General features: G+C 41.0%; 1 protein-coding gene and 1 long non-coding RNA gene across 3 annotated transcripts; one reads left to right on the top strand and one right to left on the bottom strand.

The window, feature by feature from the left end:
* Window positions 1–17,479: 17,479 nt before the first annotated feature.
* Window positions 17,480–24,313, bottom strand: LOC141925282 (uncharacterized). The gene is made up of 2 exons (XR_012623802.1): window positions 24,021–24,313; window positions 17,480–22,797 (listed from the first exon to the last, which is right to left on the bottom strand). It is a non-coding gene; the product is annotated as an uncharacterized LOC141925282 (long non-coding RNA).
* On the top strand, window positions 23,683–60,840 carry SP3 (Sp3 transcription factor). 2 transcript variants are annotated; one of them, XM_074829140.1, is made up of 8 exons: window positions 23,683–24,008; window positions 24,333–24,457; window positions 24,636–24,752; window positions 35,063–35,153; window positions 35,259–36,425; window positions 49,603–49,795; window positions 56,654–56,850; window positions 59,080–60,840. In XM_074829140.1, the coding sequence occupies exons 1-8, from the start codon at window positions 24,002–24,004 to the stop codon at window positions 59,394–59,396; spliced, it is 2,214 nt and encodes a 737-aa protein (XP_074685241.1). In that variant the 5' UTR covers window positions 23,683–24,001; the 3' UTR covers window positions 59,397–60,840. The 2 variants fall into 2 exon arrangements, with proteins under 2 accessions (XP_074685241.1, XP_074685240.1); XM_074829139.1 differs by having other exon boundaries at window positions 23,684–24,008; window positions 35,063–36,425.
* The last annotated feature ends 11,249 nt before the right edge of the window (window positions 60,841–72,089 follow it).

Raw genomic sequence — 72,089 nt, 5'->3', positions numbered from 1 at the left:
ACACTTTCCAAACGTGAGTGCTTTACTAGGGAAAGGGATAGGGAGCTTCTGGGGAGCCTGAGCTGGGCCTAGTTTTACCTGAGATGGAGAAATGTACGATCACATAGCAAAGTTGAGCAAGTTTGAAATGGTCCTCCCGCAAGGAACACAGCAGTGACACACATAGTCTGCCTTATCCCGAACTTGGGCACTTGGTTTACTGTTTGTTGGGTCCCGGTGAATACTTTTATTCTCTAACGAGATGGGAGGGTAGTTAATGTTTCCAGATTTAAAGCTTGCTGTTGCAGAGATTTGGCTCCAGAGCTCACAGGGGAAGGTGCCTCTAGGGGGCCGGAGGGCTGGATTAAAGTATTTAACAGCTCGCTCAGGTTGACTTTACATCTGGGGTCAGTTAAAAGCTGTGCAGTCCCGTGGCAAGGTGCCAGGTTTGTGTTTCATTTTAAATTGAAGCTTTTTAAAGAGGCTTATGAATGTTGGGGAAGGGTTTTCTTTTTTTGTCTTTGTTTTAAACCCAAGATTTGGCCCCAGCGTTACAGGCGTTGCCAAGTGAGGAGGGAAATCTTGCCTGGCTCTGCTGCACGGGTCCAAGCCCAGTTTCCCACCCCTGCCCACGCTGTGGCTTCAGGCTCCCTCTGCTGACCCTCGACTCGGGAGGGCCTGGGGGGGGGCTCCTCAAGGGTGGGAGGTTCCTCCCAGGCTTTGTTAAACCTGATTTCAGCCCAGCTGAGGATACATGGGTGTGCCAAGGGTCCCAGGGCACAGCTTGCCCACACCTGCATGCTGGGCACAGGCATCCACACCCAGGTGAGAGTCTCCTGCAATTACCCTCCTGTCTATTTATTCCCCTGGCTGATGTCCCCAAGGGCTGGTGACTCTGAGATGTGGAGCACTGCCGTGTTTGGGGTACCCACTTCATCCCAACCATCTTTATCCTGTGCCTGAAAGCAAGCGCTGGATACTGAGAGGCTGGAAGTCACGCCTTGCTCTGTGAATGTGGAGCTGCTGTGAGACAGGCTGTTGGACTCACATCCCCTTTCTCTGCTCGTGCCCCGACAGGAGCCGGTGGTGACTGCCTTTCTGTTCTCTGCACCTCCTCTGCTTGCCAGCTTTGTGAACCGCTCAGCTACTGGAATACACAAATTCCTGCATGTGCCCTCTGCTTTGCAAGGCACAAATTAGGAAATAAGTAAAACACCGCCTGTCTGTTCCAGAGATCACAACAGCATCCACAGAGCACGGACTTTTGTACGTGTTCACAAATATTAATAAAAAACCTCTCTTTCATATTTGCTCAGAAAGCAAGCTGGAGCTCATTATAGCTGCATGCTTTATTGGAGCTTTAAAAGTGGTGAGTATAAGATACCTGGTAAAACTTTAACAGCATATAATTAGAACTGAGTTGCCTATTTTCTGAAAAATATATTGAATTATTTGTCAGTTTTGGCCCTGGGATCAGGCTGTAATACAGAATGCTGAGAGTTTTGAGAAAATTCAGGAGTGAAAATACAAACCAGCTTGACACAGACTAATAGGGAAAAAAAAAAGGCTATCTTAAATGCTGGTGGCAGGCCAACATCAGTATTTAGAAATTAAATCCTAAATCTGATTTGTGGACTAGCAGCAGCTTGTGATGGGTGCTGCAGGAGCAGCTGCAGGGTCCCTGTGGGGTCCCGGCTCTCTGCAAGCTTTGCAGGTTCCCTCTTTGGGCCAACTCTGCGGCCACCACCCCCAGAGCTCGAGGAGGGTGCTCTGCCCTCTTCAGCCCAAACCTCCTGATGGATCGGACAAGTAGGGAGAAAAATAAGAAAACCGATGACACTGCTGTGGAAGGATTAGGATGTCTGTTAATGCTCAGCTTGGCTGTGCAGCTTCAGCCCCGCTTTTGAAAGAGCTGAGGCCCTGCTCCGCTGGCTGTACCTCCCTCCACAGCTTGCAGGCACGCAGGTCCCACAGACTCCTGTGCATTTGAGGAGGATGAGGATCTTAGGTCTTGCAAAACCGACCAGGAAAACAATTTAGAGTGCCCTTGAAATGTATCACGAACCCATCTATGGCTGGTTGATGAATGCGAGTACTGAGAAGAAAGCTAACTCATTCCATGGGAGACGTAGGCTATAGCAGATAAGATGTGAGGAGGTCACGCCTGTGTCTCGGGAGGAGGGACAGTGCCACTGAGGGCCCAGCACACCTGTGTGCTGCTAGGCCTTCACTGCGAAGTCCCCTGAATCCCCATCATGCGTTTCTTTCACTTCCACCACTAATTGGCACTTTTTACCCGTTTTTGCATGTGGATTGTGTTAGTAGAGGATAGGGTTATTATAAAATTAATTAGGAGCTCCCTCCAATTATTCCTGCTGTGCCTGACGGGCTCTCCCCGCTCCCCCTGATGGGCTGATTGGCTACTATAAACTCTCTGGCTTTAAACGACTGAGCGGTGCCACGGGCTCATTACCGGCGCTGCCTCGCCGCGCTCCCCCGCCCCATCACCTCCCCGTCGGTGCCGGCAGTGCTGCTGCTGGTTTGTCTCCCAGGGGCCGGCAAAGCGCCTGGGACCCAGTGAGCCCTGGAGCCTGACTGAGTTCAGATGCCGCTCCAAGAAGCGAAGGTCGCTGCCCCAGCTTGGTCCTGAGGAGCCTGGGGACGGCGCCAGCCGGTGAGTGACCCTTCTCCTTGCACATGCAAGCACGGGTCTTCAGGGTGGTCCCACATCCTGGCTGGGCAGGGGCGGTTGAGCAGCATGGCTTTAGCTGGGGGATATGGCAGGAGGGGATGACAGGGGACAAGCAGAGCAGAGAGGTTTATCCCAGCACCAGATTCCCGCCAGCGAGGGTGAAGCTGCAGTACCTGGTGTCAGGAACAGCCAGCTGAGGCTCTCGGACAGGGGCAGGGATTTATACACTGGATCTTGCAACGTACAACACCACAAAAGCAGCTAAAACCAACCAGTGTGAGGAGATTTGCTTAATTGAGAAATAAGCACATAGTTGTGGGTCAGTGACTACACAGCTGATTGGCTGAAGCTATTTTATTTCAGAATAATTTACAGTTGTTAAATGGATTTGGAAAAGCCTTAATAGTGGTTATTAAACTATTGACTTAGCCTGACGTGTTTAGTGTAGTAATCCGCGTTTGTGTTTGTCGCCATGATGAGGCTGCCGGAGCTGGGAAAGGTGCTGGAGTGTGGTCAACCCCTAGCAGGGAGCTGCGCAGCCAGGGGGCCACGGCCACAGGCCTGTGCGGGTAGGGCTCCTCCCGCCAGACTGGGAGGACATCAGCAAAGCGCTTCAGATTTTATCGGGGTCAGAAGTGATGCTTTGCTTCCCCATAGTTACAAATTCATTATGTGCATCTCCATCATCATCATCTACTGAACCTAATTTAACGTCAAAAATCCCTCCCGTGCAAAGAGTGGCTTTTTTGCACCTGTGCAGAAGCAGACTCATTTTTTAACTCGTCTTTGCAATGAATAACTTCAAGTGCAGTACTTGTCAAGTGGCCTTTTGGCTAGCAGTTCAAAATGTTACACATCCATTTATTACCACAGTGCAGGATATGTTAGCTAAGGACTACAGAGCATGTATTTTATGATGCATAGAAGAAATCCCTGCAAATGAACTAAATATCTCCAGCTCCTCAGTCTCCTGTCCACAGGTGATTTGCAGAGCAATTCTTATTTTCTTTTTATTGTTTTCTTTTGCATGATGGTTAAAAAGGCAGTGGACAGATACTTAAAAGACAAATCCCCTTTTTTTTGCTTGGTTTAACCCCTAAAATGTGCACAGTACTAAATGTTGGTCTTGCTGGAAACGCCATTCTGTGGGCTGGCAGCTGTGTGTTTAGTACAGAGGCTTTGCTAGGAGGAGTGGAGCTCTTGGATGTTTTACAAAAACCTTGTTTCTCCAAAATGTCAGTTGATGACTGAACTCCAGTAGACGTTAACTAAGAAGAAGGAATGCTAAGCAGTCAGATTAAAAACAAAAAATAAATAAAAAATGCATTTTCCCCTCTAGACTTTCACTCCCTTGTCTCAGGCAATATTATTGTTTCATTAGTTGCCCAGTTAGCTAGAACCCCTTCTGGGAGAGACAGGACTTACATTTTGAAAGGAAAACAAATAAATAAACAAACCATTGTGCAGAACCTCTCATCTATCCCTGCTAGTTTTCAAAGAAAAAAAAATTCAAGACTCCTTTAAAATATGATAAAAGGGCAGGAGAGGTCAGAAGCTTGTGGGCTGCCTTTGGAGGTCACCTTTGAGGGCTGCTGCGCTGCAGCCAATGGCTGCAATGTTTTTATTCCCTGTCCTCTCTTAAGATTGCTGCTTTGGAAATGCACCTTCAGTGTGAACAACTTGCTGGACTCAACGGGGATTTTTAGGTTGCAGGGGAGAAGAAAAAAACCCACCTATTCCATAACAATTACAGGAACGGTGTGAAGCCTGTTGTAAAGAGCACTGGTGTGGCGTGCCCGTGTATGGCCATGTTTCCAGCTTCAGCAAACCCTGATCGGCAATGGGAAACTCCCCGTCGTGGGACTCCTACACCAGCCTGGGCTGCCTGGCACACTCGTTGGCATACCAGCAATCATGTTACTGCTTTTCCAGTCATTTCACAGGCCCAAGGTCAGAACAAAAAGCTCCTTTTCTGGCAGTGTTCCCAAGTTTTCATGTGTGCTTAGCAATGCAAAACCAAGTAACAGCAGCGGCAAAGCTCACCACATCCTGATCTGGCTATTGCACCTAAGCAGTCACATCTTGATGTGCCCTGGTGATGCAGGAGGGCACCTGCAATGCGCAGCCAGGTAAGAGTTGGGCAGTTTCTGCAGTAGCTTCTGGAACATCAACATTTCTTAGGTTGCAAAAAAGTGGGGAAAAGGTGAGGCAGCAGCAAAAGTGTGTGTTGCCTCAGCCCAAGTCCCCTCTTAGTCATTTCCTGGTAGCTTGGATGAGAACTGAAACTGTGGGCTTTGGGAACAGTCCCAATAAAACTGTGGTTTGGTTGGGTGTTTTTTTAATGTATCTGGACATTTTTTCTTCCTTTTACCTTTTTACCAATGGTCGTTAATATTTCTACTTTAAAAAGACCATGTTCTCATCTCAGTTATGCCACAATTGGGTTTTAGTCTTAGAGTTGAGACATATTTTATATTGTTGAGACGTATTTTATATATATAATGTATATACAAATGCACTCTATAGATATATCTACACTACTGCAAATGGGAGTTGCTGCTTTTCATGCATACTTAGCTATTCGATAGTAAAGAACAACACGACAGTTTTCTATCATGAAATGAAAAGCACACAGAAATTTAGGGGCTCCACTCAGTCCATTTCAGAACTGTGTAATGTCATTGTATTTACCTCCAAGTACTCTGTGAAGTATCCCTTGTGAGGGCACTAATCTAGATAGTTTATGTAAGACTGTGGAAATTCAATTCCAGAAATGAACCTTCGCATCTCTAGGAACAGCTGGAGAGGCTCAGGTCTTCTCATCCTGCTCAGAATGGACATGAGGAATTTAGATTAGATGCAGATGGAGTGGGGATTTCGTTAATGACAAAGAGAAGCAAACATGTTGAGGCATAACTGTCTGAATACAAGCCCATAATATCTGTGTACGTATTTCTGACTTTAAACTATGAACACCATAAATATGCTATCATGCAAGAGGCAAAGCACATGCAAACGTAACAATATCCCATTACCTCTCCAGTAAAAAAGAATTTTCATAACTCATTCATACCCCATTGAATAAACGCTAAGATTCACTGCTGGCTGTTAATTATCCTCTACAAAGACCTGGTTATTGTGTTCAATCTTAGTAAAGGCGCAGTTGTTATTGTAGTGTACATAGAGAGAATGGTACCTGAGGGAGCGGGGAGGAAATATGCTTGTGCAGAATTTTAACAAGGAGAGCTCTGTTGCACAGAAGGGATTCATAGGGTGGGATTTTGATATGTGCTTCAGGAAATTAAGCTTTTTCAAGACAAAAACCTTGCTGCGACTCTCTGAATACATGATATCGCTCAGTATTTGAAAGACGCCAGCTACTTAAAAATTGCTTGCTGTTATTAAAAGGAATTTCTAAGACTACTTTGACTGAAGGGGTAGAAGGAAGGAACTGGTCTGTTTTTCCCCTGAAGTCCATGACACCATAATCATATCAAGGTAGGTGTATGCAAGAGCTCACGAGGCCCGTTCATCATCCTGGGGTTTTTGAGGAGAATATGGAGGCCACCAGCCAAAGGCAGCAACCCACTTTCCCCCCACCAGCACGGTGGAGGAACTGGGACCTTACCTGGGAGCTTTCCCTGCAGGAGAGCGCCAGTGGAACTGCCCTTTGGCTGGGTGCAATGCTGAGGCCACCGGGAGTCACTGGACCTTAGAAAAAGAAGAGCTGGGAACAAAGGTGATTTATCCCAGGGAGCTGTGTATTTTCTATGCTGAACTGTTGGGAAAGGCTGCAGCTGCTTGGCTTTTCAGTGGGTCCAGGAAAGATCTGCTGAAGGTGTCATTTTAATGGATGAGTTCTTTCTCACATGCCCTCCACTATCTGAATGTCAGGCAGGAGGAGGCAAAGCCTTGTGACATTTGGGTTGCTAAAGTCATTGCTTTTGGTATGAAGAGGGTTGGTGGTTCTAGGCTTATGTGGGAGGACTCGCCTTGCTCAGAGGCAGCACAGCGGCTGCAAGGAAGTCAACCTCTCTCCCTATTTCTTTTTCTCATTTCTGCTCAGTGCCCCTCTTCTCCTTGGTTGCACAGGGACGAGTACAGAGCTCACACAGCTGTGCTGCCTGTTCCAAATGTGCATGTTGAAAGGAGAGAACAAAGCATGTAGCTTCAGGTGGAAATATTCAGAACAACAAGAAAACAAAATAAACAAACTGAAGAGAAGTAAAGCTTCTATAAATATCAAGCATTGCTAGGAATGAAGGGAACAGAAAGAAGATATTGTAGGTCAGGAAAATGAAGCAAGAACTTTGGGGTGAGATATAAGAAACCATGAGACATGACAGGATGATCCACTGTTGGTCGAGCTTACTGAGATGCTGGCTATGGCACAGCCCTGTTGAGGTGCCCTTCCCTCAAGGCCAGTTGGGTATGACTCTGGTAGTCCTGCCATTGCCTGTTCCACTGGGCCTTAACAGAATGGGACACTTTCTTTTGCAGTCCCTAGTGGCTAACCCAGTATAGGAGTTAAGAAAGCAACACCAGAAAACACAGTTCACTTAAGAGATACTTGGATCCTTGCCTTGCGTTGAAAAGGAAAGACCTGTGTAGGCTTCCCCCAGAATCCTAAATTTAGTCTGACTGTAACAGTGAAATAGATTTATTATACCTTCTGCTCATCTGTTAGCACTGCGTTCAGCATTAAATCCTCTCTGACCTTTGAGCACGTACTGGTTGTCTTTGCACCACTGTAGTTGAGAAGACTAGTATCAGTTCATGCTCTGAGACTTCCAGCTTACAGCAGCTAGGAACAGTCATCAGCTAGAAACAGTTAATAGGAGTCTAGATAGTGTGATATGTTGTTTCACTTGCTTCTTTTAAGTTTCTTGAGATCAAGTTGGGAGATACCTGCTGCCGGATGGCCAGCAGGAACTGCAAAGCGTCTCTCCTATGGCAAGGCCTGATATTTAAACCTGATGTTTTCTGCTCAAATGGTGTATGTGAACAAGCAGGATCTCAATGTGTTTCCCCTATTCACAGCTTGAGAAATGTTGTAAGACCATTTTGTCTGTATGTCATCTTGTTACCAGAATTATATTTTTGCATTTTAGCACACCTCTGGGTTAGAAGGGAAAACTGTAAATATTTTAGGGGTTTTAATAGTGTACTACAAACTGTGTAGTATTCTAATAGTTGCTTGCAAAGTTCTTGTTTATTTGGGAGCAACTTGTAAGTATCACATCTGTATAACTTTTAATTTTTAATATTAAAATATCTTGAGAGGATTTTAAAGATTTTCTGTTTTCCTCTGTTGTTTTTTGTGATGAGTCAGAAAATAGTTTTGATGCCCCTTCTGCCTCTGATTTTCTTGACCCCCAGCTGTTGTCCTGCAGCTGTAACAGACACACACTGCACCTCCTGGGTTGCACTGGCAGCACGAGGGGAAAATAGCCATCAGTGAAATTCCATGGGAGACATGCTGTGCTCCATGTGTAAAGCTGGTGGATCCGAGATGTAAACTAGGAATATGTTTTTTTTTTTTTTCAGTTTCTGCAGGGGGGTAAGACTTGTCTTAACTAGACTTGCCTTCTAGGAATGCAGTGTCAGTGTCGAAGAATGCTGGGTCTTCCCACTTCCTCAATGTCCAGATTGTATTTATCAGCCTTATAATAAAAGGATACCAAAATGAATATGCGAAGTGTTGCAAGGCAGAAATGATCAGCTGGCCAGCATCTAAGGGATGTATTTGTATTCGTGTCTCAGAAGTGCAAGCTCAGGCAGAGCAACAGGGTGGGCAGGCTGTCAGGGCTCTGACCCGAGGAGCCATGTGACAGTTTGCTTTCCTTCCTCCCCTCCATTTTTTTCCTTCATTCAGCCAAGCAGCATAACCACCTAGTGCTGCAGCATTTAAGTGCTATTTTGCAACAGATGCACACAACCCAGAGCATGGGCTTTTCTGGTATATACGCTGCATCTTGTTATTAAGACTCTCTATTTCTAAGTGTGCTACTCCCAGTGAATGGCTGCCATTTTCCTAGGGCTCAGTTCATACCACAGTTAAACATTACACAGCAGATTACACACAAGCGAAACATTACATGCAAGGGAAAGAAACACCAAGGCAAATGTTGTCTGCAAGTCAGAGAGCTGTTGAAATGAGATGGGACCTCTGAATGTTCAAGCAAATGTGCGTCAAAATACAGAATACCTTATCGCAGCTGTATTTGCAATCTTGCTTTTCACACCTTGTGTTGCAACAGCAGAGGATATTTGCTCAAGTGTTGCTGTTTCCTGGTGAATCTTGTGCCTTAATATGATTCAGGGCAGCACTGGTGGGAAGAAGCAAAGGACGCCAGCTGGGACCACCACCTCTGAAGGGTTTGGGCCCCTATGGTGAAGGCTGAATCAGTCCAAAACACCTGGCTCCTCTCCTGGAGGAGACTCTCTATGACTGGAAGAAGACCTAGAAGAAGTAGAAGCTGTATCCCCACCTGAAGAGTGGGGAAGGACATCAAGGACACACCTGAAAAGAGAGAAGGCTAAGCAGGGCCAGTATACAAGGTAGGTGACTGCAGCTCTGGGCACCTGATACACAGCTGGTTTGTGCTGCGTAACAGCTCACTTGGGACTTTGGCATGGAAGCAAATGCTTGTGGAAAATAAACGTGTGTCAAGTGCACAGGTGATGGATGGAGTGAGTAATCTCACAAGATATGTGAGAAAAACACGGAGATGAGATCAGACACAGGGGAAGTAGACCAGAGATTGGGTAGAAGTGGAAAAGAAACAAAGGGAAGGGAGAGTTATCCCTCCTTTTTTTGACAGTTTTGGGGACTAAAACAACTATCCAGTGTAAGCACTGAATCAGAAATGTTTTTTCTTTGTGTGAAATAAACCAGAATGTTTTTTAGGTCAAGAACCGCCACTAAAATGTGAGCCTGCTTCCTGGAATGGAAAAAGGAAACTTTCATACCAAGAAGGGAGTTAAAAAGTAGCAGGAGGAAGGACTTTATCCTTCTCCTACTTATCCATAACCTTTTCCTGGGAACTACCTTTCCTGATGGAAGGACATGTCATGTAAATCATGCAAAGTGCTTTTCCATATCATGATTTCGCTTCAAGCATAAAAACAAATGTGCCACTCTGGGCTCTTTCTCAGCTTCTTGCGTCAGTGCGTATGTCTAAGGCATGCACCACTGCCTTACCCACTGCCCGGCAATGCTAGCATTGCAAGAGCAGCCAGAGAGTGACAGGGCAGAAAGGCAAGGGGCCGAGGGGGCACTGGGTGCCTGGGTCTGGAACCTTGCTGAGAGGGGAGCTGGTAATGGTATTTTCTATGCAACTAAGGCAAAATATTGGGACAGACCATTTCTGGACAGCCAGATATGACGACAGCGAGAGCAGCAACTGCGAGACCCACAGTGCGTCTGGACAAGGGAATGTTATGTCTTTGTTTTGGTTACTTTTAATATCTTCCTGTTATTAACAATGATCCTGCTGAATGCCCCTTCCTATGTGCAAACAGGCTGCTTGACCTGCTGGCATGCCAGCGTAGTCCGTGACATCGCCGGCGATGTGCAAGGAGCCCAGCCTGTGGCCGTGTGTGTGTGTGTGTGAATACCTCCATGCCCCTGAGGAGTCTGGTTGTATCTCGTATGCCTACCCGGGCGAACAAAGTGAAAGTTTGTATGGCCACCAGGTCAGGCTATGGGGGCATTTTGATTTAATCACGTCACATATATGGCAAGGGGTATCATTCTATTTTTCAGCTTTTCTTTTTCCTACAGTTTTAGATACCTCATGTGGGGAAAGTAGTATCTTTTAAAGAATGCATTCTATATTTGGTAATGATTCGAGGCACGAATGTGTCTGAAGGAGAAAGGCTTTTCAAGCGGCACGCTGCTGGCTCAAAGGTTCCTCAACAAATTCTGCCGGGCTCTGCCTCTGAGCCATGCTGCCCTCTCACCAGCCTGAGCCTTGAGGGATCAATTCGGGAACTGCTTGAGACTCTGCACGATATTCTTCAATGGCTCCTTTCTTCTCTGGAAGAAAGATACAGGGAAATGTCAGAGAGAATTAACAACTTAAATGGGCGGGTGGCAAGACTTGAAAACCGTACAGAGATTATTGAGAGAGGATCACTGTCCCACAAGGAAACAGTTACTAATACTGCACAGGTGGACTTGGAAAAATTGTTTTGTTTGGGTTTTTTTTTTAAGTTCAGCACAACCTTAAAAAAAAAATTAAAATTGAAAAACCCAATTTAACTCTTCTCCAGCCGGTATCTTGACAATAGCACTAATTGATAAAATGTTGGGAATGGCTTCTATTAACATCCAGGCTGAAAAGTTTGAGTTGGCTGTAACGTCCAGGGGCTGTAATGAGACGCTTCCTATGCAGAAGCATGTGTGAAATGGTCCAAAGTGGAGAGCCCGGGCCAGGCAGCGGCAGGATCTGTGTGGGTGCTGCAGGATTCCCCACTTGGACGTTGAAGCACCCAAGAGGACACAGAGTTGCTGCTGAATTCTAAGTCACTCCCACCATTAACGCCTTGAGTCATTTTCCTCCTGTGTAACTACAGATGATGCATGGTACAGGCAGAACTGGGGCTGGTGCTGCTTGGGAGCTGCATCCATAGCTGGCCTGCTGCTTCCCAGGAACATTAACTGATGCTGTGTGGCAGCAATTTGCAAATTGTCAAGGAACGTGTATATGAAAAAATCTACAACAGGAAATGAAAAACATTTTCCAAATAACAAAATGGAGCAGTAGTCAAATAATTAGGCTCTTATTCAAAACCGAGGACAAGGAAGAACATTGCTCCATTTTTCTTCTTTGAGGTGGAAAGATGGTGAAAGGGAAGATGGATTTGGGTTCAAAAAATGGGTTTATTTCCTGGTTCTGCCATGAGACTTCATGTGTGACCTCTGGCAAAGCTTTCAATACTCCTGCACATCTCACTCATGTCTGTAAAATGGGGATAATCTCTTCCATGATCAACAGAGATTTTATGAGAATATCCCCAATGGACTGAGTCCTCGGAGGTAGAGCAGTATCAGAAGGAATTCTCTAATTTCCCTCTATTATGGGCACCACTGAATTAGATAAGTGACAAGCCAGGATTTCAAACAGTTTGGGAGTTGAACAGTGTTGGTATCCAACAAAGAGCAAATGTTTTCTATTGGGAGATAAGGATATTTTTTTTCCTCACAGTGTAAACATGAAAATATTTGTCTTTGTAGATTAGCTGCAGCAATGAAAATGCTTTGCACAGTCACTAGTTGGGAGTTCTCAGACTGTTAATACATCCTAAACTGTCTGGTACAGCCTGGAAGGGGGAGTTGAATTAAACATGAGATACTGAGCAGGTTGAGGCCTTTTTGCTCGGGATACAGCAGGTTATGTTCTCTGTGAAGTCTCTTCTCTGCTTATAACCATCATACTGATGACCTGTGTATCAAGTGGACAAACAGTAGATGAACCGATGAGGGAGAAAGCCTTAGCTCACTGTCATGCTGGCTGCCACTCGTTTTTGATGTGCAAGTGGCTGTCCCTCTGCCCATGTGGGAAATCATTAACGTACTTTAATTCCTGTTGATTATTATTTGACAAAAGTAATAGCTAACTCACGCTTTTTACAGAAGCCAAATTGGGGCTCTTTACGCTGACTTTGACCAATAAGTTTCTTCTCCCCATAGAAAGCCCAGAGGCAGATTACAAAGTTTCACGGATCATCTGGAAACCCCTAAAATTTTTGTACTTTTTTCCTGTGGCCTTTAGAAACCTGTCTCACAGCCTGCCTCCTTCATTGCCTGAAAATCACGGGAATAAGGAAATGCTTTCTGACTACAGCACTTCCAACTAGGAGCATTATCATGAATTACAGAACTGCGAGGGTCTGGGTCCCAGAAACTCAGAAATCACACTTGTGTTTAACTTCTAGTCCATGCAGAGTCCTACTGCCCTGGGGCTTTAACTCCTGAGGGAACGGTAAGTAAGAATAAGGCCTAGAATTAACTTGCAGATATAATTGACTGGTTTTATTGCAGATGTTTATGTTGAACTGTCCTACTACAGGAATTATCATTCATCCAGGAAATAAAATGGCTCCAATGACTAACTTGAGTGTCACATGAAAGAAGATAAGAGTACTGCCAAATATCTAAAGTTTTATGATACTATTCCCTTAGACTGTTAAAATGAAAGTCAATTTGTTAAATATTTACTTATTTGACAAACATGCTGTTCTGACTTCCTCTCTATATCCTTAAGTAATGAATGACAGAGCATAAAAAAAAGATTACTTGTCTAACTTATTTTAGACTAGTGTAGGAAAAACAGGGACTGACAGGTATAACGTACTGAAGGGAATGGGTATTTTCCCATAAAATTGCAAAATGTAGCTAGTTTAGAAGACTGTAACTTGACTATATTGCTCCAAGCCTTAGAGATTCTTATTACCATGCCTGGTCATTATTATTCTCTTAGCAACAAAAGATTTAAAAAAAGTTCATTAAAAATATCTCAGGCTAACCTCATACACGTGCAGCAGCAAGAATAATAACAATGCCACACACATCCCTTTGTCACCCTGTGACAAGAATGGGCACTTCTGTTTTTCTTGGAGTTAACCTTTTTGGGAAGAAGAGGGGAATAGTAGGATTTGGCTGCTGAATTCTTTAATTATCTCTCCTTCCTTTGTGTGGGGTATGAAGGACTGTGAATCAGAGCACTGCTAGATATGGCTACAGACATCCAAGGCAGCCTGGGTGCATTGATTGCCTCAGCACCTACAAGATTGCTGAGCTTGAGAGCCAAGTTTCCTTGCTACACAACATGAAGAAGAATAAAAAGTTCCTGGATTATATTTTTAGAGACGTGAACGTGCCTAGCAAAGGAAGGTCTGAAGTGTACAGTGCAGAAGAGAGGTATAGATGAAAGATGAGTTACTGTGACTAGGACATAGAGAGACAGGCAGTCATCCAGAGGGGATTGTGAATGCTGGAGTACCAGTTTCTCCCTGGATGTGTGACTGATAGGTGATGAACATGCAGTCCTGGGGTGAGTTAAACAAACCTTGTCAAATGTACCCCAGCTATGAACAGGGAGGAAACATGACTGAGGCAAGTACTATAGTGGGTAAGTGTCTTGAAGACGGTGTGTTTACTGGTACATTATGCAGAACCTGGTTTGGACCCTCTCTCTTTTCCTTTGACATCCAACCGAGATGCCAAAGACACATGGCACTGGCATGTGTGTCTCCAGCAGACCAGCAGAGCCAGGGACCCTGCACTGCATCGGCAAGGGACAACAGTGCCAAGAAGCCTGACTTAATCCTGCCTCCATCTGTGTCTTCTGCATGGATTCCACACCTGTATTACAGAAAAACCAGGAAAGTTGATAGACCTGAGATGTGTGTTCCTCACCAAACTTTTGAGAATGGTTAAACCCTTAGACATCACTGACGTGACAGGTTAGAAAGTGGGATGAAAGGCTTTTTAACAGCACCGGCTCTTGCTAACTTAGACAAGACCAAAGTCCAGGCTGACAGGGCATGAAGTTTTTCTCCAAGGTCTGAGAACCTGAAGACACTGTTTTGTCTAGTGTGCTGCATGTGGAGACTCTGGTGAGAATATCCCATGGGGTCTTTAAGAACAAATTCTGGTCTTGCCTTTCATCTTGGGTTTCAGCTCATCAGGTTTGAGAAATCTGTATGAAAAAAAAAAGGTATCTTTTCTTCCCCAAAGTCAAAGGGCAAAAGTTGAGTATGTAATCTTCAGAGTTGGACAGCGATGGATTAGAAATCCAGCATAAACTCGTCATCCCATGAGCTACAAATCTGATGGGGCTTGGTTTCCTTTGGGTGATGTCTTGTTTGGATTCTCCTAGGTCTACATAGCTGGAAGCTCCAACTGCAGCTTTTTCTGTGGGTGGGTATTCATAACATCTTTCATCTTTGCAGCTTTCTTGGTGTTTAATAAGGGTTTAACTCAAGCTGCAGTGGGTCTCTCTTCTTTTACTTAGCAGCCTGTTTTTATGAAATGTATAGGAATGTAACATTTTTAGCCTTTTATTGCTCTGTCAGATGTGGTTAAAATTGGCTACTGTTTGTTCTTGTTCCCTCTCTTTCTCCTGCACAACGTGCAAGTATGTACATGCACGTATGTGTGCACATATGCGCACACACACAGAGCTATATTATACATATTAAGAGATAATGATCTCAAAACCCTTTTAATTTCTGTAGGAATCCAGGCTAGGGAAAAAAAGTATTGTAATGCTTTTTCTTTGGGAGACGAAAAGAAGGATGAAATTTTTTTTTTTCTATGCAGCAGACAGAATATTCAATTACCACTCTGTTTAAACATAACATGTGTTGCTGAAAATCTGGCACTACTATTGTGAAATAAAAGATGTAGTGGGATCCTTGTCCTGGAACTGCATACTCATGTTTATGCACAGCACTCATGCTTCACCTCCAGTGCCTGAGTGGTCCTGCTGAGACCGGAGGAATGCGTAGGGAATGTAGACTTGCCATGAGATTCTGTCTCCATTACATCTTTCAGAGTTTTGCCATGGAAAGGAAGGCATTTTGCCCTTCATTTCTAAGTAATTAAGATGATAGTGGGGTTTCTGAGTTTTCCAACTTCGTGAAAACAAACTAATAGCAATGATCCACTTCAATAATTCAGATATTAATTGACACAGGAGAGAGAAACAATACATTAAAAAATAATTAACTTTCGTTAATTAATTTTTAGAAATAGGAAGGACACCTGCAGCAAGTGCAGACGTTTGCAACTGTCATTAGATTGGGAAGGCTGTGCAGTAATTCTGAAATGAAAACAGGTCAAAAGGACCAAGAGTGATCTGCAGCATGGTCTGAGAAGTAGCATGAACTGTGTGATTGCTAGTGAGCTGCAAAAAAGGTGATGAAGACATGCATTTTTTTAAAGATGTCTATAGAAGCCAGAGGTTAATTAGCAGTTAAAAGATGTCTATTGGTGTTTTGTCAGCACCATCAGTGTGTTAATTATTGCCATTTTCAAGCCTCAAATGTGCCTCTTTCAGACTTAAGCTGAAATAGATTGATTCTTTTTACTGAGACATTTCTTAGCTAAATTCTAATTAGTATCTTTTTTCCCCCCCCCTGAAAACAGGTTTTTTTCTATGACCAGAACTGGAATTTCAAATCTCATTCAGCTTTCTCCTCCTTGGTATTTGTGATGCGTTTCCACTTGTCTGAGGTGTTACAGGAAGGTAAGGTGAATGAATTTGTTACCTTGGTCTTGTCCAAATTTTAAACTTTGACTTCTCTGCAATGTAGACAAAGAAAAACCTGAAATGAACCCTAGAACTTTCCACCTCCTCTTTCAAAGTTAGTGAGTAGAAAGGCAAAAACCTAATTTGTTCTGTTGCTCTTAATTATTTTGTCTACTTTAATGAAATTATGCTTGTAGGAAAAACCACAAAGGCTTTATATGCCACTGTGGACATGCCAGAACTCTGGTTCAACAACTGGGCTTCCTCACAGGGGAGCGAGAGCTGACCAGGCAGCTCGGGGGCATCCTAGCCAGCCAGTGTAGAGAAGGTATGGGCTGCGCGTGGTCCCCTCGTGTCAGCTAAAACAAAATGCTGAGAACTGCTGTGAGGTCAGGCCGTTCCTGCATCAGACACCTCCTGGGAAAGGTTCTTCTGCCATACATGGCCCCCAGCCCTCTTCTGGAAGTTGCTGCTGCCCCCAACTCCTCTTTCAAAGATCCTGTCAAGCTTTTTTTTTTGAGAAACAAAAAAGCCTCCCTCACCTAAAGATATGTAAGAGTCTAGAGCTGTCATCCAGGTTGACAAATCTCCTTAAATGCATATTCATGTGATCCCTCACTGTTCAGACCATCTTAACCCTGTGGCCTTCAGGCTGCTGGAACCGAGACTGGCCAAAGAGACACGGGAAGTGGTTTGGACTGTAGCCCCAGACCTCCTTCTCCTAGAGGGAGCCACAGAGTCCTGCTTGCTCTTGCTCTGGGAATGGGAATTCAGACTGAGATTCCTAAAAATAAGTCACTTCATCCCTCTAAAAATATTTTCTTTCAGAATACCTAACTCCTGCTATTAACTTTTCAATTTTTCAGTAAACATATGTGCATGTATATAATTTGCCAGTCTCTTTCATTTCCACAATGGCCTACTTTTCTGTCAGTACTATTAAAAGTAAAATGCCGAAGTGGGAGAAAGACAGAATTATGCTAGACAAGAAGTACATAACAAGACACATTTTTTATCTTTCAGGTGAATTTATCTATGTATCTATTTATTTCCATTCCAATTTTGTGACAGGCTATGGAGAAGGATCCTTAGATGCCGTTATTACCTACTCTGCAAGTCATGGTTCTGGACTTCTTCCTCTGAACAGTTTTTCTAACCTTACCTAAAAGATCTGTGATGTTTTAAAAAATTATTTCTATAATTAAATTGTATCTGTTGTGATGACCTTGAAGGGTTAGGAATTAAGCATAAACAGGACAATGATGGGGCCCAAAGGCAGTAACTTTTAGGAAGCTTGAAAAAAAAGAGGTATGTATTTCTCATTTAAGCAAGGTGAAATGACCGAGCTGTCTACAGTGATTTACCTGTTAAAGGGCAAGTTTTCAGCTATATACCAATCTGCTTTTTTGTGTCACCTCTCTCCAAATGGAAGACAGTTTAGATGAATGTTTCCTTTGTGAGAACCAAATTTTGTTAATGAAAAAAGTTCTTAGATGGAATAAGCTGCCAATTGAATAAAAACCACCCAAATTTTACAGAGAAGATGTAACTAATATACTCTTTATTTATTTGTATACACAACTAAAAACAAGACAATACAATTAATGGGGAAAAAAACCTTGTGCAAGTACACTGAAATTCTTCTCCTGTCTTAGTCACACAGGTTAACATAAGAAAAAAACCCAGCAGAATTAGTTTTCTCAAACATGTTATTAAGGACAGAGCCTGTTTACCAGTCAAATAATAGATGTCCCAGTGGAATGTGACAATTTGCAAAATACACAAAAATATACACCCAGGGAGAGTTGCAGCTGTAACAAATGAGGAAGAATTTCTGACTAAAACAGAACATGACTTATTTTGTCCTAATTGCTTAAAAAAATTCATAAATACAATGACTAGGCTAGAAACAATGTTCCAGAGGGCTGTCCTCACACATTGGCATGTGTAGAGATGACAGACTTTCTGTTGGCCCCATTCTTTGAAGATCTGTCACCTGTGATGGTGAAGAGTAACAGACTTTAGATTTGTGTGCAGACCAGATTGTTAGGTACTTATTCACAGGTTCTTCCTCTTACTCTGGCTAGGTTGTGTGTCTCAGACCTCCAGTCAAGTGCACAAAGTGCCTGGAGCTGCCATGTTCCTGCTGTGAATGCTGTGCTGTCCATTAGTTTGCTAGGCCTTTCTTTATCCCATCAACAGCTTCCACTGCATGGGAGTAGATCAGTGGAATCAAATGTCTCCCCTGCTAACAGCTGGATCCAGGTACCACATATTTCTCTCTGATCTCCCTTTAATGGAATTGTTTCAGGCAGAAACTACTATTTTTAGAATTGCCTTCCCATTTAAAGCAGAAAAATTGCTCTTCTAAAATCCAGTTTCACTTTTAATAAATACTGTCTTTTATATGGTTGCACTTAGATACCATCAGACTTGTGCAGCGGACTATACAAATGCCTTGATATTTCAGATGCTCTCAAGTACTGTTTGTGCTCCTCTAGAGGCTAGAAATCCCAGGCTACTGACAGGCACTCTATACTAACAGCCAAAAGCAAGTTCCTGTGCAGTCTAGCAAGCTTGACACCCTGAATTAATCTATTTGCTGCTGCTGAAGGGAGTCTTACCTCTCCTCATCTGCTACCACGTATGGAGCCCTGTCCCTCACCATGTCTAGTTTGACTCCATTTAGCCTGCAATGTGGGGAGAAGTATTTTTGCTGGGTTTGTTTTCTGGCAGTTGTGTAAGTTGATTAAATTATGGCGAGGTCAATGAGCTATTAGGTTGGCTCAGCTTCTTCTGGTCAAACCACACCTACTGCTCAAGCCTGCTCCCGCCTTACAAAATTTGCGCTCACATAGCCACTCATCTCAGAATTGGGAGGTGCTTTCTGGGGGATGACGGCATGATGCCAGCCAACACCTTTCTCTGACCACTGGCTGCCTCCTTGCTCATTTTACACCAGCCAAAGACTCATTTCTCTGTTTATTTCTAAAAGGACGAACTCAAGTCACGCAACTCCAACTACTACGTGCTGACTCAAGAAGCCTCACAAGTCAACCTCCTGTCAGTCCTGCCTGTGGGGCCCTATGTAAAGATCTTTCAATATTCTTCAGCAAACGGGCCCATATGTGATGCAGAAATTAAGAGCGCGATGTCTAGGACTAGTAGCTAGATTCTTTTACCTGTTTGCCAAGACTTAGATAAATTGAAAAGGAAGGCCAAAATTCAGAATGAAGTTGAATTCTAGTAAGTTTAATAGGTCTGATTCAGAACATTGTAATTATCTTGGTTTTGGTAGTACCAAGTAAATGTTTGGCATTTAGGAACCAAAACATATGGCCCTCCAGATTCTACTGGAATTTTAAACAGATGACTAAAGTGAAAGAAGGTACCTCAAACTGAAAAGGATACCTCCTCTGAATTGTTGGTTTTTGTGTTCCAGTTACTTTTTCAGGCATAAGATTTACAGATAATTTTGCTTGTTGTCCTTTCAGTAAAGGCCATGTTTTTTAAGGTAGCTTGTTGAACTGAATCCCTACTGATTCTTCAATGCCATTTTAAACCCAGCCTTTCAAACTAAAGTGACCCGAGACTGAGTTTTCCCAGTGGTACAGAACACACCACAGCAGTACGCATTCCTGCCAGTCTTGTCCAGTTACATTCTAGACTTCAGCATGGCAAAAACACCACTTTACAGAGGAATGGAGTAACACGGATATGAGAACTGAACTGGACCACATACCAACGACCCTTAAATAATATGTTTCTTTAAATAAATGCAGGGTCACCCATAAAAGGGAGCACTGAAGAGAGAAATAATGTATCGTAACTCAGAGAAGTTTCAAAGGAATATAGAGACAGAAAAGACATTTCCAAGTATAGCAGGCACTGTACTGGACGGAAGTTGTGTTATCTGGTGCATTTCCTTCTGAATTTGTATTGAACTGATATCCTCACAGAGACTGGGCTCCAAGACTTAAACCAATGAGATATAAGTTACAGTGGCCAAATGCAGCATTGAGCTTACAAAAGAAATACAGGGTAGGTGTTAAGTTTTAGCGTTCTTTCCAATTTGCATCTTATGTGATCTTTCAAAGCCTTCCCTGAAATTTCATCAGAAGCTGGTAGGTAACACTTCCTGTCCTGAATGTTACTGCTACTTACCACAAAGGCTGCATCTCAGTTCTGAAATACCTACATTTTGGTACCTGGTGGAGGTATTCTCATTATGTATAGACTAGTGTTGCTTTCTCTGTATCTACACAGCTCAAATGACAACACAACATCTTCAGCAAATGGACTGAGAATTCATCCCAGGACCTGCAGTTTACCACAAGCAGCCTAGAAGCAGGAGGCAAGGGCTTAAAGAGACAAGGCTCTTTGATAATAAACTGGTCATGGTTAGTTTATTCAGATCACATACTGATACAGTACATCTGGTGGGTAATCTCAAGAAAGAGGAAACAATGGCTCCTCTAATTGGGCATGGAGCTCAATCTCTGTAGGGTTATCGGCATCGTGCTAACTCAGCAGGAAGACCACCACCTAACAGAACTTCTCTCCAGCATGGATACAATGATCTCCATGATACATCCAGGATTCTTCTAGTGAATGTCTTGATGCTAGTATATTGATAAGCAAAAAGCGACAAATAATGGTTTTTCTAATTTCCTTTTTTTCTTTAATTTTTTTTGCTTCTCATGAGTTCTTAATCTCCAATGGGAAATGGTAAAAAAACTACACTTTATTTTTATTACCAGTTTCTATTTAACATTTCGGACTGAGTCTCTTCTTTACACCTCTTTTTCATAACAGCATACCTTTCCTGCAACTTGCTTGAAATTTATCTTATTTTTAATAGTCTATTAACTAATATTGTTTTGCTTCTTTTTTATCTGAATTTAACGCTGCCATCTCAGTGTCCCCCTAATTTTAGGAACTTGACTATAAAGAGATAGGCTTCACGACACTAGTTGAGGATCATTTACATTCAAGTTTTATGGCACTGAAAACCTCTTTAATACATAAAACCAATCCCATTGATATTTCATATCCTTCTCTCCTAAAGCATTGCAGTTACGTCCCAAGTCTGCAATCAGCTCCATATAGGTAAACTACTGACAACATCTCACTGAAGTCACAGAGCTCTCAACATACATCCAGCTGTAGAAGACCAACTTTCACATTTAGTTTACGTCCTAGACAACATTATCTTCCTAAAGCAAAATGTCATTGATAATGTTTGGCAATACCCTGCTAATTAGCAAGGGCCAGTTTTTAATGTCATCCCCACCTTCCCAGCATATGAACAGGAATTATTTCTCTTACACATCAATCTTTAAACGAACCACTTCCTAGGTTATCAAGGTCCAAAGTCATTGTAATAGTTCCGGTTCCAGGATGACAGCCATGATACATTTCACTAACAACTTCTGACATTGCAAAACAAATTGCAGATTGTATACCAGCTGTAGAAGATTTTGTTTTAGATACTACAGTAGTCTGGTGGATCATGTAATCTTGCATTTTCATTTTCTCCTAAAATTTCCTTATGTATATATACTAATTTTTAAAGGTTGTGTATTTTAACTTTTACTGGTGAAAAATTATTTCTGACATTATTACATTATGTCAAAATAAAGGACTTCTGTTCCTAGTTACAACTTTTGCTTCTTAGAGTGTTCTATTATTAAAATAAAAAATATGAATTACAAGAAGAGCTTCCTCTCCTTTATGGCTTTGTTATTTAACTTGCCAAGAACTGATTCTAAAGTAGAATCATAAGAGACTATGTAAGCAAATATAGACATTTTAAAAACAGAAGTGGGGTTTGTTTTTTTTTTAAACTACCCTGAAAAAAATGAATTGTGACAAACAGCTTTGAAATTAATTTACCATTTACTATTAAGTCACCTGAAGGCACTCTCAACATACCGGTAAAAGTACATGGGCTTAAAACAAGACTACACAGCACACAGTAAGTGATCTTCCACTGACAGGGAAGATACTGCAGCCTTCCTCCATCATAACTTCCTGATATTAAATTCATTTTCTCAGTGCATTTTTTCCTGTTCTGTAATAGCTTCTAGGCTAAGCCTGGGCAGTTACCGCAAGGTCATTGTGCTGGACTGATTAAAAAGTACCGTTTATTCTCTGCTCAGAGAGGCTGTTGAAAATCCTGACCATATTTCTGGGTTTCCTAGTTACTAACTTCTCCATAGGTTTATCTGTTAGCCTGTGACTTGAAACACTCGGCACAACTACAGACATATGAAACTATGCTCACTGTATGTCCTAGGTAATTCTCAGTGATAATTGCATTAAACACTGTAACAGGAAAGCAGGTTTGAGTTCTTCAGTCCAATGTGTTTGAGCCTCATTCATGGACTCCCTAGAAGAACACCACATGAACAGTAACCAAGAAAAAATAATTCATCAGGGGAGTTTACAAGCTAAGGGTCAAAATCACTGCCTCAGCCTATGCACTGTCCTATCACCATGCACGTGCATTTGGACGTGAGGAAAGGCCAAGCTGAAGTTGTTCCCGTTCACAGGAACCCTGCACAAGCTACACGGTGTAACAGAGAAACAGGCCCCACTAATAATCATTTCTGTATCATCACATACTTACATAATGCTTTAAACATATTTCCTGCCTTAGTTTAGCAATCCGAGAGCTCCCGGTTTCCTTTGTATTGCGTAACACGAGGGACAGAGCAGCAAACTGGCGCTGAGGGGAATCTTACTAATTCCCCTTACCGCGACTAAAACGAAATCTGCTGGCATAAACGCTCTGCTTGTGCGAAGGCTTGGCTCCCCAGCTCCGAGCAGAGCGCGCTGCTACCGCTGCTACCGTCGACACTCCTGCGGGAAGGACGTGTCGCGTTAAACTCTTAGTGGCGGCCTTATCCTCGATGGGTTTTATTTTACGGAAGAGGCAAAGGAGCTTTTTAGATTTGGTCAGCCAGGTGCGAGCCCGCCACGGCCAGAAAGCTTACGCAACGGCCCGCGGGGCCGGCCATTGAGGTGTGGCTCCCGGGGCCGCGCCGCCGGCGGCCAGAGGCCGGCGCTGACCTGGCTCCGCCGTCCCGCGGGAGGGGGCGGCCTGCCCTGCGGGCTCCGGCTCCCGGCGGCGGCGCGGGGCCGCCGCCAAGCCAGGGCCTGCCCGGGCGGGCCGGCTCCCCTGGGGACGGCGCGCCGACATCTTAGCGCCGGCGGGGACAAAGCGCAGCGGCGGCGGCGCTGGCTGCTGGCAGGGCGCAGCTCGGCCGCCGCCCCGGAGCCACGGCTGCCGCCAGCCGTGACTGACACCCCCGCCAGGGAGATTTCAAACGAGCGCGGCTCCAGCCCGGCGCCTCCCGGGCACACGCGCACCGCACCGCGCCGCCGGCGCGGCGGGGGGGACGGGAGCGGGGCGGGCGGGGGGGGGGGACGGGCACGGGGGAGAGCGCCGCCGCGCAGCTGTGCCTCTGCGCTGACCCCTGCGGCGCGGGCGGGCGGCCAGGCCCCGCGGGCCGCGTCGCCTCGGCGCGGCGGCGGGGGAGCGCGGCGGCGGGGCCGCCTCCCCGCGGCGCGGGGGCCGCGCGGGCCCGGGCCGGAGCAGGCCGCGGGCTCTCGGCGGGTCCCGCTCATTGTTCCTCGCACAAGCCCTGGCAAACAGGAAGCCGCCTCGGCATGGGGCGCCCCCCCCGCCCCTGGCGGGTGACTGGCAGGCCGGACGGCCAGTACGAGCAGCGGCGGCGGCGGAGCGCAGCCAATGAGCGCGCGCGCGCGGGCGTAGGCGGGAGTTCCGGGCTGGCAGGCGGGCGGGCGGGCGGCGGTGTCGGCCGGGCCCCCTCTCCCGCTGCAAGCCCCACCTTTCGGCTTTCCCGCACCGTCAATCAAAATAGGAAAAAAAACCCCGGAGTAGGCTCGGGCCGCCGCCGCCGCTTCAGCCCGTGAGCACAATAAGCATGTCCCCGGCGGCAGCCGCCTAGCCCCAGCCAGCAGGGCCTGTGTGCGAGCCAGCCAGCCTGCCTGCCTGCCTCCCGCCCAGCCAGCCAGCCAGCCGGCCGCTCGCACTCACACCATGACCGGTACGTACGCACCGACCGAGCCGCCCCGCGGGGCTCCCTGCTCCTGCTCCGGCCCTGCGCTTCCCCGCTCCGGCCCCGGAGCGTCCGTGTGCGAGCGAGGCGAGAGCGGCACTGAGAGCAGCAGCAGGAGGAGCAGGGGGAGGAGGGAGAAGAGGGGCAGGGGCAGCAGCACGGGGAGGAGGAGGAGGAGGAGGAGGAGGGCTCCGTGCGGGAGGGCGGGGGGAGCGCTGGGGTTAGGGGGGGGGAGAGGGAGGGAGGGAGAGGGAGGGGGGTGATCGCTCCCGTCAGTGACTCTCCCCTCCCCCCTCCCCGCTGTGCCCGCAGCTCCCGAGAAGCCCGTGAAACAAGAGGAAATGGCTGCCTTAGACGTGGACAGCAGCAGCCACAGCGAGTATCTCCAGCACGGCAACGGCGCCGCCTCGGCCTCCGCCGGGGCGGCCGCCCCCCAGGTAAGCGCAGGCCCGGCCGGGCCCCTTCCCCCCCTCCCCCGGGTGACACGTTGTGAGCGGGTGCGGGAGCCGGTGCCGCCGCCGCCGCTTCCTGTGTGCGCGTCTGCGAGGAGCCCGGTCGCTGTCCCGCACTAACCGCCACCCACTTTCTCTCCCTGAACCCGCCCATTGTGGGTAGGACGCTCAGCCGTCACCGCTCGCTCTGCTGGCGGCCACCTGCAGCAAGATCGGCCCGCCGTCGCCGGAGGAGGATGAGGCCGCCGCCGCCGCCGCTGCCTCTCACTCTGCCGGAGCGGTGAGTGCCCGCCCCGCCGCTCTCGCACGGCCTGCCGGGGGGAGAGACAGCACAGCCAGCCAGCCCGCCCGCCCGGGGGGAGGGACGGGACACACGGCACTGCCCGCCCGGGGGGAGGGACGATAGCAGGGCCGACCTGCCAGGAGAGGGGTCCCCGGGCTCCCCTGCCTCTCCAGGAGGAGCCGGGCTCCCGGGAGGAGGAGGGAGCCAAGCTCCCCCCTCCCCCGCCATTGGGAGCGGCGCCTTCATTTACTTTCAAAAACGGGGGGAGGCGGGAAACCTCCCTCCCCCGGCCCTGGCACCGGAGCGGCTCGCTCGGCACCCGGCGAGGCTGGGAGGCATCTCACCTCCACCTGAGCGCACCCCCGGTATCCGCTCCTCAGCCGTCTGCCCGGAGCCGCGCACCCAGGCAGGAACACAAAATGAAGGCTGGCTGTAGGGAAGGATGTAGTTAGAAGTAAAATGGCTGTTTAGAAGCGAACGCGGTGGTGGAAAGCTGCTTCCTGTATCGACGCTGTTTTTTCTAGGTGCAGTTATCATGCAGTCCCTCGTATTGCAAACCGAATTTCTGGCCTTATCTCTCATGCGAGCTCGGCTCTGAAAGGAGCCTTGATGACCTTGGGACCTTGTGTGATGAGATAGATCTTGCAGACTAGAAATGCATTCTTCTTGAAGCTAGTTCAACAATATCCATAACAAAAGCCTAATGGAAACTCGTATGTTCCTTAATTGGTCTAGCTAAACTCTCTTGTTGATATATGCTGGTAAAGTTAAGAGATGGTGCATTTCTAAATAACCAATACCTAAAAATACCAGTGTATTAGAAGGGAGTTTCAAATTATCTTTTAAAATGACACGGTGATGTCTTTTTTGGCCTTTGTGCTTGGGAAATCACATATATTACCTCTAAATTAAAAAAAAAAATACAAAAAAGTTTAAAAAAAGCAGAAAAACCTCTTTTTTTTTTTCCACTTTTAAAACAAATCTTGTTTCTAAACTTGCTGTAGAACAGCTTTCTGTGCTTTTAGGATTCTGCAGATAGGAAGAAAAACTGCAAAGCATTGTACTGGTGGGTGAAGTGGCTTTGGCAAGCTTTAACAGATGTCAAAATGTTAAGTTTACTAAATACTAAAGCGCTAAACTTTAAAATGCTTTTCCTGTGTACATTTCAGCTTATTTTACATAGAGGGAAGCCGAAGCAAAATAGTTGTCTGAGGTCACACAGCAGGTTGTAGACTATTGACAGAGCTTGAAAATATATTAAAATTCTGACCCCTTTTCAAGTGTCCTTTCTACTGAACCTGTTTATTTCTTAGGCAGTATGTTTTTAAAAAATCTTTCTAGATGTTGTTAAGTGCCTAATACCTCTAAGATTTGTTTCATAGACCAGATGCATACAGTGCTGAAAAGTGGAATGTTGGATCTGTTTCTTGCATAAACATACATATTGAAAAATGAATGATGCTTAAATGATAGCTTGCTTTCTTATATCTACCTTCAGGTTGTTCTCATTTTAAAGCTGGAATTGTGCATCTTGCAGATGGGTTGATCGCTTAGCATGAGCAATGCTAGGTCTGACAGGGTACCAGAGTGCTAGTACAGGACAAATGGTTCCTGACAGTTCAAAACGGGCAAAGCGGTTTTGAAATAGTACTTCTTTATTCCTGTTAAACTCATATGTTGTTATGTTTATGTATAAGGGGCTTTTCAGGGCAAGGCAGAAGCAATTCAAGAGAAGCCAAAATCTTAGTTAAAACTAAATATGAATATAAACTCACGCACTACTTTTCATACATGCAGATAGGCCCCTCCTACATATCTGCTGTGAGTTAGGTTATAGCATTCTGGTAATTTTTACACTCCTACAACATAGCTCTTGAATGATTCAGAATATTTTGGGTGGAAACTAAATATAAATTGGAAGAGATACCTACAGTAGCTGAACTAGACACTGGAGTTAATTAAGATGACTTTAATAAAGGGAGGGGAGGGACTAAGGTCCCCGAAATACATTTTTGGTGAAAACCAGAATGCCGAAAGGGTGCAATAAAGTGCAATAAAGATTTTTTTTTGTGGTCCCCTGAGTGTATCTTACTGGGGGGTGGAAGAAGTCAGGAGGAGCTAAAAAGGCTTAGATTGTAGGTACCTCGTAACTTATGGAAAATGAAGTCTATATGCATGGACACAGACATATTGTCTTCCTGGGGCTTGTGATGCTCATCCCTTTCCCAGGAATATAGATGAATCGGTTTGATACCTGTGTGTGGGTGATGGTGCCTAATGTAGCAATGGGGAGGCAGCCCCTTCCCGGTATCTTCTGTACCCGGACTGCAGTTCTGTCTGCTGAATGTCTGTTAGAACTCTCAGGCCATATAAACGGATAGTAAAAGTTAAACTAGTCGTTGGCTTTAGAAGCATTTGAAGAGCTTGCATGTATAAGGATAGCAGTGCTGTGTTTTGGGGGTTATTTTGTTAATGCTTTACTGACATTAGCTTGGTAGGAGCTGGCAGGGCTGGAGCCAGTATACTAGGCTAGCCAGTTACTGCACACTGCTTTCCTGGCTGAAATGGTATGCTGCAGCTGCTCCCCAAGAGACCAGCAGTATGATTTAAAAGCAACAGTAACAACAAAACTCCCATAGGAATGCAGGGAATATTGCATGTCTGGGATTTGGGGAAGAGCTGGAGCAAATGTGATTGTATTTGCTGTCATCTAGTTGGCCTTGCTTTGAGCCCAGGGGTTGGACCAGATGACCTTCAGAGGTCCTTTCCAACTGAACTTACTCACTGATTCTATGTTGGTATCTAATCCAAGCCTGCTGTTTGAGTGGACCCCACTTTTATGCTACTGAAAGGATTAGTGTGGAAATAAAGAGAGTAATGAAAGTGGCAACTGCTTTGTATGGAAAGCAAGTGAAGACAACAGCTGACAGAACTAAACTCAACCCTCTTCTCCCTTCCATCCTGTCAATGAACTGGGCAGGCTGTCTCTAGTCCACAAGCTTGGCCCAGGATTCTGGTTAGAGCTATATTTATTTTTGGATGACAGAATACTAGCAGGCATTACTGCTGATTTTGTCTTTGTGCGTTGATGGAGACTGCAGTCTTTCAGTTTAGGCATTGACACCGTGATTTATTCTGCCTACAGTCGTCCAACACCAGTGCTTAGTGTTTTGCCTGCTGGTGTTTGGTTTTAATGTAGATGGCCTTGAGTTTGTGGCTTGCTTACCTGAGAATCTTTTCCTCAGTTGCCACACTACTGCATCCATGGTTGGTTCAAATGCTTGCCCTAGAAACTTCCCCTCGAATATAGCTGCCTGCTGGTATGTGTGAAAGCCTTGCTGGGATGGTATGCACTGCTGCCTGACCTAGAGTGACAGCTTATATCTTTTGACCTCTGTGGATGTCTTTCCCTCTCTTGGGAATGTTAAGTCTGAGAAGTTTTAGTTTGGGTCTTGCTTTTTCACTGTTTATCGTTGGCTAATAATTCTACCTTAAACTTTCATATTTAGGATTCTTTTTCATTTAGTTAAAAATGCTCTAGTTTCATTCCAGTTTAAATATCTGGAAAGATTTTGGCATTAGGTGAAAAGGAGAAGCAAAGCAGAGGTGGCAGAGCCCTGCATGGAGAAAACAAAAGAGGAAACAGATTCTAACATTTAGGTCCAACAAACTGTTGATGATCAGTTGTATGGTTGTCCCATGGTGAGATGATTGTTTAAGAAGCTACGAAGTTGAAATGATAACCGGTTGTTTATGTTCTCTTACTTTATTGCAATGCAAAGCTAAGGACACTCTGTTGAACTGTCATGCTCCCAAGGGCCGTTCTTATGGTTGTGCTGGGCATGACTGGGATAGGTGAGGATACAGTGCAAGACTGATGGGAGCACGGGGTTGGAGGACTGGAAGGAAGGTGGGTGAATTGAGAAAAGTGGCAGGCTGGCTGAGAAAACTGTTGGTTCTGACAGCCACCAAAGAATGGGAGCTGTCAGAGGTGAATGCCCCCGTTGTGGTATGTAGCTGCTGCATCTAGTGTGCTGCAGGCTGCACTGATTCTTTAGTCTTAAAAAAAAGCAGGGGGGTATGATTTATTTGTGTTGTTGCTTACCAACAATATGTGGAAAACGTTTGGAGAGATTAATGATTAGCAATGTGGGGAAGATGAATATCATTTCTCTGCTGTACTCAAAGCATTTACTTGTATCTTTTACAAATAAAGGTTGGAGTGTTTTAAGACTGCTTTGGCATATCTTGAGCTTTAGAATTGAGTATCAATGCTTCACAGAACTTAATGAAAATCTGGAATTCCAGTTTATGCCTCAGAACATTAACCATCTGAGATGCAACTAGCTTAAGATCATCTTAGGTGGAAATAGTGCTGATAGGATAGAGAAATATGAAGGTGTTTTAAATTTCATGTTTTCCACTAGGCAAAAATATGGGTAAATCCCATGTGTCAGTTACCCATACTTCTCAGTTCTCTGGCCTATATGATGGTTTTGAGGAAGCTCAAAGTGATTCTGACACCCATTTTCTCCTTTATGGGTGATACTATAGGTTCCTGATGCTAAGTTTCTGGATGTGAACAGAGGTACCAGAAAGTGTTTAGCCACCATAGAAAAGCCTGCCTGGGGTTGTCTTGCTTCTCTCTGTTACATAATTTTACAAAACAGAGAAGTTTCAGGTAGAATATAGTGCCTAACAGTATGTTTCCCCTGATGCTGTCCAGAAGCTCATGTTTTAAAATGTTCTTTGATTTTCACATTCCAATTATGTCTTCCTAGTGTTGAATCAGAACCAAGTGTAGATGTTCTTTTACAGGTGCTTTAAGTATGTTCCTAAAAATGTTGTTTTATTTCTCTTTACAGTTTTAGAGAAAGTAAGAAAATACATATTTTAAAACATTTCCATATTTAAAGACAGCATAAACCAAAAAGTTTTCTCTGATATTTAAACATTAGTAAGAAGTGTGTAATAATTTATAAAACAGTTGAGGCGGGTAAGGATCTCTGGAGATTCTCTGGTCCAACCTCCTTGCTCAAAGCACAATCAATGAGAGCAGGTTGTTCAGGACTGTGTTCTGTGGGTTTTGATTATCTCCAAGGATGGACACCACAGCCTGTTCCAGGGTTTGATCGCCCTTATGGTTTAAAAAAAAAAAAAAAAAGTTTTTTTTCTTATGTTATGGGGAACAGAGTCAAAAGCCTGGCTGAAGTAGTGATAAATAATATCCCCTGCCTAACCCCATCTAACAATCAGTTGTCTCATCACAGAAGGTTGTCAGGTTACTTAATTAAGCATCATTTCCCCTGACTGACTACTTCTGATCACCTTCTCTTCCCACCCCCCCAAGGTTATTTGAAGGTTATTTTAGTTTGGGTTTTTTTTTTTTTTCAAGGTTATTTGCTGCATTGCCTTCCCAAAAATCAGGTTGAGGCTGACTAGTCCCAGGTCCTCTGTCTTGCTCTTCTTCATGATTTGGTAGAGCCTTCAGCACCCAAGTTGGTGAAGGCATTAGGGAAATGAACCATTTCACCCAAACTTCTATGCAAAATTCTAGTTTGGCATGCAGTTATATGAAGATTAATACACATCTATAGATTAATAATTAATTAAAAAATGAAGTTACATACAATCTAGTTAAAAATGCCTCCTTGTTGCCATATCTCATTTGTTAATACAGGAGCCTTTTTGTTTCTACTAATGTCAGGGACATTTTATTGTCTTAATTTAGACAAATTCTGAATTTCTGCTGATTAAAAACAATCTATTAAAGTTCTGGATCCAGTTGTTCATCTCAAGCAAAAAGATTTAGATGTTCCTTACAATTAAATGTTAGATATGTTTCACCAGATTGGAATTGTCTTTTAAAGTAACATTATAAGCAGCCCCAGATAATATGTTTTCCCTGAAACATTCTTTGATTCTCTAAATGTTTGATTTGGGCAAATGTATTTCTCTGAATTGAGTGGCTTCATTGGCAGAGGGCTGAAACATGCAACAGAATTAATTTGACTTAACAAGCAGCTTTGTGTCAGCTGAACCACAGTGACTGATGTTGAATGTGTTTTTAACCTATGGAAAATACAAGATATAATGTATTAGCTCATACCTTAATGAAAGAGTTGAAGCAAGTGCATTTTATCTTGTATTTGTAATGACCTAAGAATGCACAGATAGTTTACTGTAGCTTGGTAAACACATGGTATTAAACTCATGCATTAGAGCCCTAACTCTTTCATAAAACAACAATTTGGATGAGGCAGTGGCCAATCTTCTTCATTAGGTATGTGATTTTTAAATGTTTAGGAGCTCGTGACTCATTATCTGTCCACCTCTGCTTGTTTTGCTGATGCTTTTGCTCCAGGACTAAATGGGGCAAAAGTGACTTTCTGAAAAGTGCAGCAAAAAGCAGTCCACAATAGACCGGCACAGATAAACGTTTGGTAGTTCTTTAGCAGCAAAATACAGATGGCTAATGACATGTGTCCGGTTGATCACATTTGACATGTTGAAATGCAGGTGCCTACAACATACACCAGCTCTTACAGGGATGTTTCTCTCCTTTCCAATTTTACTTTGGTGAACGATGTGGGTTTTCTTTAAAACCGAAGTCCCATCCCTCAACATGGTTTAGATCACTTTTTAAAGGTATTTTACCTTCTGTATGTGTTTTCTTATCTCCTTCCACATTTGACTCAATGTTGCTTTAATTTTCTCTAAACAAATTGAACAAGACAATGACTAGATTTTTATTTATCATGACCCCTTATTCTTCAGGGATGAGAATATTGACTCAGATCTCTTTATTTTACCTGCTGGAAATCATATGAGGCTTCTTAAAGAATCAAAAGATAGGCTGAACAGCAGTTGTTGCTTCCACTCCTTGGTGGTACTTGACCCTTCAGGTGGATGTTATCATTTGATTTTAATTCTTCCCATGCCTTGTGCCAGCTACTTTTTGCTCTGTTCCTGTCTCTCTTGTTTCCTGATCCTGCTTCCAGTGAATTCCCCGTTGCTTCCTGTTCTCTCCTCCTTGGCTGAGTACTGCTAATGCTGAACTTTCCTCAGATCTTTGTCCCTTTCTCTTGACACAGAGCCTTTGGATTGCAACTGTCCAGCCTTCTCTTAAAGGAGCAGCTTCCAAATAACTGCTGTCTGAGTATAAGTTGATAAGGAAAAGAACTGTTGCTTTATCTGTACCCTCTAAGTATTTTTCATGGATGGCTGAGAGACAGCAAACAAACTTTGGTCTGTTAGGGCTGCTCTGTAAAGATCAGTGAGTGAGTGAGCTGTAGATGTTGCTGCTCATACATCAGTGGTAGAACTTTGCGTTACTACAACAATGCTTAATTGCTTGAGGATGCGGTGAAAGGTTACTACTCTTTTTAGTAGGAAAAGAAGTCCAAGAAATGTCTTACTAGCTCAGCAGACTTTGAGAAAGGGTGTAACAGTCATGCTTGTTATGACAGGTTGGTGGTGACCAGTTGAGGTTAGAGATCATCCTCAAATTCTCTTTACTATATAGGCTTTTTTCATGCTTTAATACGAGTAATTTTGATAGCTGCCAGATAGCTTCTTGAAAGCCTCACCCTCTTTTTGCCCCTCCCTCCTCATGATTCATCTGGTAGTGTCTGATACAGCCAGCTGCGACAGCAACATGTGAACAGGCATTTCATGTACTATGTGCAGCAATAGCTTCATATCCATGTGCATGAACTTCTCCATGGACTGACAAGTGCATCTACTAAAAGACTGTCTCTATGGAGCTAAAACCCCTACAGAGCAGGATTTGAGGGAAGATTTCGCTAGATATGAAAAGGTGAGGAAAGATGTGTGCCCAGCATGAAAAGGGCAAAGGCCATTGAATGGCGATACAGAAATCAACATATGTTTGGGGAGGAGAATAATAATGGAGGTCATTTCCATATCATGAAGGAGACAGGTTTCCTCTGAACGATTTCTGTGGAGTATACTCATGTATTACTTATGAGTAGACATAGACATACTATTGTGTATTAGGTCAGTCGAGGTATAGCCTAAACATTCAACATCTGCTTGTATATAGTCTTAAATCAGTGAGAAATTATATCAGACTGGTAATGGTTCTCATTACTTTTTCTTTCCCTCTTGTTCTAACAGATACTATCAGCACATTTTATTATACATTTATTTTATAATGACACACATTAAACATGTAGCAACCATATTTTTGCTTTTGGTATTTTCTGAATGATGTTTACCTATGACTTTTATGGGTCTTTTGATACTTTATAAAACAAGTATTTATATACTAGTAAATTGAGTAGTTATGAACTTTCTTAGCAGCATTTCAGCAAACAGTACCTATATGTAAACAATATTAAACACAAGACTGTAAAGCTAATGTGGTAGCAGAGGAAAATGGAATTTTTTGCCTTTTTCTAGATAAGAGGGTGTGATATGGAATATTGCATAATTTTTTCTAATGTCATCAATCATAAGCTTGAAAGACTAAAGGATTTAAATATGTTCTTTAAGTGAAAGGCTAATCAGTATAAGAGGAAAAGAAAATAATATAATGGAATTACCATTACTCCATTTTTCTCTTTCTGATCCTTGAAGCATTAAGGCCATAAAATTAGTTTTGTTCTGGTGATGCTGTATCTATTTACTAATAGACTACCTGAAAGATTATATATCTTTGAGGGCAAAAGAAGGCTAGCATTCTTTTTTTGTTCGCAATTATTATCTGTACAACTCTTGAGATGAATTTAGAACCAAGATGTGTGTTTTCTTATTGGAAATGAAGCTTGCCAAGCACAGTAAAACTAATTTTTTCATAAGTACTCAGACTTAAATAGAATATTTTTCTTGTACATGTAAACATTTTAGTGTTGCAGCTTGGAATAGGATAAGAAAGTGAAACTAGCAAAGTCCCAGCCTACACTGTGGACTAAATTCACTCGGATGCATGTCACAGGATTCATTCAGGCTGGCTAAGTCTCAATGCCATGTTAGAGTAAGCTGTGTGCTGTATTTTGCATATCCAGGTTTTATTCTAAAGGAAATCAGAACGCAGTGTCAGAAGGAAGCTGTGTGATATGCTTCGGTAACTTCCCTACCAGGAGCAGTCACAGGATCAGTGCAGAATGACAAACTAGAGCTTTTCTTTCTATGTCCTGTGGAGCCTGCCAAAGAGACAAAATTTGTTCCACAGCTGAATGAGTTGTAAGAAAGTTACTTGTTGCTAAATATTAAGTTATTCCATTGGTTTACTGTAGTGCTGTAAAATAAGGAGAAACTTAACTACATCTTTTTAGTTTGATGGTTATTTACGATACCAAGTTGGTTGACTACACAAATCTGTGCTAAGCATTGAAGGTTGTTAAATCTAATTCTTAATACTCTATTCTGAAAAAGCTTGCTTTGGTAAAGAAAGGTAAGTGCAATTTACCTTTTCTTTACTGAATAAGAAACAAAAGCATACTACATCAGTCCTTAGGTTCTTTAATCTTTAACCATCCGGGGGTCTGTTCTGAAACATTGACCTTTTCTATCGTTCCAACTTAATGAAGATAGACTTATTTTTTTTCCCCCCTAACGGATGTGTATGACTAATCCAACTGTGATTTCAGTGTAAAAGTCCTTAGTTTAGAGGCCTTATTCCGTAGTGAAACAGTAACTCATGTAAACTTATAAATACTAGGGCCTTGTATTATGTGTAACTTAAACTGAGGCTATCCAATTTTTCCATTGGCCCATTAGTTGTCACCCTAATACTCTCTGTACTGCTGAGAGTCACAACATGCACATCTATACCATATATAATTCAGAGTCAAAAGGCAGTGGAGCTCCAGGAGATACAGGTGACGCTGGCTTCATGGCAATTCCTCCACTTCTGTGTGATAGGTGCCAGGCTAGATAAAGAGTGTGGCTGAGTCCCAGGGTAACCTGGTGATGACAGCTCCAGCAGCCCCTGCCAGCTCCCTTCTTCCCACAGCCAGGGATTTGGATTACCCAGCAGCCCCCACACCAGAATAACCCTGCTGCTGGTCACCTGATGTAGCCATGACACAGGAGCTGCATTTGACCTGCTTGTGAGCAACATGCAGCTCACAACCCACAGGTTGGTTACCCTGACTTAGGCGTTAGCTCAATACAAAATCTGTATTTCATAGTTCTAATCCAGTTGCTGTTGTTCATATGGGCTGCACTGCATGTTTTCCAGTAGTGTATCGATATCTAGTGTTAAATTGCATGACTATTCTAGCATATAGCCTGTATGTCTCTTGTTTTAATTTTGTCTTTTCTTTCTTCTTTTTATTCAGACAGGGGATTTGGCTTCTGTGCAATTAACAGGAACTCCAAATAGATGGGAGGTCTTGTCTGCAGCTCCTGCCACTATAAAGGATGAAGCTGGTAATATAGTACAGATTCCAGGTGCTGCCACAGTAACTTCAAGTGGGCAGTATGTCCTTCCTATTCAGAGTTTGCAAAATCAACAAATCTTTTCTGTTGCACCAGGATCAGATTCGTCGAATGGTACAGTGTCTAACGTACAATACCAAGTAATACCCCAGATCCAGACAGCGGATGGTCAGCAGGTTCAACTTGGCTTTGCAGCCTCTTCTGATAATAGCAGTATAAATCAAGAAACTGGTCAAATTCAGATCATTCCTGGCTCTAATCAAACCATCATTGCCTCTGGAACACCTTCAGCTAATATTCAGAATATCTTATCGCAGTCTGGTCAAGTCCAGGTTCAGGGAGTTGCAATCGGTGGTTCGTCTTTCCCTGGCCAAGCACAAGTAGTTGCTAACGTCCCTCTTGGACTGCCAGGGAATATTACTTTTGTACCCATCAATAGTGTTGATCTAGATTCTCTGGGACTTGGCAGTGGTTCTCAAACCATGACAGCCGGCATTAATGCAGATGGGCACTTGATAAATACTGGACAGGCCATGGATAGTTCAGATACTTCTGAAAGGACTGGTGAGCAAGTTTCTCCTGAAATTACAGAAACCGCCACTGATAATGACTTATTTGTGCCAACATCATCTTCATCACAATTGCCTGTTACCATAGACAGTTCAAGTATATTGGAACAAAATGCAAACAACTTGACCACAACTAGTGGTCAAGTTCATAGTTCTGATCTTCAGGGAAATTACATCCAGACATCAGTCTCTGATGACACGCAGGCTCAGAATATTCAGGTCTCCACAGCACAGCCAATTGTACAACACATACAGCTTCAAGATTCTCAGCAGCCAACCAGTCAAGCCCAGATTGTACAAGGTATTGCGCAACAGACAATCCACGGTGTGCAGGCGAGTCAAAGTATATCTCAACAGGCTCTTCAAAATCTTCAACTGCAGCTGAATCCTGGAACTTTTTTAATTCAGGCACAAACAGTGACCCCTTCTGGGCAGATAACCTGGCAGACATTTCAAGTGCAAGGAGTTCAGAACTTGCAGAACTTGCAAATTCAGAATGCACCTGGTCAACAAATAACTCTAACCCCTGTGCAGACTCTCACTCTTGGTCAAGTTGCAGCAGGTGGGGCGTTGACGTCAACTCCAGTTAGTCTAAGCACTGCTCAATTGCCAAATCTACAGACAGTTACAGTAAACTCTATAGATTCTGCTGGTATTCAGCTGCATCAAGGAGAAAATGCTGGCAGTCCTGCAGGTATTTATTTTACTCTTTTTGCAGAAAATTGTTTTTATTATTGCATGTGGTTGGTTTAAATGGTGATAATCATAACATTATTGTCTTGCTGTGGAAGCCTACAAAATACAGTGGATTAAACATAGTGATGATAGATTTTATTTGAAACTACTCTCCATTGGAAACTGTAGTAATGGTGGAACATAGTCCCACCTCACTTCTTTTGGTATAAGCTCTTGTAACTCGCAACTGGTCATATTAGTTAAAAGCACTTCTACTACAATGTTTATCGGTGCTTGTATGTTTTACCACACAGAAGATCTGCATACTAAATTGAGAGGGGGGAAATCTGACTGTCAGCTACCACTCTTCTAAGGCAGCAATATCATTAGCATACCCCGTTCTTCCCAGTCCTGAATAGATGACGTTTTCATGGAAAATCCAAGTATTTCTGTTGATACGTTTTTTTTTTTTTCCCCCTAAGAATTTTCAGACCCCCTGAGGTGCTGTTATTCATCCGCTGTTTTGTTAAATTAGTTTCCTGCTGATTTAATATCAGTGTAACTACAATGTACAAAACTCATGTAAGCAGAAGTGAAACAAGCATGTAAATATCAAAATGGAGGTTGTGCATAAGAACGTATGTGAATTTCCAGTACTACTTGTTTGCATTATGTTTCGGAATGTACAATTGTTAATGATAAACTTCACCGTGTGTTTTATCCCTGTAAGCAGAGAAAAGAGGTTGTTTTCTTAAAATAGGTGTTTCTTAATGTGAGATAAAGTAAACATGCCTGCTTATTTTTGGTAAATTTGATACAGTGCATTCTGAATTTCAGGCATAGCTACCTAAAAGAAAGAGATGATTGAGGTTCAATGTATTTTGCTGTACCAGAAGCCATTTAATGTCATCGTTGCGGGGTTGTGCCCTGGCTAGTTACGAGGGGCAGAGTAAGCAGTAGATGTAATCTGGGAGGGAACTGTTGCGCTAAGTAGCTTGGGAATCACTGTTTTAGTATAATCATGTGATCCAAGGCTTTGGTTCATTAAGATACTGAAGCATAAATGTTTAAGTAAAACATAAATGTTTTGTATTGTATGCCTATTTAAGCATGTGAGAAGACTGCAATGTTAAGTGAAAAATGCCTGGAGGAGCTGCTGAATTGGGATTGTTTCAAAAGCCTACTGATCATAATACCTATATAGATATTGATATGACTGGTATATTCTAGTCAGGAAGCTTGCTTTCCCTTCGGAATCTAAAATCTCAATTAAAAATAATAAGCTGGGATTTTTATTTTTTTTTAGTTCATTTTGTTTTGGAAGTGACTTCTATATTATGGACTGATCAAAGCAAAGTTACCCAGACCTAGATAAGCCTGCTCTTCATTGGCTTGTAACAACAGCACCAAACAGATGAGTGTGCTGGTCACAGCATTTGCTATGTTGAATAATCTTGATTCTTAAATTTTCTATTTCCAGTGACCGCCGAAAGTCTTGGCTTGTCTCCATCACACCCGGTTACCTATGAGGACATGGGGTATAGATATCAGTCACAAAAAGCATGTACTGTGCACGATAGTACAGCTAAACTGAGATGTCAGAATCTAACTCTTGGAAAAGGGCCCTGTGGCTAATATGAAATATAAGGAGGATAAGAACTTCTTTATTTCTGAGATTTATATTTGGTATAGGATGATGTTGCTAATGTTACTGCTTGTGGAGTAACATAGCAGAAACTTGAGAAGAAAGATGAAAAGGAGAGAGGAACCAAAAGAAAAGATGCATGAAAAAGAAGTTGAGCCTGCTGCGTGTATTAGTTTGTCTATTGACAGTCCTTGAGAGTGTTTTAATGGTGGTTCATAATAAAATGCAAGGGAGTTCCATCAAGCATTCCTTAACTGTATTTTCCTGTGAGAAATTTCACATGGGAAGGGAGTAAATGGGATATATGAAATGTGATTAAATAGGCAGAAGCAGTAGATGAATAGCAGAAACTATTGCCTGAAATGAATAGCTATAAACACCTGGTTATATGGGAGATAGGGTGGAGATTTATAGTGACATTTTTCCTACTTGTCTAGGAATAGTAAATGGACTGGAAGGTATTAAAACTGCCATCCCCTAAATTTGGGGAGAATTTAATTGGTCCCTCCTTTATGTTACAAGAAACTCACTTTTCCAAAGTAATGATCAATGTGAAACTGCTTCTAACTAACAGAATCAGACTGAATTACCTTGATTGACCTTCACTGTCTTTTCCATATGCATCTGGTATTTTGTCTATATTGAAGTTGTCTGAGATCATCTTTTTCAGTGATGTTCCTCCCCTTCTTATTTATAATCCCTTACAATATGTTATGGCACCCTTTCTTCAGGTTGGAGAATAAATATGCAATTAGAAGCAGATAATGAAATTATAAAAAAAAATTTGCAGTCAAAAATATATTGCTCTTCTGATCTGCAAATGAGAAAAAATGTTTCAGTTTTAAACTGAAAGAGCAAGGTATGTAGAAGGGATAGCAGAATGAGAGAAGTTAAAGCTAAAGGGTGAGAGGCTACTTGATTTCTCTTTTCTGCAAACTACCAACAAGCTTTGAAGCAAGATAAGAAGCGTTTCCTTTTATTTTCTTCCCCCAGCCTGGATAATGCACTTCCTTGCATAACAAATACAGTTGGACTGTATTTTCTGTTCTCATTTAGGAAAAGTTTTTTTCTACCTGAGGCAAAAATAAAAAGAACATATTCCTAGTCTTGGGTCACAGGTGGTTGGTAATTATCTGAAGTCCAGATAACATAGATTGCTCCTGTTATTGGTGTAGCTGTGGAAAACTCTGGGTTAGGTTTTAGATTTTGGTAGCTACAACCCATTGTGTGAGAGGTGTCCTTCTAAGCCTCTCTTCCCAGGTAAGCAACAGAGGACGTCTTTACTGTTCTTATGAGTGTGTAAGAGGAACAAATGTCTCTACCTAGGTCCTACATTTTCTTTACATAATGGAAAGTCATCACAACCCTAATACAAAGCTAATAGCTCTTGTCCAGTAAATGTTGCTTCTACCAAAATGTCCACTTTACCAGGTGTACATACACAGAGGCTTCCATTGCACTGAATTTGTTCTAAAAAGTCTTGGCTGAGTCTGTTTTATCTTTGAATGTTTATTAGAACTCATATTCCTCCTCATTGTGCTTGATGTTGTCTTGCATTGGAGAAGGGAAGGGTATTGTTTAGTCAAAGCTGAAACTTTCTTCAGCATTGCTTTTCAAAACAAAAAGGTGCATCAAATAGTATCTATGTGTTAAACACTGGCAAAGAGAGATCTTTCTCACCTGTGTTCTGGCTTCAGTCTTCTGGTCTTGAGAAGAAGTTAAAGCTGAGAAAGCTCTCTAGTAGTCTACTCCTTTTGTTGGCAGTTTGTAATAAAATACTGCGTTGTGTGTAACAAAAAGAGACATTATGTGCACATTTCACATTACTCTTTATCAACCCACCTGTTCAAGAAAGGTATTTTATTTTTATTAGCATGTTTATAGATTTCTTCTTCAAACACTTCATATAAAGTAGCATTCCTTTTGGAAAAACGCAGGGTACTGAAATGTGCCAACTTGATTTTCATGTTTCTAATCCTGTAAGTTTTGTCAGTTTGAAAGAATTTTTAAGTTACTGGATTTAAATATTTTTTTCCCTAAAGCCATTGTCCAGAGAAAGGAGGCTTAACAGTGTCACTCAATATCTAATTGTAATAGTGTCTCAACTAATTTATTAATGTACTGAATCAATGTTTTGGAGTGGCCATTTCCTGAAAAAAGGCAATTTTACCAGGTCTTATCTAGGTTGCTTAACTCTTTATAAGATGCTGGATGCATTTTTTTTGATACTTGTCTTGACTGTTCCAGTAGCATCTGAAGAAACTAGCGAGTGACCTGAAAGAAAGTATCATTGGCTTGAGAGGGGACTTTGCTGCTTATCAACCCAAACACACTCAGCTGGAATATTCATTTATTTAAAAATAAAAAAAACCTGCAAACAGTTTTCCAGGTTGTTCTACAGCTAGAAAGAAGTCAAAAGGGATTCCTTTCAAGAGTTCACTCAAAGTGTCACTGCAAAACTGAGGTCTTCATTTCTACATCTTTCTTCCCAGCTCCTCCTCTGCGGGAGTATACACAGCTACTTCATGGACTCATCTGCCTGCTGCCACTGAAGCTTACAGTCATGCCTGTTGATCAGCTTACACCAGTTGATAGAGTGGGGGTGGTTGGCTATTTGTGGTGGGGACTTCATTCCATTCCTGCCAGAACCTGAAGTCTCTGTCATGCTGAAGTAATTTAGCTATTCTAAATTTGGCCAAAAATTGGCTGACAATTTTCAAGGTAAATAGTTGCCCAAGTGACAATTCATCTTTCATCTGCTGGTAACTTGTGAGGCTTTGGTCTAACATCTATTAAGTAAAACAGTCTAAACCCCCAAACAAACAAAATTAAAAATGGAGTATTTACAGTTTTACTTGCAGGGATGGTTGTTTCAGTGTTTTAATCCTTCTGGTGAAGTAGTGTAGAATGCTACTTAAAGCATAGCTTTCTTCTGGCATCTAGAACTTTATAAAAAGTTTTGGCTGGTTTTCAGTATTACACAACTTAGTTTTTTCTCTCTTTTTAAGTTCCAGTTTTTAACCTTATTAATTTTACTTACAGTTATGCAGTTTCTCCTTCTAAGGCATTCTTTATACCAAGCTTTTGAGAGGAGGGCACAATGTTGTTATGAAATTGAATCTGATTATTAAACAAGTCTTATGAAATGCATGAAGTAAACTGAAGCAATGATGTTAAGTAAATATTTTCATCTGACAACATCTGTTTTGGGCTATCCCATTTACATTTGAGGCATTTAGTTTGCATGTTGTAAAATCAAAATAGTTAAAACCAACTCCCTCACTGTTTTATTTTTGATATGAAAAATTGAATTGGAAACTGACAAATTTCAGTCAGTGCAGGAATTAGAGCTATTTATGTACCAGTCTTGTGTAAATAGTTTGCTTTCAGCATGCTTAAATTACATTCCTTATTTTCTCATCATTTTCAAAGGAAATTAATAAATTGTGGAAGAATTAGACTATCGAGCTTGTATGTATTTCACAATCTTGATTATGACAGTATTAGTAGATGATCTCACTTCAAGTGTAAGAAAGTTTGCCTAACTTTAGTCTGATTATTTTTTTAATGCAGTATCTACTGCTGTGGAATAGAATTGCATTTTTTCTTCAAATTCTTGAAAAGATTGAATTGTTGCATGATTCCTCTGTGTCTGTACTTCATGTGCTTTTCTTTGAAAAAAGCTCAGTCTAATTCATTTTCTTACAGCCCATGGTGGTGAGGTGAAGCTTTGTTGTATGTATGTTACTTGTAAGTGAATATTCTGTCATGTATGCTGAGTGTCTGGTGATGCAACTTAGATTCTCAAGGTTAAGGAGGTTAGCCTGAGTTATCTTAGGCTCAGATATCCTCAGGATGTTCACAAAAGAATGTATTACCCAGTTTCAGGTACTCATTCCTTTTTTCATTTTTCAAATATCCTTCTTACAAGATACTCCTGAAGCAAAAGAACTCTCTTACACCTGAGGGGATGTATGGCAAGTATCCATGAAGTGAAAGAAGCAAGGGATTTTATTTCCAGTACTGCTTCAACTTAAAAAGAAGGCTGGAAACTCATCTTCTGTCTTTTTGCAGCCTCAGCACTTTAGGTCCATTGTTTCAGGTTCTGTGCAATTGTCTTGCCTTTTGAACCTTCTGGCAGGTTCTTTGGTTCTGATCTCTCAAGCTAACTTGTCAGTGCATCTGGCTCATAAAAAGCATCTGAAGTTTTTACCAAGGACAACGCCAGTCTTTTCGTAATGCCAGGAATGCTCACCAGGATCCTAGTTGTGATTGCTCTCTTGAAGATAAGGCTCTGTTGTAGATGGGTTGTCTTTCACTGCTTGTAGAAGACACGTTTTTTCAAAAGGTACTAATTTTTTTAAGGACAAAAGGGGGGAAGAATACACGTTGTCAGTGGCATGTCCTCATTATTTGTCATACAGAGATGATATATAAATTTCATGCCAATTTTTATTCTGTGTATTCCACATGTTTTGTACTTTATTTTTCTTAATCAAAATTGTTTAGTGTATCCTAATAAGTCACTTGCTGTGCAGAACTCTCAAGTATATTATATCAACAATGGTGTCATCGCTGATTTTAGAAAAACCCAAACTTTTGAATCTAGTTGTTCCCATAATCCCATTTTGACTGGCATTAATTCTTTCCCTATTTCTTTGAGTCTTTGTTTACCCTTTATCAGTATTATCACAGTGCTCGCTTTTTTCTAACCCACTAGAGCATTCACATGGTCAAAGGCTTGCAGCATTAAAACTGCAGAGAGCTCTTCAGCCATCTCTTAAAGTTATTGAATGAAAATTATCCTACTCTGTTGATTTATTAAGTGTTTATTTCAGTAGCTGTTTCTACATCTTCCTGACTTACTGTCAGTGGGAAGCTTTTCATTCTCATCTAGTGATAGGACCATTATTTGGCTTTTACCAAAATACAGAACAGAAACTCTTATTGAACAGCTCTGCCTTCCTGAATTACTGCTGACAATTCTGTTGTTTGACCCTAGCAGCAGTCTAATACTCTTTCATGTAGGAATACTTAACCCTGCTGGTCACAGAATTCTCTGTGTCCTCCTGCTTTCCTTACCTATTTCTGCAGTTCCTGGCTTCTTTTATATTGAGCATGATCAACTCGTCTTCCCCCTTTCTAGTTATCCCCTCTTATATTTTCAACTATGGGAAAAAAGGAAAAAATAAGGGCATGCTGCGGCAGGCATTACTGTCCATAAGAATCCAAAATCTTGAGAATCTGTAGACAACACATCTTGAAGAACTGCAGTTATTTTAGGGTAAGTAACTGTTCTTTGATGCATAATATGTGTTGTGCTAGCACTGGCTTAAGTACTTTTGTGATTCAAATCTTTAAATAATCGGCTTAGAATAATGCATGGGATCACTTGGAAATACAGTATGTGTCATTTCTTGTCAGAAAAAATTTATAGCTCTATTTTTAATCGTTTTGCTGGTACTGCTTAAATGTTCAGTATTGTGAGGTCCTGCTCTTAGTCTTGTACATAACAGTTTTCTTTAGAAACTTAAAATCTGATTTAAAGCTACTGGAACGAGATGACAGTCTTTCTTCTGAGTTGAGGTTCACAGGTATTTCAGGATGACATTCTCTAGTGTATCTTTGGTTGCCTTGTAATTTATTACAAAATAAAAATGCTTAAATTCACTCTTAAGTTTTGGGGGGCAAATCAGAGTAGAAATCATTAACCTTGTTGAGTTTCCAGTCTGCAAGATTTGCACAGCTGGCCAACTAGTAAGGAGAGTTTAATTTAGATAGATTAGTTTAGGAAGCTTAGTTTAGATGGGAATGAACAAAGTGTCTAAGAAATTTGAACATCTTTATTAAAGCTTCCTCACATCCCGAGATCAAGGCAAGATGAATCAAGATGCTGAGGGAATGTGGGTTGCACTGTAGAGAAAACTGAAAACAAAATTAGCAAGAGAAGATGGAAAAGAGATGGGAATTCACATCTGTTTTCTGGGATGGCCTGGGAAGAGAAGCATCTATTTGGAAAAATAAATTAATAAGCATGACTGATTACAAGACACTAAAACTGCAGACAGTCAATTTGTGATGCTGTGAGGAAATTGGTGTGAAGGTATGTGCAGTGCTGCTGCAAATCTGTTTTCACTTGAAAAGACCGTATTTCTGCTTTTCAGATGAGGAACTAGTAAAGCTTAGCTGAGTAAAAAAGGCAGGGTGGCTTTCAGCATCTGGGAAAAGCAGCTAAACTAGAAGCCTGTGATTTGGAGACAGTTACAGGTAATGCTGAGAGTGCCTTTAAGTGACATTCTGCAGAGGCAGATACATAAAAAAATGGAAGTGGTGGCATAGTCCTCAAATGAAGCATTTTTGCACTGCATCCTCCTCCCTTCTGAGTTTATCCCTGTTTCTGTGGCTGTTGGGTACACTAAGAACATTTTTCATAGATGAAGAATTCAGCCTTTTCTCAAAGTTCTGGTTGAAACAGACCAAGATAGAACGTGAAGCTTAACTGATGCATTCATCTCATACATGGTGAAGTAGGTAAATGACCTGGCTGTATCAATGGGCAGCAATAATTCTCTGTGCACTAGATTATAGTTGAAATGTACTCAAGAGTAGTTCAAGCTGGATTTACATCTGCATAGTTTCATCCTGACAGTTTAGTTACTCTTCTCTGAAGCGCTTTAAACAAATCTCTTAGTTATTGTTTTTATTTGCTAAATAAACTTGTTCCGTATTGTAGCCAGCTCTGGGCTTTCTGTGACTCTGAAATACTGCCTTTGGAACAAAATTGTACACCAAGATCCCATTTCCATTCTTTAGAGGAAAGCCAAGTCTAAACCAAATCTAGCTCACTAGATACCAAGAAGAACTTGGAACAGAATATATGGTTTTCAGAATCTGTAAGCGGTTTGAAACAATATCTTTGCCTGAATTTCCCCTTCATACTTACCTAGTACTAGGTCTTGAACTTAATTAAGAAGTAAGGGCATATAGAAATTTGAAAGCATGGAAACAAAATAGTAGTAAAGAAAATGTAACCTTCATTTAGCCTGTGTTTAATTGGTAGAAAACAAAAGTTGCCTCAAATTTACCAGTGTTTGCCTCAGCTTGTCATGACTTCAGGGATTATGTAAATTTCTTTTAGGCCCAATTTTTTGCAGAGTATGTGTAAAACCTAGTATTCTGTCAGTTGAGACTGAATTGGAACGGAGCATGTCCAGAAGAACACCAAGGAAGAAATGCAGAGTTGTTGCTATCTACATGAATTTGCATTATCTCCAGTTCGACTGTATTGGAGAAGACTTATCTTTTGCTCTTCTCCATGGTTTATCCCTTCTACTCCTTCATTTTCTTACTGTTGTCTAAATTACAGTGGCACCTCCTCCTCCCTCCGGAAATAGTGATGGAATTTCCCCTCATCTCTTGCAATAATGTAAAACCTACTTGGAAGGCAACAGACTCAGTGGTTCTAAGGACCTTATTAATGCAATCAGATTCACTACAGGATTTTATACAATCCACTCTGCTATTCTGCATCCTGGAAAGGCTAGATAAACACTTCATCTTTTGATATTTCTTTTAATTTTTATTGAAAGTATAATTTACATCTGGGGTTCTCAACCTTTCCTTCAGCATGGACCCCCTTTAAATACCTTTTGTGGCTGCGGACCACCAAGATTTAATTCAAGATTTAAAGCACTAGACTTCATCAAATATTTATTTCAGTTTTCTCGTGAAGGGTCTTCAGATTTGGAGAAGGGAAATAAGTTAATCTGTTAATGCACAGACTCCTATTATATCTTTATTGCAATGATTCCATATGAATTTAAACACTCTTCTTGATCAAATGGCCCATTTTATGGTATTTTAACATGCTAATTCTGACTTCGATGCCAATTTTTACATTAAGATTTGATGAAAAGTTTTTATAATTCTTCTCACCTCCCCCCTTGTTTGTCTCTGTTCAGTCACCATATATTTTTGTTTACGGGTCCAGGATCACCACTTGGAGGAACAGACTTCAGCCCCATTGTGGCCATAAAGAGGGCTGTTGGGTTAAGAAAATGTCTTTAAGAGAAAATCCGCCTAGTTAAAGTGGGTCCCACCAGCCATACTAGCACTGAATATACTAGCATGTCAGGGCAGGCGGGGGGCAGTGGGAATGGGACGGACTTGAGTATGAGAGGAGCTTTGAGGGGAGGGGCCGTGGGAAAAGGAGGCACAGTGCTTGCCGTGGGCCAGATCAAATGTTTTCAGGCTGGACATTCCCTGTCCCTGCTTTAAGCCTTCACGGACCCTCTGTGATGACATCACGGCCCACCAGGGGTCTGCAGACCATAGGTTGAGAACCGCTGATCTACGTATTAAAAAGTTCTGTTTGTAAATTGTCAGTTTACACTGTACTTTTCTGTGTGCCTGGAGTAGAATATGGTCCGTCCTTCTGAGGAATAGGTAAAGCAATAGGTATACTTTCTGCCTTATCAGGATAACCAGGAAGCATAGTACAAAATTACAGAGAACTACTTTGACTTCACTTCAGTCTTGCACTTTTAAAAAATAATACTATAAACTATTGTATGTCTATGCAAATTCTTATTTTCTCCAGTATCCTCAACTCTTAGGATTGTTTTGTCTGTCCCTCTTTTTTTGTCCAAATAATTTTTCATTTATGTCTTCACCATTATAAAACTGTTATGAGCCTTTGTGCTGCTGCAATAATGGTGGTGACTGGGAGGGACTGGGAATAGAGAGGTACTGATGAAAAAGTGGAAGGAACTCATGATGAAAGTTTGCAAAGTGGAACAAACATTGCATGAGCTGAAGGTGGAAAGTCTTGGATACTGGTGTGCTGTATAGACATTCTGGACATGTTTCTTTTGTTAGGTGTGTATCTGTTATTAGAGTGTGACTTTGGGTTGTCAGTGTAACAGAAGAAATAAGATGTTATATGGAGTGTTTGACTTCAGTAGTGGAGTTGGATCTTGGGAGCACAGATCCATACCCTAATTTGGTCCATTCACCTTTGCTAGGACATGTTGATACCTCTTTTGAAGTATGATGTGTATGCAGTGCTAACTGGATTCAGCTACTGACTTTACAAACTCACTGTATGCCAGTGTCTAATGTTAGTAAGATTATAATGAAATTATCTTCTTAATAGAGTGTTTTATTGACATTACTTCAATTCTTCTTTTAAATAAAACCAGAATTTAAACAGTGTACATTTTGTTGAGCATTTGATTGGCAAAAGAATTTTGAGCGTGCTGCATAACATATCCTGCCCGAAAGAACTGCTTGGAGGCTTGAATTGGCCTGCGCTGGCAACCTTGCCATTTGCTGTATTTAAATTCCTATTATGTGCCCTGTTGCGTAAGAGTAAATTAAGCTTTTGCCTTTTTCCAAAGTTGCTGTAAGTGAATGTATTAGTATACTTAATAGTATCCAATTTGAAAGATAATTCTATAAACTCTTTCTATATTCTATAGTGTTTTAATCCTTGCTTATGTAAAATTAGTTTTATGTATAATATGTATGTACAAATTATTATGGATAATAAAATTATTTCGTAGGTGACTCAGAAGATGACTTAATTTGGTAGGAAAGATAGTTTGGTGGCTAATGCAGAAGACTAAAAGTCACCGCAGAGGTTTTCTAGGTCTTCACGTGAGAGATATTTGTTATGTTGCTGTCCAGAATTGTGAACAACTTAGTGAAGCTGAGTATGTAGGTGACTTTGGACAGATTTGCCACGGTAGTTCTGCTGGATGTTACCACATGTGTAAAGAGTCAGCAAAAGTGAGTGTGCTAGCTCCTGGATTCACACAGCTCAGAGCCTGTCATATTCAAGCAAACTTAATTTCTGGCATTGACTTTTGCAGCCAAACCAGATAAATATTCTAGACTTCCCTGTTTCTGACCTGGAATTCTCTTTGCAATGCAGTGGTTTCCTGGAGAATTATTTTAACTTTAATTACATCAGTGATGTAGTTGACAGCACAGTCCTGCAAATGGTTATACATGTGCAAGTAAAAGGAAGGCAAACTGTGGTGTTGGGAAAGGCTGGACTGAGACTTTATTAGCACCAAGCAAATTTTTGTGTGTAGCTACAGCCTTTGTCTCTAAATAGATGAATGCTGGAGTTGATTGAAAGGTAGCTATTATGCTTTACATGTTTTATCATTAATTTCTTTCCTGATCTCTACTGGGACGGGATACTGTTTATGATCTGTCCCAGCAAAGTTTTTCTTATGTTTTATCATGCAATCTGGCAGCTTTGTCTTCATTATACAGGTGATGGGTGATGCACTGGCTCCCAGAAAGGATTTAGAGTGGCCACAAGGTTTCAGTGTTTGAGTGGGGTTTGAGTTGAGGATAAAAATCTACATGATAACTGAGTTTGTTTTGCAGAGAAAGCAGTCTCTTAAATACATCCAGAAAGACACATACCTTTTAATTTGAAGCTTCATCAGAAGAAAATTAAACAATTGATAGTTTATTTATTAGTTTGTGCTAGTGGCTAATCATTTTCACTGAAAAAAATACAAAGTAAACTACTCTGCTGAACCAAAGAAGGGGCTGGGATTCAGCTTTCTAAAATGATATGTAGAAACTGTCTTTTTGAAATCCAGATTTACAGACTTTCAGCTCATTGGGAATCCAGAATAGTGTCTGAGGGGAAAAATGTTCCTATTAAAATGTAACTTTGTTAAAATAGTTGTTGTTCTGCAGTGTACTGTGATGCTGTAATTAGTTCCTGGATTAGATTAAATGAATGCTCTGTAGAGAGAGGGTACACATACTTGCAAATGTGAGGATAATTTAAGAGGCTTTTTTGCATCCATGAAACTGCAAAGACCTATTTTGACTACTACCTCATCAAAATGTTAAAGTGGTTTGTGTGTTGCTTACCGCTGTCTCATGCTGAGTAACCTTTTTCCCTAAATGTTTTCTTCTCTATGTATATGGGAAAGGCATATATTTGAGGTGAGAAGGGGAAAATAGAACAAAGGCATGAATTTTTTTGTTTTCCTTAGATATCTTGGTCTTTCTTAGGTCAAAACCTTTTATTTAATTGATTTCTTATATTACTTTATATATCACTGTGCATACTGAAAACTTCTGAAGATCATTGAGAAAGGCTGTTTCTATTACATGTCACACTAATTGAGAAATCCTGTGGAAACGTAAATGGCTACTCAGGATCACTTGAAACATGCGTTTACATTTTTTTTCAACCTCTCTCCAACCTCTCGTTCCTTAGTTTTTCCCAAGTTTCAAGCAAGCAATATCCTGGTGACTGCATTCCCTACCAAGAACAGTTCAAACTGAAACTTTAATACTTCGTTATAGCTTGTCTTCAACTTTGAAATGTATAGTAAGATAAACTTTTAAAATACATTACAGGTTACAAGGGCACAGAAGCAATGTCAGTATGCACTAAAGGATGTTGACTTTTGACTGACATAGTGCTCTCAACAGTAAAAAGATTTGATCATTATGGTTTCCTTCTCTCTATTTAATGGGCTACTTATGGATCTGTGTTTGTTCTTTTCCTCAGATATTAGGATTAAAGAAGAGGAGCCTGATCCAGAAGAGTGGCAGCTCAGTGGTGATTCTACGCTGAATACCAATGATCTAACACATCTGAGAGTACAGGTAGTAGATGAGGAAGGGGACCAACCGCATCAAGAGGGAAAAAGACTGCGACGAGTAGCTTGCACATGTCCCAACTGCAAAGAAGGTGGTGGAAGGTATGTAATGTTCAGTGTCTTACAGTGCATGTAATGATGAAAACAAATAATGAGTGAGGAAAAAATGAGCCTTAGTTAACAGCAGTTGTCTGCAGTGAGAGAAAACTAGAGGCTTATGCAAAAGAGCTTATGCAATAAAGGACTGCCACCTTTATTTCTGGATTTGCAGATGGATGGGCAGATTATTCCATCCGCTCTGAGTTACTCCACTGAGATTAATTGGAAAAATCTGGAGTAAGATGCCACCTAGTACAAGTGAGTGGGATAGAACATTGCCCTAAATAATATGAAAATGAAATATTTTGGAATATGCACATCTGTGATTTGCTTCCTATCATATGTCAAGGACTTGATTAAATCCTGTGTTCCCACATTTCCTCACTGATTGAGCATTTTTTTTCCACAGTTTGATTGCTTTAGAGCGTTATAAAAATACAGTTATCCTGGTTTTCTTATTCACTGTTTTCCTAAGAAAAACAAGTAATAACTCTAAATTCAAAATTTGAATTGACTGATTGTTTTCAGTCAAAGTTAGTGGAGATTTGGCTAACAAAATGGTACTAAGTTCCAATTCATATAAAACTTCAGGGCTGCACAGGAAGCCATGTTTTATTATTCTACATCTCATGAAAGTATTCTTCAGCTTTTTGTTATTATAAAGATTTTATTCTATTCAAAAACACTCATTTTAAACATCTCGATTATGAATATAAGAGCGGAAGTGGGGATAATGGGCCAGCTTTTACAAGTGAAAATATTTAGTTGTGTTTGTGCTTGACATAATTGTGCAGGGGCTTCTTTCCAGTGCACTAAAACTTGTCCATTTTGATAATAGCTTCTTCTGTAAAATGGAACTCTTTATTTATGTGAGAACTATAATGTAAATTACTGAGATCTCTTTTTAAAGAACCTCTCAGTGTCCTATGGCTCTAAGAGTTCTAATAGTACTGACTGAGTATGTCTATTCTCAAGTCTCTTGTGGGGTTTTGCTGTATATTCTAGATACTTTCTTTGCAAGCGTGGAGAGGTAATAGCTTAGGCAGCCATGCTGAGTAAATATTAAGTGTTTAAGACAAAGCCACTTTCATGTATTTACATCACAAATGAAGCTAGCGATAACTGCAGTTAAGGTTATATAGCATCTTTGTCCATCAGCTTCCTTTTGTTAAGTTCCTATGTGTAGTTCACTGAAACCTGGCACAGACATTTCTAAGTTCTTGGTGAACCTTGGCTCTGCCATGAAGATCTGTCCAAAGTACATCCTGGGTTGAGGTTTGCTTCAGTCTGGGAGAAAACTCTGAAAATGTGATTTGCACTGGCAGTACTCTTAGGAAACAGAGATTTCACATTTTTCATCTTCCTTGTGCTCTATTCCAAACTACAGTGGCTTTAATTTAGAGACATATTTACTCTAAAATCCTCTTCCTCCTAAATGGAGTTGGTATAACACCAGACTTTAAAGTTGAAGCCCAGGAAAGAATCTTTGAGAGATGGTTTTGATGAAGTCTGGAGAAGGGTATAGTCTGACTGAAACTCGGATACAGGAATTTGGGAAGGAGTTGAGATAAGAGCTACGACAGAGTTGCTTGTTTAGTGCTGCAATTCTGAGTTTTGATTTGGTTTTCAACTCTGTGGATGTCTCATGGAGTTTTAGATAATAGGACATTTGTTTTTCTAAGTTTCTTCAGATAGCATTCACAAATCTTAAAATGACATTAAGGGTGCAAAATTGAAAACTTGAAAGTTCACAAATGCCAAAGTTAAGACATCCTGAGCAACTTTAATGTAATCCCTTGTACATATGTATTATCATTTGGTTTCTAATTACATGGCTACATACTATTCTTTTTCAAATGACCCCAGTGCTGTTCAGTGGATGGGATGGATGATGCACAGGGAATGAATCAGGGCTGTGCAATGATTGGCACCTGCTTCACTTATTGCAGAAATTGGAAGGCATTTAGGGAATGAGATACGGGACTGCAGCAACAGGGCTCTGAAGTTTTGGAGGTGTTTGTGTATCCACCCCACCTTTTCCACTGCAGAAGTACTGAGTTCATTCCTGTAAAGAAGTCGATTGAGCTGAATTGTGAACATCTACAGTACTCTAAGAAAATATGCTTCTGCTATATTGAACTTGACACCTCAAGCTGGTGGGTGTTTGACAATTTTGGCCTTAATCTCTTTCTACCTCATATTTGGATGTATGAAATGATTGTACTAGTTCAGTTCACTACACAGGAGTGTTGCAAGATGATGAAATCATTGTTTGTGAATTGCTTAGACACAGTGAGTGTTGTGAGTGCCCATGATGAGGAGAAAAAACCCTGGGGAAATGAATAATTCTGTATTTAAGATAGTACTTAAATAATATGTAACTAGTAAGACAAGAAAAGCATGTTAAATCAGTATGAAAAAGGTGAATAGCATTTCATTCAATGAATACTACCCCTCTATGCACTGGATGGGGTAGGAAAATGTAGTACATGGCTTCACATATGCAGACTTCATCGCAATTTCATCTTTCGTGTAGCCCTAGTTTTGGCATTTCTTGTCTCTTCTGTTTTCTGGGTGCAAAGGGGAGTTGAGCAGTTCTTTCCATTTTTTGTTGTTGGCTTTTGTTGGGTTTTTTTGACTCGATACAGAATTAGACTACATTGCAGTCTTCAAAGGATTTCTGTTTGTATCAGTCCTGTGAAGTAGGAAGCCACTATTATCTTTGCTTTACTTGGCAGGGGTGGAGGGTAGGAAAGGAAGAGGATGACGTATTAGATATGTAAATTAAAACCTTATAGCCTCAAGCTTTATATAGTAAAATGAGGGATAAACAAGTGGAGAGAGAGAGAGAGATACATCTCAAAGGATGACTCTGATCCCAAACAGACTGTATTAGGCTTCTAGTTAGGATGTCTGAAGTTAGGTGGAAAGTTCATCCTCCTCTCAGTTACATCTGGAGATTTCACCCTCCTCTCAATTACATCTGGAATTACATTGAGATGTAGCTACTACTGTCTGGATCTATAGAGGAACAGTGCTTCTGAGTACCACTTCAGGTACGTAACTCTAAAATACACATTTGTAAAATAACTAACAAGTGTATGTTTTATCCTTGAAATACTTGATGTTCCTCCTGGAAGGACTGCTGGACTGAAAGTCCAGTTTCTCAGTGGATGAAGGTGTCTCCTGCTGAAACCGTTGCATTCTGTGTGGTTACTGAGAAATGTGGTTTCCAATCTTTATAAAGCTAAAATGTACTATGAAAATAAATATTAATTGATTTGAAGACTCCAGTCAAGAAGTAGACCTGAGTCACATCCTTTTACTCAGTGATGATGGTTATTGGCCAGTGCAACAAGAAAGGCCTCTTAGCATGACGTGTTAGGGCATAGTGCCAGACTGTCACAGCTGCAAAGCGTCCAGATAGAATTTGGCTCCTATCCAGTTAGTTTAGAGCACACATGAAGCAAACGTGCAGATGCCTATATGAAGCTGTGTAGAATAAATACACTTAGTTACCTGTTCACAGCAGTCTTGCGGATTTCGTTCTGTGAATCCCTAACTTGCCCCTCACTTTGAACGTCAGAGTCTGCTATGGAATTCTGTCACAAGTTAGGTGAGATGCTTAGAATTACATGTGCTACACCACCTATGCACAGTAAGCTGACCATGAGTTGAACCGTGGTTTCCTTCAGTCTAGGCTAAAGGTGGAATTAAGCAACTTCAAACAATTGATTTAGGAATTTTAAAATTATTCTAGGGGAATTTGATGTGATTTCATGTCATTTGTGTCACATCTGTGTACAGTATGAGGCAAAGTTACGAAATATTTGTACTGATAATATTGTGGAGGACAAGACTGTAGTATATTTGGAGAAGGTGTGAGGATGAAATACCAAATACAAAAAAATATTCTAGGTACAGAAATGTATTCTCAAGTGCAGAAATACATTTTAATAAGCATAAGCTGGGCACTTCTTAGGGTTACATGGAGTTGGACAGGCAATTAGACACAGGATAGTGGGATTCTGTGTAGAATTCTTTCAGTTACCAAGACTGTATAATGGAGAAGAGCCATGGGTGTTCCTTTGCCTTGCACCACAATTGCTGGATGCCTTGAGCCACCAAACAAGGGGACCTGAAGAAGAGCTGTCTAGAACTGAATCATTAGATGAAGATGAACATAGAGCCTGAGAACTGTGGAACTGGTTGCACTAAGGCGAAAGGAGGAATACAGAAAATTTCTTCCTTGGAGTCTGGGTAGCTGGGTGTTTTGGGCTGATAGATGCATGGCACTGGAACTGTTACAGGTACAGTGAGTTTTGTCTGGTGACCTAGCTGTTTGCAAAGGCTGAGAAACTAGAAAAGAAAGGGGGCAATCTAAAGACATTTTGCTAAATGCCTTTGAGATTGGCTGAATGTTCAGAACTTGTGAATATCGAGCTATTGTGTAGGTGGCATAATACAAAGTTAAATGACTGACAGTACAGTTAATTTTGCATTTTAATCTTGGCTTGAGGGAAGGCCATGGAAGAGTGTGAACCTGAGAGTTTAGATGTAGCAAAGGCTACCAAAAATGGACATTTCAGCTGAGGTAGGTGAGGTAGGGTTGTTAGGTGTTGGAATGGGCTGCCCAGGGAGGTGGTGGAGTCCCCATCCCTGGAGGTGTTTAAGAGTTGGGTCGACATAGCGCTGAGGGATATGGTGTAGTTGAGAACTGTCAGTGTTAGGTTAATGGTTGGACTAGGTGATCTTCAAGGTCTTTTCCAACCCAGATGATTCTGTGATTCTGTAAAAAGGGCAATGTTTGTCCTGGTCCAAAGAAGTGATCTTCTTTTGGGACATTTGAAAAAGGAAAATTAAATCAGAAGTGTTCTTGCCGAGACTAGTAATGATGGAAGAGCTTAAGATATCAGGTCAGAATTTTTTGTATGAAATTTATAAACAAACTGGGTAAAACAGGCAAGTAGACTTTCTGTGAGGCTAAGGATTAAGGGGTGGCAATAAACCAAAAAAAATTAGACAAGCAAAATCTGTTCTGTCACCATACCCATAGGTTACTGCAGTCTCCTGCTATTTATCAAACACATACGATTAATGTATATGTCTCTTTATCCAGTTAAGTGAAGGTGGCCCATCCACCTGTGGCCAGATCAGGAATTGATCACCAGAGTCGGTAACTGGTGGTGGTCTTTTACCGATACTATGACGCGTCATGATTGGTTGGGTGAAGAAATTCCCACTGTATTGTCATAGCCGGTAGTTAGCAACCTTAACCATTAAAAGCCTTCTTGACATGCTACTTCTACTGCCATTGAATTTGTTCTGAAATCAAAACCTACATTGTCATGACAAATAATCAGTATGTAAAAGTGATAGTTTTTTCTTCTGAGATAAAATGACTAATGAAGCACTATGAAGATCGCTCTATATTGGGACTTCTTTGAAACATTTTCTAGGACTTAACTGGATTTTATCTCCTTACTTTTTCTGGACTGTCTGGAATGTTTTAGATGCATATGTGCTATGGTTGGAATTCCCTTTAGATGCTGTGAGTTTTTAGACTGAGTTAGTTTCTGTGCCTGTTGAGAAATGTTTGCTTCCAAGTGCTAGCTCCTTAAAGTGTATATACATTTTACCCTGAACCCTCATTAGATGTAAACCAGAATTGTTCTGAATGCAGGGATGAGAGTCTACGTCTAATAGTTGCTAGGCAAATCCTTCAGCCACTGGATGGTTAAGCAGAAGTTCAACACCCAATTTAAGAAAAAAAAATTGCCCTGGGGAGGCAGCTGAAAATTGTGTAATCGGTCATGGAGGATGGAGTGCCTAAGACTGATTTCAGAATCCACTTAATCTGTTCTAAGTTAACACTGCTGATGAATAAGGTGGCCTGGCTTGGCTGCATTTTCCAATCTCCTCCCTTGTACCAGCATTTACCATGCATATAGCTGCATTGTCAGCCAGATCTTTTCCCTGGAGTGCCCCTTTCAGCAGCAGCAAACACTCAAATTGGCTAAAATCAATCATGATGCCCTGTGCTTGCCAGACTGATCTCTTTCTCTGGGTCTTCAGAGACTCTGACCTCTCTCTGGTGATTTTATTTAAAAAAAAAAAAAAAAAGTTAGGCTTTTGTGTTAGGTGTTTCCCCTGAATCACACACCTACCATTTCAGTGAGGCAGCATCTTAAAATAGGCATCAAGCTCAGTAGTCTGGATTATACTACCTGTGAATTATGTGTTCATTTTGATGTTTTTTTTTTTTTTCTGAAATACCAAGGAATTCATTTAAATGTTAGCAAGATCAGCTTGTTTCACTGCCACTCCTTTTAGTGGAAATACTCAAGTTAGTATGCTTGTCCTCCAACACCAAACTGCTTCTCAGGTTTTCCCAAGTTGCCAAAAGTCCCATCTGCTCTCTTGCTAGTTGCCAAAATCTCCAGTTTTCGTTTTGGCAATTGCAGTAATTTGTGTTTTTCTTTGCCAAAACTGTCTTTGGTATGGTAAAAACTGAAACTGGGAGAAATGTAAAATATGGGCACTTCAGCATCAAAATAGTACAAACTGCTGTAATGACTGTATTTCTAACTTCATATACATGTATGCTTGCTAAAGATTACACTTGTATCATTTAAATATCACATGCTGTTGAATTTATAGTTTGTTGCAGAATTGGGATAGCATTATAGAATTTAGTTCCAGCTTCTTATGGAGTGTACTGGACTCTGTATTTGAAACAAAAATGGGAAGCTGCTCAGGTTTGTTTGCAGATCTATTAGTATATGTAACCCCACTTATATGTATGACCAGTATTTAGGAGGAATGTATTAGAATTAATAACTTCTCCTTTTTTTTTAACAGAGGCTCCAACTTGGGAAAAAAGAAGCAACACATTTGTCACATACCAGGGTGTGGCAAAGTATATGGGAAAACTTCACATTTGAGGGCTCATCTCCGCTGGCATTCTGGAGAGCGTCCATTTGTTTGTACTTGGATGTTCTGTGGCAAAAGGTTCACTCGCAGCGATGAGCTTCAGCGACACCGAAGAACGCACACAGGTTTTAAGTCCTTGATTCTGGTGCATTTAACTAAAGATGTGTCATGGAGAGAGCTTGGTTAAATAACTTTTAAGAGGAGAACAGATCTTTGTATTGGATTGATTTTAATGTAGTGTGACTTCTAAAATCAGCTAATACTTAGAGCTACACTTTCATTTCTTTGATACATCTGAGAAGGAAAAACAGCTACCTTTTTTGATTCAGAACTGACATTTAAGCTAATATTTAATATAGTTTAATCAGAATACTTTATTCAGATTCAGCAATGCATTTAATTTGTCTGAACCGGATTAGAACTGTTGCTCCAGTTTAAAACTTCAACAAAAATAGAGGGCTAGATGTCCGAGGATTAGATGTCATTCACAAAATCAAGGAAGAGCATGTGATGGTGCATCATTCTACATCTTCTAGTTTCATGGTTAGACCATCCATTAGGGACTCCAGGTTCACATTTCTCCTTTTGTCTAATACAAAGAAAAGAAATTACTGTAGATCATGCACCTTTCTAAGGAGCAGTTTGTTTCAAATCTGTTGTCTTTATTACCTGTTTTCCTACAAGCTGAATCCATAATTGAATTCTACAGGATGCTTACATTTTAACATTAGACTATTTGAAAAACTCAATGACAATAGATACATAATTTCTGTGCTTATCAGCATTTACGTTGCTTAGAAAACTGTCTTTGCAATGTCTATGAAAATTACTTCATGTTTTGTACCTAATGGTGTGCTTTTGTTAAGACATGTTGGATGCTTGAACCCAAGCTGGGATGTTATGGTCTCTCTGGGTGGACAGCCAGATGGGTTTAAAAAAGAAGAGGCTGCTTGAATGATCTAGCTCGGGGGGTATGGTTAATGGCTCCTAGTGTACCTGCATACCAATAAAAAGTAGGAGAACTGCAGGGATTTATCCTTTGACCTGTTAAACATCTTAGTCACTGACCTGGAGGAGGCGACAGAGTGCACCCTTCTTAGGTTTGCAGATGACACCAAACTGGGGTGACCCATCATTGCATTTGAGGACAAGGCTGCTATTCAGAGGGAATCGGGCTGAAGGAATGGGCTGACAGGAACCTTATGAAATTCAGCAAAGATAAACGCAAAGTACTGCACCTGGGATGGAATTAACCTGTGCAACAGCACAGGATAAGCACTGACTTGTTGGGAAACAGCTCTGCTGAAAAGTACCTGGAAGTCTTGATAGACAACCAGAGCGTGAGCAGAAGCCAGCAGCAAACATGGCTGGGGCTGTATCAACAGAAGCAGAGACATGAGTTCTAGGGAAGTGATTATCCCCTTCTTAGCACTGGTTAGACTGCATCTAGAATATTTCATCTAGTTTTTAGCCCCCAATATATAGAAAGACCTTGTTCAACAGGAGTGAGTTCACTAAAGGGTGACCAAGATGATCAGGAAGCTGGAACGTTTGCCTTATGAGGAAAGGCTGTAGGAACTGGGCTTATTCAGCTGCACAAAGACAACAGTAAGGGCAGGGGGGAGCTTAATAGCAACCTTTTAATACCTGAAAGGCCACCATTAAGAAGGCAAAGACAGACTTCTCGTGGTGGTGCATTGGTGGGAGGATGAGAGACAACGGACATAAGTTGCAAAGAGAGAAGTTCAGACCAGATATAAAGAAAAACTTTTTCAGTGGGAGGACAGCCAGGCACTGGAACAGGATGCCCACAGAGTTTCTGCAGTCTTCATCCTTAAAGGTTTTCAAGACTAAACTGGATAAATTCCTGAGCCACCAGGTCTGACCTCATTGCTGATCCTGCTTAAAGAGAGATCAGACTGGAGACCTCCAGAGGTCCCTGCAAACCTGAATTACTCTAATGATCTTGTCTGTCAGTCTCAAGTGTGATTCTGCAGGAGCTCAGTCTTCCCTGTCCATCATTTGTCAGGTTTTGTTCTCCTCTTAAAAGTTATTTATTGGTAATAACTGCAGTGCAACTTAGCAGCCTAAGGATATGAGATGGCAATATTCTTTAGCTTTCCTGAAAGATCTCCCCAAACTCAGTGAGACACAGAAAAATAAATCAATTCTTTTGAAGGATTTATATGGGTGTCTAGAAAGTTAACACATTTATCATGTTGGATCATTTTTTTCTTCAGTATAGATGTTAGAATTGTGACTCTGAAAGGCAGTGAGTTATCCCAGTTTTTGGTGTACGTGTGATATTTTTAATATTCTTGAAAACATGTTTTTTTTCTTATCTTCTGTGACAGGTGAGAAGAAATTTGTCTGTCCAGAATGTTCAAAACGCTTTATGAGAAGTGACCACCTTGCCAAACACATTAAAACACATCAGAATAAAAAAGGTATTCACTCTAGCAGTACAGTGCTGGCATCAGTAGAAGCAACACCTGATGATACTTTGATTACTGCAGGAGGAACAACACTTATTCTTGCAAATATTCAACAAGGCTCTGTTTCAGGAATAGGAACTGTAAATACATCTGGCACCAGCAATCAGGATATTCTTACCAACACTGAAATACCTTTACAGCTTGTCACAGTTTCGGGAAACGAGACAATGGAGTAAATATTACACAAGATACCTATTAATTGTGGTTATTTTTATACAGTAGTGAGAAGAATATTGTTCCTAAGTTCTTAGATATCTTTTTATTGATGTGCAAAAATTTTTGGATTGACAGTAACTTGGTTATACATGACACTGAAATGCCTTACTTTGTATGATATTCCATAGTATATTAAAATGGTAAAATTGCATGGGTTTTGTAGGTACTTTTGGAATCTAGAAGAGATGAAATTTTACCAAGTTATATTAAAAAAAAAAAGAATTTAACGATGGAAATGGTAGTCTAACCAAATGCATCAATCCTGTGTGGTTTAGTGTAAAAAAATGAGAACATGTTGGTATTTATCTATTGTAAGATAAAAGAAGTTGATGGGTGAAAAGAAATCATGTTATGATAAAAGAAATTTTGTAATTTTCTTGATGACTGGAATTTTTATTATGCATAACTGACAAATCAAGTTTCCAAGCAAATGTTACATAGTGTAGGCTTTACTTAGCTCATCAACTTGTCATTTTGAAGCTAATTATTTTAATTAGGTTAACTATGTACAATATTTTAAGCATTACTCTTGTAAGATTTTGAAAACTACATTTTAACATGGAACTCTAGGGATAGTCACCTTTTAAATCCTATTGAAAAGCCATGTTTAAGATTTAATTTGCCAAAATGATGTCTTGTTAATATTCTTTCAGTAACCAAGGTGGGCAATATAACCAATGTTTAAAAAGCTTAAAATGTTAAAAAAAATAAATATGTATAGGTTGAGGCATTTGGGTGGTAAGGCAAATGTTATAGTGAAGTATATCCCTTCTTTTGAACATTGGAGGACCAAAAATAAGGTGTATTGCGTCTCAGCAGTGATTTTTATCAAATCTTTTTCCAAAAAACATCTGTCTGCCAGGGCCTTAAAAGCCATCGTGTAAATTACCAGTAAAATACAACATATGCAAATACAACAGAAAAATCACTTCCATATTGACAGTACTCCCAAACATATGGATATAGTCATAGTGAACTAGGGGTTTTATGAGGTTTTTATTTGTTTGTTGTTTAGTTTTTGGTTAGTCAATCTGCATTTAAATATCAGCCATCTTTCCTTTTTTGCTTCTTCCCTTAAAAATTGTATGTATCCAGTACATTTAACTGATAAACATATATGTTTTTTATTATGCTGAATTTTCTTTTTATTTTTTAATTACTGTTTATATTTTCAATTATAGAAAAATGTACAAAATGAAGTTATATAGCCAGTCTGTAAGTGCTATACCATTTTCAAAAAATGTACAACAATAATTACTGCAGTTCACCTATTTACAAACATTTGGAAATCTGTTCATTTGTTATTCTTAAAACCACCTCAAATTTAAAGGCTACCTTATTGTACGTTTAAAGTGTATTATAACAGTGTGGTAGTTAATAAAACACTATTTTTTTTTCTTTTGACTTGAGTTTACTGTACTTCTTGTTAACTAACAAAGTGTAATTTCATAATACATCTTGATAGCCTGAGATGTTTTATTATTTTGTGCTAGATGATGGGAAGTAGAAGTAGTGTTTCCTTTCCTTGTATGGTAATACACCACCTCCTTGCTCTCAAAAGAACCCTCCATCTGTGTGTGCATGGATATGCATGTGCTATATACTATGTTGGTGTAGCGGTAACTTTTTTGACCTTATGTTGAGCAGGGCGTGAAGGAAATGTAGGCCTATCCTATAGAATATGAAAATGAAGTTGCATTTAAGTCCCCTGACACTTGCATGTCACAATACAGCCAGTGTTGATAGGGAACTGTGGCTAAAAGGGACGTTTTAGATGGAGTAAGAAAGACTAATGAGAACTGTGAGATTAAAGAGCACAATGGTTGTATATTACGCTATAATGAAAGTGAAGAGCTTTTATTTGTGAAGTCTAAAGTCTTGGAGTATCCAATCGCCCGAGGATGGACCAGGGTAACATAGGATAAACCAGATAGAGTTCAGCCTAGGAAAGAGAGAACTGGAAAAAGTCATGAAGGGAAGATTTTCTGCATTTGCAGTTTAATGGAAAAAAAATTTATTGCAAATCTTTTCAGATTCAGAGCAACAGGAATTGACAGGTATAGAGAAAAGGGAGTTAATTCATCATCAGCTTAATCTTCTGTTTACTAAAATAAGAGAGTGAAATTGGTTGGTAAGTCAAAAGAGTGGCAGCTTGGGAGAGAAGACAGTTCTGCTTAGACTTGCGACATTCCACAGATGTTGTCAATATTTTAACATACTCTGAATCCACTTCCTTTAGACAGGTGAATGGTTCTGTTTCTCATCTCTCTAGCCATTTGTAGCTATATTAGTGCATTATTTTAAGAGTGAGTGAAAAGGGCTACTTAATGAAGCTCGCTTTTTAAAGGATTTCTGAAACGACACTTTCACTGATGTTCATCTGTGGATGAAAGTGTTTTGGTGCCAAGGGTTTTGATATCTCATTGCTGAAGATGAGATTATTTTATTTCTCAAAACTTTAATGCTCAGTACATCAAGTGGTTACTTTGATTAATGGCACTTTCTTAAAAAAAAAAAATTTTGTTGCTAAGACACTTACTTCAGAAGGTAGAAGTTTTGGAAGAAAGTAACTCTGGAGAAATGTGTAGGAAAAAGTCTTATGGAAAGCCTGTCGTCTAAGGGCCATGGTGCTTGTGTTAATTAAGAACGCGGCTGTGTGTGTTCACATGTTGTGTGATAGTGATTTCTGAAAGATCTCTGCTCACCGCCAGGGCAAAGGTTCATGAGCCCAAATATAAGATCTTTGGTATATCTAGGATTGTTGCTTTCTTTTGTGGTCACTCATGGCTTTCTTTTGTGGTCACTCTAGCAACTCATATAATACCAAGACAAAATTGTGCATTCTGTAGAAGGCTTTGAGGTTTATCTGTGAATCAGTTCTTCATGGATTCCTGATGGTGGTTGCTTGGTGTGCTTCTTGTTCCTTACTGGTAAAATCTGTAGCATTTTACATATTTATTTTCATGTCAGACTTCCTCACTTGTATAGTTTCTTGGTATGGTAGCCTGTAGATGCTTGGATGGTTTGTATCACTTTCAGTCTGATGTAATCACTAAGAAGCCCTTAAAACTGGTTCTGCAGAGAGCATGAGCTTGAGAGCAGCCCATGTTATCAGTTTCAACAGTCAGGGTAGTTATTTTCATATTAATATGAATAAATATTTATTAAGTACAAGGCCTGTACATACACTTGCTATAATTTGAGTATTCTTGGGCTCGTTCCTGAATCAACTAATGGTTTGATCCTTGCAAGTTACAAGCTACTACCAATTCTTCCGGAGAACAAGAGGTTTTAATCATTGCTACTTACCAGGCCAAGGGGTAATATGACTAAGGAGAATGACATAATCACTGAAACACTTGTGAGGAACAGGATTTCTAGTTTGAAGATTCAGATTTTTCCTTTGGGAGGGGAGTCCACAGAGCTCTTCTTTCAGCTTGTCTGAACAAGATTCAAATATCAGGCTTTGGTTTGAGGTGTTTTGAGATGCCGGAATAGAGTAAGGTAAGCCTTGCCAGTGGCTTCAGGAAAGCTCTGATAAATTGTTCTGGCTGTTGGGGAATGAGGGAATGGAGCTAGTAGTCATCTGTCAAGTGGTTCTTGGTTCCTTTAAGTAAAGAACTAGCGAGCAAGTGGCTGTCTCTCCTCCAGCTTTTTACCACCACCATTGCCACCATCAGAAGTGCGGAGCGTGCACTGTAGAACAGGGCAGAAGAAGCTGACGTGGCTGACTCAGATCATATCTGGCAGATGATATTTTCTATAAAAAGACCACCTCCATTTGATGCTCTAGAGTTGCTGTTCATTACTACTTCAGTATATTCTGGTACATCTTTCCTATATCTGTATCTGTAGGACGTCTGCTAGAATCTTAGTCAGATGTGTAGGTGCTTTATGCAGTCTCAAGCATTGCTCCAAATGTGATCAGTAATTTATCACAAGAACCTGTGACCACACCTCTTTCTAGCAGTGAACAGTGGACTGTGAGAGCCTTCCACGTCTCTTGTCCTGATACGTTGGTCCTTCCCAATTCCTGAGATGTCCAAGAGGCCACAGGCAAAAAAAATACCAAAAGGTAAGAGTCAAAAGCTCTTGAGTGTGATTTGGGGGTTTTGCAGCAGAGCAAAGATTCAAGTTGTCGCTTTGCTTAGAATTGTGCTGCATGCCTTTTTTTGCCCAGTGTCTCAGCCTTTGTACTTGGAAAAGAACTATTTATAAAATGTGTACATGATTTAATTTTTAGGTACACAATACATGAAGTGCTGTGTTGTATATAAGATTTACATACATTTTTCTGTATATGGGGGGGGTGGGTAGTATGTTATTTGAAGATTCTTCGTTTTCACCCAGAAGCCAGAAATGTTCCTGCCAGTGAAAACCTATCCATTTCAGTGGTAAATCTCCACTATCTCTGACAGTCATAGCTAACTACAAACTACGTATAATAAATCCCTTAGTTTAGTGGTCATTGGGACCTAAAATTGCCCATACAAAGAAAGTTTAAGGTTTGTATATTTTGAAATTAAGGAAAACATAAAGTCTGCAAAGCAATAATACAAATCTTTTTCGATCACCCAGTGCTACCCTTAATGTTTCTATTAGGCAGGGATTGTTTCTGTTTTCCATACCAGTGACGTACTGGTGGTTGGCATCTGGTTGTTCTGTGTTCCAGTTTCTCTAAGATTAAAATAAAAAGAAACATTTTATACAACAGGTTCTACATATGTTTCCTTCTTTAATCTTGAAGGTAAGAAAAGTCATTTCTGACTCAAACTAGAGAGTATGTAACTCCGGAGCTCGCTTTCACATCTTGACACTGACCGAGCACCTGTCCAGACAAGTTAGTGCACATTCTCAAGCCCTATCATTGCTGAGTTGGCAGAAGAATGGTCTGAAAATTATCTGCAAGGAAATAACCTTCCCTCCCCTGCTATGCTTTCTCTTTAGTTGAAAAGCCCAGTTGCACAGATTTTGAACCCAGCATGAAATGGGTACCACCAGGAAAAGGTTCCAAAGCAAGACTCGGAAGTATTTACTGTTTGTGCACAGCTTTCCCGTTCCCTCTGAAAGCTCAGATCTTGGGCATGCTAGTGGCATGCCGACAGATAGAACAAGATTTACTTCTCTATATATCTTAAAACGTACTTGCATTTTTCACAAAACTGCTTGAAGAACAATACCTTTGTAAGGATTATAAGCTGCTAGATCACAGTAGCAAGTAATTTTCAAGCACCGAAGATCAGTTTATAAGTGGTATCATATAATTCAACACACCTTTCTCCAGAAAGGTCTTTCAAGTAAGGACCTCTTGGCCCCTGACAAGAAAAGAACCATCAGAGAGATGGTTGAGCTGAGTTCCAGGCATGGACAAAATAACGCTGAAATCTTATGTTATCCAAAGGAGTCCCTGACTTTCTCATACGCTGGGCCACCCACCTGCCCCCGTTCTTAAGTTCTCCCTTCTGTTTCTATAGAACTTACTTCCCTATGCAAGGTATTCACAGAATTTTAGTCATAATTTATGCACAAAACCCACAAATGGCTGCTTCATCACAGATGCTTCCTAACTGGACTTTTTATTGCATCAGGTTGTGTTTTGATTTGACAGACAAACACTTAGGAAAATAACAGTCTACTCCATTATGTTGCAAGCAACCTTTGCTGCTGTGTTAAGAAATGACACCATTGTAGAGGTTTGCAGGAAAAATCACTGGGATTCTGTACGTGTTCACCCTATGGTGGAGTCATCATGATGATGTTTCTGATGGGATGGATCTATGTTTACTGGTTAAATTGATTCCTGAGTTCTAACCTCTGTCTAGGTCATTGCGTGAATCATTATCAGTATATAGGGAAGGTAGCTGAATACAAACAAATCCTACTGCTTCTGCTTACTGTGGGTTTTAGAGACTTCTTTTGTATTCTGTGAACCATTCTTTTCCCTGGTACTAAAGTCTGTTTCTAGTACTACAGAAGGTACTGTTGGAAGGTTTAGTGGTGAAGCCAATGGCTCCTGAAAGGGAAGAAGCCATGTCTGGTATTGTTAGCTTGGCTGAGACCTGCTCTGGGACCTTCCACCAGCCCTTCCACTTCTCTGAGATCCTGCTATTTCTGGTCGTATTCTTGAGGCTTTGAGCAACCTGATCTAGTGGAAAGTGTCCCTGCCTGTGTCAGGGGGGTTGGAAATAGATGATTTTTAAGGTCCCTTCCAACCCAAACCACTCCATGATTCTTTGCCTGTTTTGGAGGTGTTGAGCACAAGCTAATTGGGCACAGCTGTATTCCTTACCATGCAAGCCTTGGATCCCTGTTGTGAGCTCTGTACAGCCTTACATAAAAAACGTTTAATGTTCAAGTGTGGTTGGAACAGATACAAGGCTGTATGGCAGCACTTTGCCATATTTTTCAAGAGCAGCACTGCGGAGTGGGTAAGAAGAGCTGAGGTAAGTGAGCTGGTAACAAGCAGCTTGTTAGTACCAGACACTGAACAAGCAGTTAATAGAAGAGTGATCTTGTGGCACAGCTTATGGGCTGGTAGGAAAACTGGTGAACATGAGAACAAAGCGAGGGTGGTGGGAAAGAGGTAGGAACAGATGGGTTGGACAAGTGACTCGGAGCAGGGCTGCAGGAGGCTGTGGAGACACACAGTAAGAGTTGACATAATTTATGGATCCTAATTCCTGGTTCCCTCACTGAAACCTTCTGGGTTCCAGGTTCCAGATAAGTGTGAATGCAGCCATTCAGGGCCTGGAGATGGATCAGACGAGATGCAATAAAGGGAGGAAAGGGGGCCAGAAGGCAAAATTTGAGTGCTGCATAAAGCTTTCTGGCATTCATGATGCTTTCATAGCAGTCTTTACTGCCTTTTGATTCTTTACTGCTTTGTGCACCTCTTTTTCCTGTTGTAATTCTCGTGCCAGGTCACCAGATATGTAAATAGAGGAAGACAGCACATGCTAGACTGAGGTTTGCCATAGATATACATTATTGCTTGAAGACTTAATAAAGCCTGTATCTGGCAATATACACTATTGAAGGTGATTTACAATGGAGAAAAATAGATGTGCATTAAAGATTGAACTGTGGACTGCTGCTTGAGTGGTGTCTTGGCTGAATCTCATCCTTTTATTTTAAATACAGGGATACCAAGGTTTAGGAACTGGATTGGAAACTAAATACAAGAGAGGGGCTTGGTCCTGTGGCAAAATCAAGCTTGTTTGCCTCTTCGCTTTCATCGCTCTTTTGCATGTTGGCTGTTTATTGTCTGAGAAAAAGGTTATTTCTCAGTTCCCCAGCCATGCAAGCTTTGCCTGCTGTGGTTAGGACTCACTTGCCATATAACAAAGCCGTAGGCAGCCTGTGACAGCAGCATAGGTTCAGGCCCCTTGGGGACGCTCATGTCAGGCAGAGGGCCCACAGACCTCCACAGCCCTGCTGCTCCCCGGCCACGACTCTGCTGCGTCTGCCTCCACAGGCATGCACACACAGAGAGAGCACAATTTGAATGACATTATTTATTTTGGAGACCAGTCCAAAGGGCTGGCCCTGGTCCTACTTGCAGCGGGGGATCCCTGGCCTAGCGGTAGGGTGGGCATTACAGCCCCAAGCTCCCTCCTGCCCCTTTGCCATTACCAGCAGTACAAGTGGCATGTGGGGCTGAGGGGGGACAGGGCGAGCAGGTGCTGAGGGTGGTGTGGGTCTGGCAGGGGTGTGGGCCAAGGGTGCGACCATTTGGTGTTGGGCTTCGTCTTTAAGCAACCTTTGGTCAGTGTTGAGCTTCATTTTTAAGCGATGTTTGGTCAGCATGCTGCCATGCCAGTGAGACGTGAGGAAGGTCACTGCAGCTGTGAGGAGGTGTCATATGCAGGCCAGTGCCTTATGTTCTTGGCTTAAATCCATAATTCCGTCTGGGGTTATTTGTGCCAAAGCTGCCGTCTGAGATAACGGGATTTAGTTGTAATTCTTCTGTGTACATTTGTAGATGTTTTTACTAAATGTAATGTGTCCTAAATACATAATTATTTAACAGCTTGAAATGCTTCCAAAGGACCTATTCTTTTCTGTAAATAGCATGCCTTTTAAAATTATATCAATACTTAATGTCGTTTTGGGACTTCTCTTACATTTCCTTAAAAAAAAGATTACTCCCCCAATCAGTCTTTACCTGAAGAATTAAAATTAAATTAAAAAAAACCACATTTTCAGTTGTCCTAATTAGCTTTTCTATATGGCAAATTATGTATTTGCTCGTCTGAGATTTGGAGCGGGAGCTATTTTCTAGCTTCCCTGGAAGTCTTAACAGTCCTCAGAGGAAGGAATAGCTATGAGAAGTATTTCAAATGCGTGAGAATTGGAGGATCTTCCCTCTTGGTAGGTGTACAATACCAAACTTGGTATGTTTACAATACCAAACACTAGTGAATGGGAACACAGTGCAATCGTGGATGAGCTCCAACTTCAGGAGCAGAATAAGGGAGGTGAACTGTCACCTCCCAGTGTTAATCCTCTCACTGCCTTCGTTTTCAGTCTCACTTAATACATGCCTCTTCAGCAGCTCTCCAAATTTCTTAGAAGCCCCTTTGCTCCTCCTGCCTCTTGGAACAAGAGCAACAGATGTTTCCTGTCTATTTGTGGGAGGCAAAAAACTTCAGCGTACAAATGGTCAAAACTTTGCTCTGTCCTGCTTATGAGAGAGACAGTGTGAAAAAACAGCGGACCCTGCTCTTCAATGTTGAACACGTAAAAGGGGGGCAAAGTGTTAACTGTGGCCTAATGTCACTTCGAGGGACCTTTATGTCTGTGAATGTTAAGTAAGGTAAAAGAGCTATTCCTGAATGTCTCTTGCCCAGTCATTGTGTAGGTTTTAAAATCTGTATAAGATTGTATTATCCCATCTATATGATTTCATACAATAAACTCTACAGTTAGAAAAAAAGCCCTCATTCTCACTTTTATAAAAAAAATTAAATATGCAAATTCATAAATAATTTATTGCTTACAAACACATTTTATGCTTTTGTTTTGATAAAGCTCACAACTATCTACTTTTATGACAAAAGTTTTTATTGCCACAGTAAAGCTCAGTTCAGTGTTACGCTACAAAAAATGAGTCAAGTGAAACACTTATTATTTTGAGTAAGGACTATAAATTTTCTCCCAATATTCACGACTTTTGTCATACTCTAAAAACAGGCTAGTTTTGAAATTCAGCACCAGATACTGTAAGAAAATTGCAGATTTCAGGACCAGAGCATGTAAACAGCTGTAAAAGATTACAACAAAATTTTTTTAAAAATTAATGAAGTTATGTAAGTTAAAAAATAACACCATGAAAATCCCCACACATTTGACATGTCAAATATAAAGAGTTTGCAACCTGAATGTTTAAAGACTGGTGTGCGCATGCAAAATGTGATTTGTTTTTCAAGTGCACTGTTCAGTACGTATTAGTGATGCCTGCAATTTAAACTGACATTTCTCTTTGAGTATATTTTAACTTGTGCTTAATCTAAGGAACTCTTGAAGTAGCAATAACCGGAAAAGACCACAGAGGCCAAAAGTTTCCTACTCTTTTCTTGTTTAGTTTCCATGTTTGGCAGCACAGTTTGTGATCTGTCAATTTAGTGTGTGCAGAAGATTTGTGCATAGCAGACAAGTGAAATGTAGCCCTGCAATCCCAAGACTTCAAAAACAGGCTGAGATACAGGTACAATATTTGATGCTCATCAGGTAATGTGGCGCTTCACTGTTTATAAAAGAGATCTTGTATCCTTCAGTATATATCATTTGTATATGTAAACTTATTAAGGCAGAGGAATGTTATTGCTTGTTATCTTAGATTCCTATTTTTTGGAGCATGAAAATTTTGCATGTTCTGAGGAAGACAACACTAGTGAAAGAGTCCAAGACTAGTTACAAACAAGCACCTGAGCTAGGAGAACACACTTTCCTACTTCTCTTCAGCCAGGTAAGCATAAATACTTGCATGTAACTGTTTAACTATTTACTTCCCTGCTCTTTTCTCTCATTATTTTAATTTCAAGATAGACTACAAAAAGCAGTCTAACAGCAGTCTTAAACATCTATCCAGTTACTTGGTTTTATCTCAAAGATTGTGATCGAATCTTGCCCCCCTTGATGTTCAGTGGATGCAGAATTTCATTCAAGGTGTTAATTTGAGACAGCTGCTTTAATGGGAAACATCCGCCACATTTTGGTCAGAAGCAGACTACTGCTGTCAGTCATCTCTCTGTCTTTACATTTTATTTCTCTATCCCCTCCCTATTATTTCTCTCACACTCTTTTTATCTCTCTGGAGTCTTTCCTCTGTCCTCTTCCTGTTATAGCAAGTACAAAGTATACATTTTAAGCCTTTCTGTGCCATTTTTAGTTCTTAGACATAAAAAATGTTGTACAGTAAATTATTGACTTTTGCTAGACTCCTCTTGATACAATTTCTGCAGTTACTATCCAGAACTTCACCAAATTCTGGAATAGTGGTCTCTTCCATTTTTAAAGGCTCTTGAATGTCAGAATATGACGTGAACATGAGAGCATATTTGAGTATGTCATGGTTCAAAATTTCTAGTATACACTACTGAAAACCCAAGTATCATCTGTAAGATCAGAATCCATCTCAGGCTAAGCTTGGCTCTCTCAGTACTCAGCCATATGAAATGGCCATTAATTTGAATGTTGTGATCATCTATGAAAAGAGAGATGGCTTTGGCTGCCACAAACTTTATGGTTGGAAATTTGTTAAATAAATAAAACTGCAGAGAGGAACAGAGGAGTGCTGGCTACAAAGGCAGCCTGAAAAAGCAAACTGTGAGCTACCAGCTTAGAAATATGCTAATTACTGTTGCAGAATGGGACTATTTCTGAAACCGTGAAAGCACAATTAGAGGTACGGCAAGCAAATAATAGATTCGGTACTGTTTATGGAAATAATATATTGCTGAAATGGAGGCTTCTGTACCCACACAGAAGAGAGTGAAAAAATCAGGAAAATGCACAATGATAGCAAAACTCTTAATTCAGTCTAAAGGAAATATAATAATATAAGAATCCTAGTCTTCCCTGATAGAAAGAAGGGAAAAAAGCTCCAAGAATTCTATATTATTATTAAGAAAGAAAAAGAAAGGTGAAAGGAAAGTACTTTTCTGTATAATTTTGAATTCCTTATATAAGAGGGGTTTTTTTGGTTTTCTTTTTTTTCCATGCTGTCTCTATCTTGGGTTCAATTATGCTCTGACTTCCTTACACTTGGTTTGGCCTTGCTGGAAAGAGGTTAAATGGCATGGTCAGCCCACACATCTATTATGGAGATTCAGTTAGACTGGAGTAGAGACAAATAACAAAAAATATTCTGACTAAACCTTTTTTTAGGACATATCAGACCGACTTTAAAAGAAAAGGTGGAGCTACCTGAAAAACAGTGTTTCTTCTGAGAACACTGCTGGAGGGGAATGCTTATAAAATATAATGAGAGAAAAAATGTAGCAGCTTTTGTCTCTGGCAGGGAAAATGGGGAAAAGAAGCTGATAGAAACAAATTGCTAGATGAAATAAAAAAAATATTTGGCAAAGAAGCAGAGGAACACAGATCCTGAAAGAACCCTCAAGCAGCTTACTATCCTTAGAGGCCAATTAAACCTGAATCAGTCAGGAAAGACAGAAAGAGCCCTCCTCAGGCTTAATGAAAATTTATATCAGGCAAAGTAAAGCCCTGAGATTACTGGCATATAAGGCATAGAATGCTAAGAGAAACAAGCTAGCTTGGCTATTAATGATACCAGGGTGGTATTTACATTTAAAACAAAATATATTTGTAAGGTCTTTGAAGGTTTTCTATGTCCATCTGTATATTAACAAAAAATCAGCTCCAGCTGACAAAATAATGTATGTAATGAAGCAAATATGCCCTCAGGTTCCAGCTGCCCAAATCACCATTTGAAGCCATCTGAGAAAGAAAAAAAATTGGAAAATATCTTCAGAAAAAACGCCAGCTAGCCCAGAGATCAGATCTTTTAAATGCTTCTTAACACCTTACTTAGCAACTTGTAATAGCAATCATTATGCTTTTAAAGACTGGTCAGCTTTTGCTTTTGGAAGTTGATACATTGCTTTGCAAGAGCTTGCTAAAGCATCTCTGTTAAACTTCATTGTTGTACAGTATGTTAGAAGGATATAATCATCACTATAAACCTACCTTATAGTGAGGGCACCAGTTACTCAAAATGGTAAAGAGAAGATAAAGTTATGCCTCTTGCCCTGTGTCCATGTACCTTGGACTTCCTGCAGCCATTTTAAGCATGTGGCAATTGAAGGCTATTTTACTAGCATACCAACTTCCATAAAAAGAAGAAGTTTGAGTAGGAAATTCATGTTTTCGGTTTCCCTGTATATCTCCCTAAAGAGATAAATAGAAAAATAAATTGAAGAGATTTGTAACTCAGAGAGAAAATCAACACTTCTCAAATTCCCACTTTTCACAGAATCACAGAATCATTCAGGTTGGAAAAGACCCTTGGGATCATCAAGTCCAACCATCAGCCCTACTCTACAGAGTTCTCCCCTACACCATATCCCCCAACATCTCATCCAAATGACTCTTAAACCCATCGAGGGATGGTGACTCCACCACCTCCCTGG

The sequence above is a fragment of the Strix aluco genome, chromosome 6, assembly GCF_031877795.1.
Source record: "Strix aluco isolate bStrAlu1 chromosome 6, bStrAlu1.hap1, whole genome shotgun sequence".
Classification (NCBI taxonomy): domain Eukaryota; kingdom Metazoa; phylum Chordata; class Aves; order Strigiformes; family Strigidae; genus Strix; species Strix aluco.
This window is presented reverse-complemented; position numbering and strand designations above follow the sequence as displayed.

Coding starts and splice junctions, on each gene's coding strand:
- SP3 (XM_074829139.1), top strand. Junction 24,458..24,635: donor CCGGGGCGGCCGCCCCCCAG/GTAAGCGCAGGC, acceptor CATTGTGGGTAG/GACGCTCAGCCGTCACCGCT. Junction 49,796..56,653: donor TGCAAAGAAGGTGGTGGAAG/GTATGTAATGTT, acceptor TTTTTTTAACAG/AGGCTCCAACTTGGGAAAAA.